The sequence below is a fragment of the Vicugna pacos genome, chromosome 2, assembly GCF_048564905.1.
Source record: "Vicugna pacos chromosome 2, VicPac4, whole genome shotgun sequence".
NCBI classification, from domain to species: domain Eukaryota; kingdom Metazoa; phylum Chordata; class Mammalia; order Artiodactyla; family Camelidae; genus Vicugna; species Vicugna pacos.
The window spans coordinates 33159659-33220606 of NC_132988.1; the positions used below are offsets into that span (position 1 = coordinate 33159659).

At 36.8% G+C, this 60948-nt stretch overlaps 1 protein-coding gene across 2 annotated transcripts; it reads left to right on the forward strand.

Annotated features, from left to right (window-relative positions):
• The first annotated feature begins 21696 nt into the window (after window positions 1-21696).
• ANKRD50 (ankyrin repeat domain containing 50) lies at window positions 21697-60485 on the forward strand. 2 transcript variants are annotated; one of them, XM_072937833.1, is made up of 5 exons: window positions 21697-22024; window positions 23511-24458; window positions 46665-46894; window positions 52356-55906; window positions 57454-60485. In XM_072937833.1, exons 2-4 carry the CDS (start codon window positions 23947-23949, stop codon window positions 55901-55903), a joined length of 4290 nt encoding a protein of 1429 aa, XP_072793934.1. In that variant the 5' UTR covers window positions 21697-22024; window positions 23511-23946; the 3' UTR covers window positions 55904-55906; window positions 57454-60485. The 2 variants fall into 2 exon arrangements, with proteins under 2 accessions (XP_072793934.1, XP_072793942.1); XM_072937841.1 differs by lacking the exon at window positions 23511-24458 and having other exon boundaries at window positions 21698-22024.
• The last annotated feature ends 463 nt before the right edge of the window (window positions 60486-60948 follow it).

The window sequence follows — 60948 nt, forward strand, 5'->3', positions numbered from 1 at the left end:
TGTAACAGTGGTAATAGGACTTACTTCAGAGAATTGTGATAATTAACTAAAATAATGTGCTTTTAGGATGCAGCACAGTTCTTTGCAATAAAAGCTCAAGAATTAGAATTTTATATCAATAGGTGATTAAGTTTGATTTATAAAGCTATAAAACAAACATGTGAATCATCTTGGTATCATAGTCTTTCATGATCATTTTAAGACAAAGTGAATATTTTACAGTGTACTATATTGGAACTTTTCTTTTCAGACATTAAAACCAAGGTACTTCCGTTCATTAAAAAATCCTACTGTTCATTTCTCTTTATTCTAGTGTCCTTGACATAAACTGTTGATATTGGGATATATACTTCGATGCCAAAGATCCTGTCTTAACTCTGGATAGTTAATACATTGAAATATCCTTAAAAGTTAATTGTATTAATTATGTTTAAAATTCTGACTTATGTCTCCAAAGTAGAATGTGAAATGAATATAAATTTAGCTGTAATGGAGAAATAGAGATTATAACTTGATGAAAGTAATATTTATGGACCTTATTAATTCTCTAAAATACTTGAGTGTTTCTGGTCTAAAGTGGGAGCCAATTCAACTGTTGTGATATAAAATACATTCACTTTTTATTGAAGAATAATACTTCTTAATACTATAATAAAGTTTTTACTAATGGCTTAGTTTTGCTAAGGGATAGACATTATTTTGGCCTTTATCTTTAACCTGCATAGATTTTAAGGGCATTGGCATGACAAAAATGATGACAATCATTATTGAAAAAAGCCAACTCAATTATTCTCATCATTGAAAAGGGACATATAGGTATTTCAGGGTGTCACATTTTGAAAGTACAAAATGTTCTATATGCGTTTTTTTTATTTCATGACAATGTAAATTTAAGCATAATCTAGTATTTTATATTTAGTGATGTTTACTCATTTTACTTTTTATTACTTAAGGAATAAACATTTGGGTTATATTATTGTTGATTCATGTTATGATTTTTATTCACGGCAATTCCTTTGCAAAGAACACAGATAATGCTTAATGCTCCTCTTATATCCCAAAGGATGATTTGACAATTACTGACAATGGAATATATAAATTAAAATTTAAGCAATATGGAGGTTCTCTTTCTTATAATTTATATTAATTTGTTCATCAATTCTTTCACAAGAATTTATAATGTTCCTATCGAATATCTGCATGAAATATATTCCACCAGATTCTAAAGGTATATGCCTTTAAAAAAAATCAATCTGTGTCCCTGAGAGTCTAATGGCAACGTAGACAAACACAACATGACTGCTTTAAAGCACTAGGCCTGACATCCAGTCTAAACACAGAGGAAAGAAGACCTAAGACTGCTGAAGGAGTTCAGCAAAGGTTTCACAAAGAAACTTAAAGCTGAAGGTTATGTAGGAGTTTTTATGGTGAACTGAAGATGTAGGAAGGCAGTATTCCACATAAAATGCTTCCAAAGGTCTGGAAGCATACAAATCTCAAGTAATTTAGTATGTACAAAGTGTATATTAGGGGATAAAGCTAAGAGATAATTAGGAATGCTAGTTAGGGGCCATATCATGAAGAATTATTCAGAAGAGCTCAGTTTTACATAGTTTAAAGGCAGCCAATGGGGGAGAAAACATTTTAACAAAGGAATATAGTGATCAGATTTTTTTTTCAAAAGATTACATTTTCAATAGTTTAGAAGATGGATTGCAGAAGTTTGAGACTGAAAGTAGGAAGACCAGAAGAGAGAGAGAGAAGCTGAACCATTTAGTAACAGTGAGGAGAAGTAAGAACAGATAGAAAAGATAAGTTGGGGGTAGGGGGGATGGAGTTTAATATGAAGAGTAAAGTAAAGGAAGATGGGTAGAGTGATTCCTACATTTTTGACTTGGACAACCAAATGGATTATGTAGCCAAACAGTAAGTGGGAATCCAGGAGGAGAAACAGATTTGTGTGGGATAGGAAGATATGTTCATTTGAATTAAAATGAAAATATCATGTTGTGGGTATATTAAATGAGGTTGCTTTTTATAAAAGCAGCTCAGTGGCTCTCTGTGTTAGTCATAGTACATTTATTTATTCAACATTCTTGCAGAGGAATAACAATGCCAAGGCAGGGTAATGGGTGGGGGCAGACAGTGCAATAATGAATATGCATGCTCCCCACCCTTCAGAAGCTTACAATTGAGCAGGAGAGTGGTAATATACTACACAAATAATCAGTTTGTATCTTAAGAGATGTTCAGAATGATTAGGAGAATTCAGGTAAGAAAGAGATTATATTTAGTGACAAGTTTCAGTAAATATAATTGAAAATAAAAGGTGGGATTTTGATAGAAAGTTTGGGGAAGGCATCTAAGTAGAGAGAAGAGAATGGGTAGGAGGGCAAACCTTGTAGAAACATCTCATGGTTACCCAGTTTGACTGATGTGAAAATTGTATTTAAAGTAGTGATAAGCAGTAATTTTGGAAAACTACAATTTGACTTTTAAAGAGGCCAGGGAATCGGGACTTGACTTAGTAACAACAGGAACCTACTGAGGGTATCTGAGAAAGGGAATGAATGACCCACAGGATCTGTTCTTATTGAGATTAATTTTGAAGCTGGTTTAGCAGGGAAGCCATTTAAACGGTTATCAGGGCTTACTTAGGAAAAAGATCAGCTGTTACCGAAAAAGAAGGCAAGGGGAAGACCAATCCATGGGCTCTGTCTGCCTTTTGGAGTTGGCAAAACTGAAATAAATGATGACACTAGGGTACAACCTAACATCATTGGCTGCATCATAGCGACATTAACTAATAATAGGAAGACAAAAAGATTCTTGTTTTAGTAGAAAATAGTGAAAGGCCAAGGAAGAATGCTATGAGGCGTTCAAATGATGTTGTCTAGCAGCCTTTTGCAAACAAAAAACTAAAGTCAAGAAAGTTTATGTCTGGATTTATAGATTTGCAGGGTGGGAAAATTAGTAACATATGATCTCCGTTGTAAAAATAAAGATTCTGTGTTTCTGAAACATTTTGAGTCATTTATGTTTGTCCTACTTCAGATGACTGAACTCTGTAGCTGCAGAGATATCTTTGCATCTCAAGCATTATTGAATGTTTGGTCAGACTTTTGGCTGCCCAAAACAAGTCATTTAAACATGCTCCAGTAAGGGAGGTTTAATATAAGGCTCAGTAAGAAAGATGAGGCTTACACTGAAATACATGAGAAAGATCCAGAGCAGAAATCAGGACATAAGGGGACTGGAACTAGATTCAAGGCAACAGTAGGGACTTGAGAAGCAAGAACTTAATGGCTCTTCCCCTTTGAGACAGGCAGTGAATATGAGCCTGCTACCTCCTTTCCCATTCTTCTTCTTTGAGTCATTTTTATTTCTACTACAAACTGATTTTATTGTTCTATTTTTTTCTACTTTATAGTTTATACCTGATAATTTCTGGTTCTTAAACATCTTAACATGACCCATCACGGTCCTTATTCGAATCTCCAGGCTCTCAGCACCCATTCATTTCCAGCTCCTGCTGTTACCTACCTGATTTTCTCAGTAGATGTTAAAAAATGCTCCATAATATATAGTGTTATTGGCCCAATCTTGCTGGGTTTCGCAGAGCTTTTCAGGCTTGTTCACCTTAAAGGCTTCCTGGCTAATCTATAAATTTCCTGACTTGGGCAAGCTGTTCATTCTAGATCCAGTGAACTAAAATCATATGGTCTCATGATCGAAAATGTGGCCACCTCGTGCTATCTTCTCATTACCAGTGTTACTGAGGTGTCTAGTATAGACACATTTTTTCCCACTAGATGTCAATTGTTAATAGTACATATATTTAATTCAAAAAGACTCGACTTACTATATAGCTATTTCTATAAAAGCAATGTAGAAACATAGAACACAACTATATTAAATACTACTGGGAAAACGAATTTATTAAAGTAAAAATATTCCTCACTGTATACACTTGAAACATTTATAAAATATAATCAATGGTTTATTGTTAACAAACTGCTATGATCATGTTGAACTTATAAAGTTAAATTGGATGCAACTAGTGGTAAGGCATTTTGTTTGATTTCAACTTGTAAATAATAGTCTTAAATGTGGTGGTGACTTTATTTCATGTTATATTCTAGAGATAGTCTTTTGTTATTTTATTAGTATGTATTTTCTTTTTCCAATTACCAGATAAACTACTTCAAGTCAAACGGTGCTGTAAATTAACATTTTATTCTCCCACAAAATCTAACAGGATTGCGAGTAGACAATTAAAGGAATGTTGTTGGATGGCTGATTGATTTCAGGTTTTATGAATTCATATTTCTTAATTTAAAGTTTAAGAAATTTGGTATTTATGTGCACATATATATAGGCATGCACTTGAGTACACACACACACACACACACACACACTCTCACACATACGCACATTATTAAATGCCTATACATTATAACCAATTAAGATCTCTTGCTCCCAAGCCCATGTAAGTGATAAAGAAATTACTGTAGGGAAGTTTCATAAGCAAGTGCATGCATGTGATCACTTGTCCCTATCTTGTACTATTAAGCATTTGACTTTTTTGTATATTTATTAAAAATGTGAAGTATATAAATAATAAAAGCAAGAGCAAGATCTTTCATACTTTTCTGCCAACTCACTCGTTAGCATGCAGGGATCTAACTGTATTTGTCATTATCTTTTTTTCTTTTTCACTTATATGGAGTTAATTTATGTCTCTATTAATTAACTCTCAAAGGCTAATAGCACACTCATAAAAAGAGCCAGATTCACTGCCCATTTCCAATGTGTATATATGGATACTGAAGATTAGGATTCAATTTTTGTATTATTAAAACATAATTGTTTTCTTCCTATTCTTTCATTTTCATTTTCTTCATGTTAGTGGTACAATCAAAAAAGAGAGAGAAATAATATAAAGGAGAGAAACATTATATTTTTAAACCATTGTGACAACTCTGAAATAGCTCCTTTTATTCATGAAAGAATCAAAAAATCTTATATTAATTGCACACACATTTAAGAACCAATGTGGGTAAGTATTGTGCAGGCACTGATAATAAATCAATAAAACTGATTTCCTGCCTTTCAAATGTTTATATTATAGGCGGGGAAGACAGACTTGTAAAATAATAAAGTGTTATAAAACCCATATTTGAAGTTCAGCAAGTAAAAATACCCATCTCATGTGTGGTGTGAGTTGCAAGTTGAACTGGGCACTCTTTTTCTTGGAACACTGTTTTTAATTGAAAGAACAACACATAGACAAACAAGGGTTATTCAGACTTGGATACCTGGGAGATATTTTTTTGAAAAATGAATAAGGTGAGCCTCTTGCTTTAAGGAAACTAGGAGACAGTATTTATTGCCAATGACAACATTTAAGCTTTCAGCAGGGAGGGTATAGCTCATGCTTCGCATATACAAGGTCCTGGGTTCAATCCCCAGTATATCCTCTAAAAAATTAATAAGTAAACCTAATCACCTACCCCTAAATTTTTTTTTTAATTTTTTAAAAATAAATAAATAAATAAATAAATAGATTTTTAAAAATTTAAAAAAATTAAGCTTTCAAACTAAAATTAGAATTTTGGAATACTAACTTCCACCTCTGTGAACTTGACCAATGTTTCTGATGTGACTTGTGTTGATGTTAACAAATGAGATTTCTTTTGGATGTTGTACAATGAAATGTGTTTGGATAACTCAGTGAGTTCATATTTTTCCAAATGATCAATGCATGATGTTATAAAACCATGCACGAATAAAAGATCAATTCGAAGTTCAAGATCAATCAAGTGCTATAGACTGAATGTTTGTGTCCCCCAAAATTGGTATGTTGAAACCTAATCCCCAATATGCTCGTATTTGGAAGTGGAGACTTTCGGAGATGATTAGGGCATCTCTGTGGATTTGTGCTCTTATAAAAGAGACCTCAGAGAGCACCTTTGCCCCTTATGACATACAAGGGCACAGAGCAAGATTGCTGCCCACGAATCAGAAAGTAGACTCTCACCAAACACCAGATCTGCAAGCGCTTTGATCCTGCCCCCACCCCAAACTCCAGAACTATGACAAGTAAATTTCTGTTGTTTCTAAGCCCTTCAGTCCACGGTGTTCTATGCTATGCTTATAGCATCCCATACAGACTAAGACACCAATTAAAATTATTATAACAGAGAACGAAAAGTTCATTGATGAGGATTCAGACTCCATACTCAAAATAAAGCTTTAAGTCGTTACCATTTGCTGAGTTTTGGTATACTATAAAAGAGAATATTAAACATCCGAAAAAGCTCTTAAAATACTTTCTCTTTTCCCATTACATATTTGTGGGAGGCTAGATTATTTTTACATACTACAACCAACACCAGCATATCATAAGAGTACATGCATAGGCACATAGGACAGTCCAGCTGCTTTTATAAAACTAAACATTAAAGACATTTGCAAAATACAAAACATTGACCTCTATCACAAATTTTTTTTGGAAAATATACTTATTTTTTATAAAATTGTGTTATTTATATTTAAATGTAATGGGTTTATGGTTGTTATTTAAACATAATGTATTTATATACCCTGTTTTAATTTCCAATATAGTAAGTATCTGCAGATACAATCTATATAAACACAGTTCTTTAGCTGCTTTAGGAATTATTAAAAGTGTGAAGGTTTTCTGAGACAAAGAAACTTAAGACCGGACAGAAATGATCTGGAGGAAAAAAGCATACGTAAGTGACTGATAGAAACAAGTTACCTTACTGTTTACTTGAAAACACCTAAGGGTGTCTCTCTAACCTGTCTCCATAATATAGGGTTTCATAATTTTAGTTCTGCCCCTGATAAACAGAATATAAAATCTAGAGATCACTTACACTTAAAATCATCCAATCCACCCGCCTCTTCCTCAGAACTGCAGGCCGGAGGGCTTTGCTGCCTTTTGTTTAGCTTTCCTTATCTTCAGCAAAGTTGCACTGGAAAAATATTTACTCTAAGGTCTACATTATCTCCCTTCGATTTTCTCAGTGCGTAATTTCCTCTATTTTAACATTGTTATTGGCATTCTATTTGGAACATATTGAATTCGAAATCCTGTGTGAAATCCAAGTGGAGAGCATGGTGCAGAGAAGACAGGCAGGACGGGGCATACCCACCTGGGGGGTCCTTCACACATAGACAGGAGCAGAAGTTGAAGGTGCGAACGAGAACATGTGAAAAGAGACGAGGACAATGGCTGGAACTCTGGGGTATGTCCACCTTTAAGGGAAACATGGATGAAAATGAACCAGCAAAAGAAGACTAGAAGAGATAGTCAAAGGTTTGTGAGATAAACCAAGTCGGAAATAAGGGACAGTTCAACCATGTCTTTCTGACATGGTAAGACTGATTAAATGAGGAGTGAGGAGTGGCTCATTAGCAGGTCATTAACGACATAACCAGAAATGGTTTTGGAAGGGTTGTGAAGGTAGAGGCTGGATGACTAGATGTTTCAGAGAAAATGGGAGGTAAGAAACTGGAGGTAAGAAACACTGAAACTGCCCTAATATTTCCAGAAATTTGGAGTTAAGGACACAAGCCAGTAATTGCACCTTCACAATAGCACACCTTAGGTGTGCTAATGAGTGGATATTGTTGCTGTTGTTTAGTTTTGGATTTACTATTGAAAAAGAAAACAAAAACTGATGAGCTATGCACAGGAAACTCCGCGGGCTGTGTCAGACTGCTGGGCTGCTACAACAGAACTCCACAGAACAGGCTTTCAACAACAGAAAAGTACATTCTCATGGTTGTGGAGGCTGGAAGTCCAGGATCAGGGTGCCGGCAACGTTGGTTCCCAGTGAGATCTCTCTCCTTGCCTTATGGACACAGCTGCCTTCTCACTGCGTCCTCGCATGGCCTTTCTTCTGTTCATAGACACCCCTGGTGTCTCTTCCTCTTCTTATGTGGACACCAGTCCTATTGGATTAAGGCCTCACCTTACAACCCCACTGAACCTTAATTGCTTCCCAAAAGGCCCTATTTTTAAGTAAGGTCACATGGGGATGAAAACGTCAACATATGAAATTAGGGAGAGGGAGGAGACACAATTAGTCTATAAAAAGTACAGAGACGAGTACCTAATATTAAGTGAAGTGTCAGAGGTTTAGTGATCTGGTATCTAAAGGGTGAAAAAATGATGAAATTGCAGGTTAGGGCAGAGGAAAAAATCCAGGGAACTGCAGGTGGTGTATGTTCAGTACGTAACAGGAGGGACAGGGGACACAAGTGGGGAAATCACAAAAGACATCTCTAAAAAATGTGGAAACTGCTGTTAACTCAGAGACGGCTACGGCAGCAGCAGTGTTAGGGAAAGAATAACTACTAATAATACGGTGCTTTGCCTTTATTTACTCATATTTTTTCTAAGGCTTTTATTATGAAAAAAATCCTATGATGAAAAATGAATCCAATAACTTACTTGATTTGCCCAAGATTAGAATTAGAAACCTGCTATCTGGGTTTCTAGTTTACTCTTCTGATAAGCCTTCACGCTCAGAGAATCCAACAGTTTTACCCAAATGGCCAATAAAATAGAATCCAACTTAATATATGGCATTTTATTTCATCAATGCTCTTCAGATAACATTCAATAAATGTAAACAGTGTGTCTGTGGGAACAGACCCATAACTCAAAGGGTGTTTCCAGCAGAGATGTTGGCCTGTGCTCCTGACTGCAACTAAAGGGGCATATTTCATGTGTATCATTGAGGTACTGAATGCTTTTGATTGCTTGCAATTAAAATGGGCTCATACACTCAAACACCGGGACAAAATTCGAAATCAAAGAGACGAAATCAGAGAGATTTAAAGCACAAGGAGGATTTGATGTGTCTTTGCTGGCTCTGAAGAAGGAGGGGGTCGTATACAAAGGAATGTGGGCGGTCTTTAGGAGATAAGACTGGGCCTCTGGTGGACAGCTAGCAAGGAAACGAGGGCCTGCAAAGGACTGAATTCAGCCAACAACCTAAAGGAGCTCAAAAGCAGATTCTTCCTCAGAGCCTCAACATAAGAGTCCAGTCTGGCTTACATCTTAATTTTGTCTTTGTGAGACTCTCAGAAGCAAAACCAGATGAGCGTACCGTACCCAACACCTGACCCAGAGAACTGGGAGACGACAAGTTTGTGTTGTTTTAAGTTACTACATTCGTGGTAATTTGTTACATGGCTATAGAAACTAACACAGTTATAAACACTCTGGCCCCAAAATGGGGAAAACGGAGTCAGTTTAAAATCTTGCTCGGACGACTGCACTAGGCTTCAAGACCTGGGAATACCCTCTGTGACTTTCCTGTCTGCCCTCGGGGATCTCAGTTCTGAGCCGGCCTTCTTTTCCATGACAGATAGATCCTATTTGTAGCTGAGTCGTCTTACCAGCCCCTGCTTCCTGCCAGGAGAACATGGGGGTGCTGAGAGTCTCCTTTTATTCCATATTCTTTCTGTCCCTTTCAGTCTCAGCTGGCAGTTCTCCTGCTGATCAAATAGTCCCGAGTACCTCGTGTCTTTATGTAGATTTCTGGGGGTTCACTCCATTAGACAAAAGGCTCCCACACAGATTTTTTTCTGAGGTAATTCCTTTTCTATTTTTGGCTTCAGCTAAGATGGCTAAAGAACACTGCCAATAAGCTTCTTAGAGGTTTTCTGGTTTGATGGAGATTATGAAACACACCTTTCATCTCTGGTGATTGAATACCCTGACTTTTTGATCTTTGCAGGGTTGCAGAAAAAGATTGTATGGCCACACCCACAGGTTTTACTCTGTGCCACCCTTTCAGGAGTAACCTCTTAATGTTAGCATCTTTTGCCATCTCTATAGGCTGAGGATTTCCTAAATCAGCATGTCCTGGTTCCTTTTTATTTGACAATCTCAATTCAGTATCCAAATTTATTATTTACAAGTTCTGCTTTCTAAATAATGGCAGGGAACAATTTTCCTAAACTTCGCGCTACTACATCTCAAGCATCTCCCTTCCTCCAGTTCCCACTATCACCTTCCGCACTTCCTTCTGAGCTCTCACCAGTAGCGTCTTTCGTGTTCGTATTTCTACCAACAGTCTTTTCAAAGCAGTCTAGGCTTTTGCTGTCATGTTCCTCACCGTTCTAACAGCCTCAGCTCATTGCCTGATTTCAAAATCCCTTCCACATTTTTGGGTATTTGTTACAGTAGCATTCTTGGTATCAAAATCTATATTAGTTTTCTATTGCTGCAAAGCGAAATGACCATAAACTTAGGTGCTTAAAACAGTGTCCACTTATTATCTCACAGATTCTGTACATCAGTAGTCCAGGCAGGCTCAAGCAGGTTCCAAGTATTCAGGTTAAAATCAAGATGTCAGCTGGCTATGTTTTCATCTGGAACTTATGGTCCTCTTCCAGGCTCATGCTTGTTGTTGGCAGAACTGATTTCCTTGCACTAAGATCCCTATTTCTTTGTTGGTAGTTGGCCAGGAGTCACTGTCAGCTCCTTGCAGCCCTTCTCCTATCCTTGCACATGGTCCTGTTCATCTCCAAAAGCAACAATAGTGCATTAAAACCTTCTCTACTTCAATCTCTTAGTATTAAAAAAAATTCTACCTAAAAACTATCACTTGAGTGTAGTTCTGTTGTGAGGCTTCAACTGTGATTTCTCATTTTTATTTTGTGTGTAATTTGTGGACTTTGGTTCTGATGTAACCTCCCCATGTGAATTTTTCAGTAATCATTTCTGCCTCGATCTGAGAGCATAACTTGATTAAAATATTTTCCTCTCCCCAGCCTCCAGTTCTTGTTATCAAATAACAGCACCTTGTTCCTCCTGAATTTCAGGAACTGTGTGAGCATTTCCTTTATGTAACCTGTGTACCTATCCGAAAGTCTTGTTTTTATCTTATCAATTACAGATTATAGACTGAAATGCCAGGTACTTACTTATGTAACATTTCTAAATTATTCTGGAAGCAAATAATGACTATATATAAACAAATACAAGTAGAAAAAGTACATATTCTTTATTCATTTTAATTGGAAATTAGCCAAATCAAACTACCAAGGATTATAATACTTGTTAACATTACAAAGGTTATATTAAATAAGAAATATATGTTAAATAAGAAATCAGCTATTGCTGATGACAGTAAGTGTGAAATTATTGTTGAAAAATGTTCATGTTGATGAACCTTTCAACACACACTAGTTAATTTTTTAATAATTAACTAAAACTAAGCAAAAACTAATACTAGGCAAAAATTCTACTTCACTTTGCTATTTTAGGGTTCAACAACCAACAACTAAAGAAGATAAAAATAAGTTGTTTTTAACTTCCTTAGATTGAAAAAATGTAATTAGCGATAGAATTACAAGTTGATTAAAATCAGAACATTGAACTAGATGTATAGAACTGGAAAACAGAATACTGTCTTTTGTTATGTAGTAATTTATATAAGTAATATTCCATTTAAAGTCAAACATTATCAGTTTCTGTTCAACTATGATATTTACATTTTCTGAGCCTTAATGCCTCAAAGTCCTGTTATTTTGAGTGAAAATGTAATTTTTTATAAATACAAAACCCCAAACTGAGAAAAATATCAGTGCAGATGGACTTTTTTTTATCTTTTGACTGTACTCTTGTGTTTTCATGTTAAATGGCCCACTGAATTTAGGGGAAGCTGTTTTAATCAGTTTTTTAGTTTCTTAATCTGGAGTCCTGTGACAGAGAAGGGCATTATTCCTTTAGAATTAACAGACTTTGTGTGTGTGTGCATTTTTCTTTCTTCTGGTGGAGAATTTACGTCACTTGCCAAATTCTCAAACACTTCCATTTGCAGTACTTAAAAACATGACCATAATATTTTGCACCTCACTTCATCTGAAGGTAGAGTCTTTCCCCTCTGCCTGAATCTGTCTTTGTGAATTTCTTTGACCTATAAAATGTAGCAGAAGTGACACTGGGTGAGTCCAAGAGCAAGGCCTCAAGAGGTTTTCCAGATTCTGCCTTCTCTCTCACAGAACTCCAAGGCCAACCTGCTGTTAAGAAGCATGGGGAGAAGGCCATCTCATTCTTTGCAGCCAATCTAGCTGGTAACCTAAACATGGGAGTGAAGCCAGCTGAATACAACTAAATGAGGGAGCCCAGGGGAGAACAGCAGAGGACCCACCCAGTCCATCCAGAGAATTGTGAGAAATAATAAATCTGTTTAAGTCACCAGTTACATTATGGTGTGTGATGTAGCAACAGATAACTGACACACTCAGAATCTAATACTCCACAAGAAACTGGTATAGAGGCAAAAAGCATGTTCACCTTCAAATGCTTTTCCCTTCACTACAGAGCCTTTTTTGACAAATGTCCTAAAAAAGGAGACTTTTTATCAACATTTGATATTTGTTTTTTACTCTCTAAATCAAAAGAAAGAATTGTTTCAGAGAAATAAAATATTTTAAAATTAATTTTAATTCAATAAAAATTATATATAGATTTGGTTTCCTTTGAAGAAGTTGAAGTTTCCAGGATTATTGTGTCCATTCAAGCGCACGCAGGCTTCAATCCATAATCAGTTTCTCACGGTTAAGCAGCCACTTCTGCAGGTAATATTTGCTTTACCCTATTACTGCTTGATTTCTCTGTTTTTGTGGCTTTTCCTCCTCGGCACAGGGAAGTAAAAAATCTTTTGGGGGTAAAGTTTATCTACGTCAGTGCAGGAAATGGAGCCCAAATCTGGGAAATCTTGTTTCCTCGGTCAAGAAGCAAGAGTTACCTGCCTTAGCAGACTGCAAACCAGAATATACCAACGGCGCACGGACTGGCAATTGCTTTCTTAGGTGCCTAGGAAGGTTACCTTACTATTGTCTTCATCCCAAATTCTTGTGACATTGTCAGTGAATTTCTTGACCTTCTTTACGCAAACATGTAGAATCTCCAATGTGAACTTTTAAAAGCTCTCTTGTTGGAGGGGTGGGGGGGATTCTCCATCTGAGAAATTGATCATTTTATGTTTACTGTGTCTTGACTCAGAAATAATTATATATATATAGATTATCTATTCTGTATCTTCTTTGCCCTTGTCTGAATAAATACATATAATATGAAATTAAATGTTGTCTAACTTAGAGGTGATCTCAATTCTGTAGTCACTGATAATTTACAGATAGATGGCGTTGCTTTTTAAGCCATGATTTATTCAATTGTCATGGGACATTAACATGCTTAGCTTAACTTTTCATGTGCATCTGCATTAAAATAAAATTAAAAAAAAATTTCAGTTATCAACTCACCACCTGTTTTTATATTATATTTTCATTGTTAATGCCTTTATTGATTTATTATCAGTGTAACAGAAATATTACAATTTTAGACAGATTTAAGTAAAAAGTTCCTTCTTAAAGTTCAGAATGTTAAAGTAAAACAGAACTACTTGGTAAATATTCATCTGAGGGGAAATAATCTGATACCAAGAAAATGAAAGAAGTTATTTTGACTTTCTCATATCATTTTTTTTCCTTAGGATTTAAAAAGAATCTTGATACAGTAGTCTAAATTTCTAGTCTTCTATCATTTTTCTTAGTAGGTGACATCCTTCCTAGCTTTATTGAACTTCTTCCCCAGTATGCACTATGGAATGAGCCATTTCAATAATGACATGCATATGCCAAAATAATGTGTTTCCTTAACCTTTTGATATTTTTCTTTGGTAATTCCCAGCCCTGGATTGCCCTCCTTGTCTGCTTGTTTCATTCCTGCTTCAGAGATGCTGAACATTCCTAGAGGTCACAAAATTATGCAGATACTGCTAATTGTCTTCCAAATGAACTTCCTTTACTTCTTACCAACAGCACCCTGTTTTTTTTCTTTTTTTTTCAGAGCAGCAACGTGTTCAGCCTACCTTCTGTGGTTCTGGTAAATTAGATGTGTAATGAGAATTACTGGGTAGGTTATACCTTCCTGATATAGGTGCCACCCATTTTTTTATTGTCTACTTCCTTCTTATCTTTTTCTTGTCCCCAGTGGATACGAGAATCTGGAGGAGGAATGTCATCTTGAGATCACTAGGGTGACCAACTGACTTGGTTTACCAGGAACTTAGGAGGTTTCTCAGATGTGTGACTTTCAGTTTTAAAACAAGGACAAGGTAATCCTACCATGAGGTGACAATGAAAATAAAAAATACATACTTAGGAAGACAGAGAAAAACTAGAAGGGGGATTCCTGAGTACTGTTGACCTCTAGATAAGCCATGCCATTAGCTTATATTACACAAGAGAGATAAGCCCTTAAGTATCAAACAGTTGGATGTGGATTCTGTTACGTGTGCTTAAACACAATCTCTAACTGCACTCACTCCCTTGATACAGTCTGATCCGTGTTGAGTGTGTCACAGTCCATTTGAACGGTGTCACCTGCAGTTGTGCAGTGAACAGCCTATGCAGCTATATGTAGTGGCTGGACCAAAACTCTGCTTCCCTAAAGCCTTGAACCTCCTAATGTTCCAACCATGATTTTACTTCATAGACTACGCTGTTTCTCAGATACCCTCCCTCTCAAAATGTCTCCAAACCATACTCCCTTTCTTTCTTCCATGTGAACTCTTAAAAAAAAGGATTACTTCTCCTTTTCAAAGTGTACCTCTCCCAGTATAAAGTTGATCACTTCTCTTCCCACCTCCTCTGGGCCCTTAGTCTACCTGATTTGCTTAAAAAATATTTAGTTTTATTATCCTTTTTTTATTATAACATTAAATTTGATGGGTTTCTCACATAAAGGTATGCTCCTTGGGTAAACTATTTTGCCTCTTTATAATATAGTCTAGTATTAAAAATAAAATTTTGAATGAATTATTAATGAGCTTATTCACCTGAATCATTCAACATTTAGATCTTTTATCTGAATAAGTTTCTGTATAATGTGTTCTTTGCAAATATAGAACCCTGTATACAAAAAGAAACCGTCATGAAACAAAAGCTTTTATTATTTAAGATTAATGCTAAACAAAAATGTTCTATTCTTTTGAAATTTTGAAGTAGTCGAACTCCAGAAATTCAGAAATTAAAATCAACATTACGGAGATAATGTGCTTCTGATTTAGCTTACCCCTGACACACCATCCTAGTTACATACAAGACAATGTTGGTAAATTGAGAAGGCAGCTTCTGATTCTCATTTATTATAAGGCAGTATGCTAGGGCCAGATGCTTTTTATGTGGGGAAGTATCATATAGCTGTCTGACAGGCTAGAATCAGAGATGTTCCTGTTGATTAAAGGTTTCTAATATGATAAGAAATATGCAGTGGAGAGAAAAGACACTTGGAAATTAATATAAATTCTCCTTCAGTCTATATGATTTTAAAAAGTTCACTTACCTTCTGTCTCACTTCTCTAATTGTTTCTCAAATGGACAGTGTATGTCCCAGAGAAAACTAGGATGGGATAAATAATATTTCAGTTCTTCAGAACTGTTTCCATTGTCTGAGAGACTAGATGAGGAGAGGGACAGAGGAATTACATGTAATACTTGCAAAACATTACGAGATTTCTTATTTCCATCAGGTAGTGTTTTAGTTATTACTATATAACAATGACTCCATAACTTAGAGGCTTAAAATAGTAATCATTTTGACATCTCTTATGGTTCTGTGGTTTGACTGGGCTCAGCTGGACAGTTCTTCCACTGAGCTCACCTGGGGTTCTTCACGAGCTTTCAGTGAATGGTGGCTGGGGCTGGAATCATCAGGGGGCCCAACGAGGATGCTGGGCTGGCTGGGCCCCTCTGCACCTCTGCATCTCCATATGACCTCAAGGCCTCTCCACGTGGTCTCCTTCAGCAGGGTAGCCAGACTTCTTCAAGAGTGATTCCCAAAGATGAGCATTCCCAGGCTTGAGAGAAACCGCTAGTCCTCTTCAGATCTAGCCCTGGAGTGACTATAACATCACTTCTGTCTCGTTCCATTGGTTGATGCAAGAACCACTGGTTAATGTGAAGCCCAGGCCAGGAATGGTGTGAGGCAACTGCTTAAGGGTGTAAACTTCAGTAGGTAGGGTTCCTTGGGGGCATCTCTGTTCCACCTAGCTTGGACAGGTAGCAATAAAAGTTGGAAGAAAGGCACAAAAACCTTGCTTCCTTTTTCAGGAGTGTGGGTACCTTTCAGAAAATAATTTTGGATGGTATTTTCAGGACGTTTCTAGCACAGCAATCATCTCTGATCAGGTGCTCACCATGTTTCATAATTAGAAGCCTTTGCATATGGGGCACCTCAACCAACTCACTTCCAGACTTGGGATTTTACATTTTCCTGTCAGAAGAATTTTTAACAGAGGGGGGCTTAATCAAAATTAAATAGAAATATAAAGAATGATCTAAAGGAAGGATCACATTTTAGGCTAACTGAAGATTGCTGATAAGAACCTAGCTAAAATTGAGGAGTAAGGAAATTATCAATTTCCTCAGGGAGGTCACTTGACATCTAGCCTGATGCAGAAAAACAAAACAAGCTTTCTGAGAAGCTGAACGCCCTGCCATAGGTCTCTTGGTGCTATGTGGCATGATTGTCTCTGCCTTCACTGCCCCCACAGAGCAACGTGAGCGAGTTCCCTGGTCACACGTGGGGCTGGGAAGTGTGGGAGTCCCAGGAAACCTCTGTGACCTTAGGAAAAGGTCCTCTAAGATGAGTTACTCCCAAAGACACTTTGTTCAGTTTATTTTTATGCTTTCTAGTATATAATATTTATCTACCAAATGAATACAACCTACCTCCCAGAGGGTGCTAATACCAAGGTAGGATGACCTAGCAGGTAACAGAAAAAATAAGGTAAAAGAAAAAATAAGGTAAGATTCCAGAAGAGCAGAGACACTGAAGACAATAAATAAAATACTCACTTACCTTGGAATCTATCAAGTTAATAACTATGTGCTGCAAATCAACAGACTGATTAAGAAATCTGGTCAAAGAATGCATAGTGGACATAATACAGCTGGGAAAGTCTGCTTTGATAAATGATGTTTAGCATTAGTTTCAAGTCACTATAATTATATGTAATTATTGCTATTTTTACATATGACCCTATAACATAAGAGTCAGAAATGTAACATTGCTAATTCAGCTTCAACTGTTCTCAGATATTTAAAATGAGGTTCAGAGAATACTTCACTAATGACCTTTATCAGGATGAGAGATTCAATGAAAGGATAATGATGACACTGTGGCTGGGCATGGGCTTACAGAAGAAAAGATAGGAAAATGGAATTATGAGAATCCACTGGAGGGACATATTTCAGAGACTCCCACTTGGCTTCTTTAAATTCCTTGCTGTATTTGAGAGGCAGACAAGGATGTGAATTTCAGATTCATACTATCCCGTGTACTGTCGATGTAATTTTGAGAGTTTTGGTTCTAAGAGCCTGTAGAATAAGGTGGAGCATTGTAACCAGCTACTCAATAACCACAGCTAGTGAGTCTGTATTCCCCTTGGCTGGGAATTCTGCAAAATAAATCTTATTTTGGAGTTTGTTTAATTCTTTGAAGGAAAGGCCTATACCTTACACATTTTATAAGCAAAACCTATTTTTAGGGCTTGTCTTCAAGAACAGGAACAAACACAGCTGGCCACAGTACTTTTAAAATGTAAGGCTTACATAAGCATTCTTTTAAAAAGGGTCTTTTAAGAGGGCAGCCACAGCTGGATGTTCCTATCATGATGCTTCCCATGTCAATCAAAGACTTTCTACAGTCGAGGACCACATCAAGCCCAGTGAACGTAACTAACATGACTTGTGCATGTTTGTTAAACAAAGCTCTGTTATTAATAGTAGTATTCAAATAATCTGGAACGGGTTTGGTAGACCTTCATATTTATTTCCAGCTTCTGCCATGGTCATGTTTCATAGTGTGTGAAATGCATTAGTAATGAACAGAGTTCTTTAAATTTGTGGGGAAATCTGAAAGATGGCCAGCATTAACCCTTTTCCGGACTCTTTCCAGATGCAAACTAACCCCTCCCTTTCAAGGACAGAGTGCAGGATAGTAGCTAAGAAAACAAAACTCAGCTTGCTATGAGAGGCTAGGTATAGCCAACTTCTGGTCTTGGTAGTAGTCAGTGGAACTTCAAGCTTGCTGATCCTCCCAGGTACTTGCTGTACCAGTCAGGTTGCGCCCTGGCCTGCTGCTGCTGCCTTTGACATGCATGAACTCACCAGGCTGCCACTTCTGAGAATCGGTGGTAAATGCTGAAAATCAAATGTAAGGTATATCTGAAATATGTGAAACAGAGGCTGAGTCACCCTGTTAACAGAGCATATATCAAATAGGCTGAATGCTTTTGTATAATAAACAGAGCTCTTTAATTTTGTGCCATAATCTGAAAAACTGCCAGTGATAACTACTTAAAGAATTACTTTGTTACAAACTACTATGTATAAAATAGATAAGTCACAGGGATGTATTGTACAGCACAGGGAAATATAGCCATTGTTCTATAATAACTTTAAAGGAAATATAATCTATAAAAATAGTGAATGCTGTATACCTAGAACTAATATAATATTATAAATCAACTCTACTTCAATTAAAAAAATCATTTTGTAAATAAACCTGAGTGACCTACATTAGTTAATCTAGATAATTAAAATGAAGCCTCTAAATTTTCAGAACATTTTATTTAAAATCACTGAAACTCTAAAATCATAGTATTCATCTTCTGCAGCTTTTTAAAGTATTGTAATTACTGAAAACAAAGGTTGCAAATAGGAAGATACTGAAATTCATCTCTACCAATCAAAGAAGGAACTAAATGTGTTACATGATGAGAGCACACATATTATAAAAGATCCAGTTTTCAAATTTATAATTTGGCTTTGGAATATCTCAATCTGTGGGGAGAGTCTTTTGATGGAGCTATTGCTTTTAATTGGATAAAATTATATTTTGTTTTCAAATAGATTAAAAAATCAGAAGACCTATAATCTTGCAGCACTAAATTTAATTGAAACCATCAACATAAAGGAAATTTATATGAGGAGCCTTGTCTTGTAAAAATGTTTGTTGAAAGATGTTACTCTGATTTTTAAAGGATACACCTGTAAAAATATTTGAGCTGAAAATTTTGTACATTTCAATATAAAGAAATTAGAATATATTTTAGAAAAATATATTTATTATATTCTTTATTAGAGTTTGCTTTGAATTTACTAGGTTCCATAGGACTTACAGAAAAAAATTTTCAATTAAAAATATTATGGTCTACAGATAAGCATTAGTTGAAGGTGCCAATCTTTTCAAGTTTATGCAACCATGATGAAGATTTCAGGCAATTTTATGAACAAATTAAAAATAAGGAAAATCATATTTAAGCACATGCATTCTTTAGAAAAATATCAGTATTGGTGGTGGAGAAAATATGCTAAGAAATTGATTAAAGTACGTGAAAATGTACCAAGAGTAAGTACTTTGCTTATGCCATTTTTACCATTCAGTTAATTGATAAAAAGATGTTCTGCAAAATTCAGTAAGTAAAGATATATTTATGTTTTAATATGTGTTATTGTTTTTTTTAAAATAATGTTTAAATAGAACTATTTAATATCTCTACCAAATATAATCGAACCAAGTTTTCAGTCAATAAATAAGCACATCTAAGAATTATACAAATTTAATTGTTTTTATTGTCTCAGTTCTCAACTATGTCCTGGTTTGGTAAAAAAATAAGCCCACTAAGCCATATGTAATATATATTTTTTAACAGTGGAGATTTCAGACTTTTTGGTGAGAGACACAGCAATTCGGTCAAGAAGAGCTGGAAAGAGCTTAAAAACCACCATTGCTTCATATAAAAAATTGGTGAGATAAATGGATACTTGAAAGAATGGCTAGAGCAGTCCCAGGTTTCCCTTGCCCTGCAACAGCCTCTCCAATTTGAAGAAATTGTGCCCATTCGTCTTTATAACCTGCCACTATGCTCAACATAATACCGTATGTATAGGAAGTTTCTAAGTAAGTGATTGTGACATGAAAGAACAGACATGTTTTACAGGCAGGGAATCTTACTACACACCTACGAGGGTGTGTAGGGCACGGTCCCTGCTTTTCAACAGTTTTTCTTTTAGGGAAAGCTAAAAGCCATAAAAATGAAATGTGGAATGAACTTTAAAGTAAAAAAAAAAAGCCTAAATTTCTGAAGATTAATTACAGGTTACTTATTCCTGAAGTTATTTAAAACAGCATTCCATGGTGGTTAGTCATAAAAAAAATAGGCTCAATAAACCAAAAGTTTCTGTAGCTCCTCTCCCTATTGGGCAGAAATTACTTAAATTATTGTATTAGCAAATAGTTTAATGGAAATGATAACACGATGTACCTATTTCTTACTTAAAATTTTCTCTAGACATGTAATTTTACAACCATGATACCGAAGGAGTCAACTTTTACAATGACTATAATGTATGGCAAACAAGCTAAGTGGTAATGAAAATTGCTTAAGCCAACGTGTATCAAAAGTGTAGCTTTTTAAAACTCAATTTTCATCACTCCATTTGTGGGGAATTTATACTTTTCTTGTTTTGCTTGTGTTTTGGAAAAGAACCTTAGAACTCTCAGCAAACGCATTAAAGTTAAATATTAAGATCAACAAACCTCAAATGCCACGGATAGGCTTGGAGCAAACAGAACGGAAGAGTAAGCACAAGCACAATATATTTTTCTAGCTAAGGGTGATACCTACACTTTGAAATCCCTAAAAACAGACAGAACACTGGCTTAACATTTAAGAAATAAACACATTTAAATTAACAGAGAATGGAGAGGAGCTCATGGTCTTAGCATAAATAATAAAATAATAAAGACACATTTCTACTCCAACAGTTGACAGTACTTTCCCAGCAGAGTTTTGGAATCTAAATAACCCAAGTCCACGTGAATGCAAACAACTCGCTCGTCTAGTTCAAAAGAAACTGCCCCGCCGTCAGGCCCTCTAGGGCAGTTCATCTCATTCTGCATCCTGACCTCCACCCCAATAGTGACCTCTGCGGGTCATCAAACGGTCCAAAAGGGCAGGGGTCTGAGATCCAACCTTAACAGCTTTCAACCTCTATCTGGCGGAAGCCAAATCCTTTTCATGAGGCAGGTGGGAATATCACCCCAGACCCCTACTATTTTTAGTTTTACAACATTCTTCCCGGTCCTTACTTGCTTCTTAGTCCCAGGCTGAGAAAGTAAAAGCATCACCGGAATTTCACAGACTGAAAGGGGACCCGGATGACTGAGGAGTGGCCTTCTGGAGCAAGAGGGTTAAGGGAGTGGCAAGGGGCAACTCTCCCAGCTCAACTGTCCTTCCTAGCAGCGGATAAGACCCCAAAAGCCAGCGAGTCCCTCCGGCCTGGAAGACAAAGAAAAAGGCTCGGGGCCGAGTGGTGACGGGGTGGGTGGGGGCAGCGACTCGCGTGAGCTCGGGGACGTGAGAACGCAGCCCCCGCCCCCTTCTCCGCCCCTAGAAAGGTCTCCCCGCAGCGCAAGCAGCGGGTCCCAGGCGGCCGCACACGCCCAGGCACGGGCGGCGACGGGACGGCGCGGTGGGGGAGGGGAGGAGGGGCGGAGGCGGCGGCCGAAGAAAGGCCGAGCAGCCGGGCGGGGGCGGGGCCTGGGCCGGGAGGGCGGGGCCGCGGAGCGGGGCGGGGCGGAGCCGGCCGGGTCCAGGGCTGCCTGAGACAGTCACTGCCCTGACGGCGGCGGCGGCGGCGGTTGGCCAGTGGGGGTTGGGAGGAGCACTGCCGAGGCTGCTGGGGCAGCTGGACCTGGCAGTTGCCGGGGGCCAAGAGGAGGATCTGGAGCTGGGAGCGTGCTCTGGGCCGGGCGGAGGAGGCGGCTGCAGTTGGAGTTCGGGAGCGCTGGCGGCGGCGGCGGCGGCGGCGGCAGCGGCGGCTTCTCAGAGAAGCAAGTGTCTGAGACTGAGAGCCCGCAGCGGCAGCGGCGGCGGCGGCGGCGGCGGCCGGGGCCGAGGTAACCGAGGGGCGGCGGCGGTGGAAGCGAGGCCCCACCCTCAGGTCGGAATCTCGGGGGCTGTGGCTGGGGCTCCGAGCTGACCCACCCACCCTTCCAGCCTCGGGCCCCCAGACCCGACTTCTCCGGTCGTTCCGCCGTGGTCCAGGTGGGGGCGGGAGCGGCGCTCGGGGTGGGGGCGCGGAGCTGGACACACACCCGAGGCGACCCCTCATCAAGGATTGGCAAGGACGTCGGGCACCCCCTCCCCCTTCAAAAGACACACCCCAGTCTCGGGCGGGGCGGGCTGTCGAGGCGTTCCCAGCCTTCTGGAAGGGAAGATCTCAGTGTGGAGGCTGCACCTCGGTCCGTGGCCTCTCCGAGGTGGCCCCCCTGTGGCTCCTTGGGGCTGCTGAAACCGAAGGTGGTTCCCGTCGCTGGGAATCCCGGAGTTCCTTTTGTCTATCAGCTGAAACTGGAGGCCGGAACTGTAGGCAAACACCCACCAGCCCTGCAGCCCTCTGCTCCTCATCCCTTTCCTGCCTGGAAGGAATTCTCCCCGGCAGCCTTTTCTCTGGCCATAGTAGTAAATTTCATTCCTCACCCCCGTCCGAAACCTTCATCTTTGGCGCGTAGGAAGGAAAGATTAACGTTGTACTTGTGTTTGAATGTATCATTCATGTAAGCTCATCCCCCTCGTCCCCTTTTTTCTTTTTAACCCATTCCCATCCAGCCACAACCCTGATAATCATCCCCTAGATTTTGCAAACTATCAACAAAGAAGCGTGGCCAGTTGAGTAAACAGCCCTGGCTGGTCTGTGCAGATTAATAGAGCCTCCCTAACGGGTGCTGTTCCACCAAGCTAGTCGGAAAGACCTTTTTGGCTAGGGTTAAGGATGTTACTGCGTGTGCATAAAGTGTTTTTTTCTCGTTTCTGCAGTGTGGTTTTAAAAACCTTGGGTAACTTGATTAAAATGTAGCTGTTTGGGATGCCTAACTACAGCGGAAGAGAAATACAGAAAGGAAAATGTAACTAAGATTTTCGGGTAGTTGTTCAACTTTTTGAAAGTGCCAGAGATGAAATATATGGATTTTTGAGATAGCTTTAACTGGTAAATTGTGTTCTTTGATAAGAAGGCTTTTAACGTGATATTTTGCACTAAGCTATTTTTGTTTATTTTAGTTGCTTGGGGAAATAGTTGATTACCTGGACATCTTAGAGAAACCTGTGAACAGATTCATTAAGAATCTATTTTGAAAAATGCATTTTATGAATGCTTTGAAATAAGAAGGTTTTAACAGTGGTTGGCCATTTTTGCCACATAAGAGACCATAATCTGAAATAGTTCCCTCCTTGCCAGTTGCTCATATGCCTAAAGCTGGTGGGTGTAGTACTCTGAGTGACTATCCTTCAACAGGAAGTACAGCACTAACAATCTACTGTATAAATGTCATCTCTTTGATAGCATTTACTATAATGGACACGTTTTCTGCATCTAATTTTCAGATACAGAGCTAACACATGGAATCTGGAGAAGCATTTTGTACGAGTTGAAAGATTGGGCTTTCTCTCTAGTTTTCCAGATGTATTGTCTCATCTGCATACTTGAAACATCCACAGTCACATAAACTCCAGATGTAACCATGGAGTTATGCGACCCATCAAGATATAGGAAAAGTGTTGCCAAGGTTCGGAACCAGGCAGTTTTCCACCAGTTCAACAGCTAATATAACTAATATATTCTGTGCTGATTATCAAGAATAAAGAGCCAAATAAAGTCATGCATATTCTGTTGGCAGATGGACTCTGTGGTTGAATTTTACTGTAACTGGTTATTCTGTCATTCAAAGTAAACTTAATATGCAAGTTATGTCCTAATGGATGTAAAGACCTGTGTTGATGTATCCAGATTCTAGCACATGTTGAAGATAAGAAACCTATTATGACTAATCCTTGGGAAGAGAAAGTCTGCAAAATGGCTCAAACGAGTTTACTGCAGGGGAAGCAGTTTTACTGTAGGGAGTGGGTTTTCCACAAGCTTCAGCATTGCCTCCAGGAGAAAACTAACTGCTGCAACAGTGCTGTCAACACACCACCCCTTGTCATGAATTCTGGGAATAATGCTAGTGTTGTCTCTGGAAAAGGAGCTGCCTGGGGTGTGTTATTGGTAGGAGGGCCTGGCAGTGGCAAGACAGCCCTATGCACTGAGCTCTTGTGGCCAAGTTCACCTACAAGCTTGCAGAGAGGTCTACATCGCCAGGCTTTGGCCTTTCATTTCTGCAAGGCCCAGGACTCTGATACTTTGTGTGTCGGAGGGTTTGTTAGAGGTCTGGTTGCCCAGATCTGCCGCAGTGGACTACTCCAAGGATATGAGGACAAGCTAAGGGATCCAGCAGTTCAAAGCCTCCTACAGCCCGGGGAATGTGAGAGAAACCCAGCTGAAGCATTTAAAAGGTAACAGTAAGAATGTCAGTGTTTCAGTTTCTATGCAAAAATTAAAGTTTTTTTTTTTTTAGTACTGCTGTATATTTGGGTAAAATCTGTGGTTGCGAATACACCTGTTTACTTTGAATGTTGAAGGAAATAAAATTTAAGCCTTATATTACAGGGATATGGATTGAAAATATGTCTTTTACTTGTTTAGTAACAGAATGTGAAGCACTGAAGAAACTTAATATGAGAGGTGTTATATTCTTGCAGACTTTTTAATGTGTAAGTGCCGTCCAATAAAAATCAAGGCAAATCTGTTATCTTCTGATGTTAGCCTTCAAAATTAGAGTTAAAACTGTTATATCACTCTTAAATTAATGAGGAAATCTGTTAGGTGATGCCTCTGTCACAAATATGAGATGCCAGGTTTGATGGACAGTGTTCAATATGGAATCACTGTATATGAAATCAATAGTGTAGTCTTTAATAGGAAACTTTCCTTTTAAGAGACTCAGGTCTCTGTATATAACTCTTTTCCTCTTGACTTACTACTTTTTCTGGGGATACTATCACTAGGTGGAGAGTTGAATTTTCATTTCTTATAAGTAGTTTCATAAACTATGAATTTATTGACACCTTAGAAAATGTTTCAGAGAGTTTAGTCTAAGCTGAACTTAGTCTAACTAAATTATGTAATTATGCAATTAATTTGATTGGAATTAGTGTGTACATTTCTAATACCTTTCAATATTTACAATCAAGTCTGCTAACCTTATTTTTGATATATTCTGATTTTGAGCAAATCTTACTCTATAGTATCAGAGATTTTCTTGAAAAAGATTCTTCTACTCAGATGGTTTTTACATGTTTCTTTTTCCTGTGTGAATTTTAGTTACTAATTGAAGGGAAATAAGAAGCAAATAGAGCTGTGTGTAAAATCACACCAGTACTGATTTTCTGATTGACAGAAGGAGCTAATCATTTTGTATTCCCAGTCTGTACTTGGGTAGGGAAAACCTAGTCTTTCTACTTGACCATTTTGGTGCCCTTAACTTAATCTTCTACTGGATCTTTCAAAAACCTGGGTCACTTTCTTTTTTCCTGGAGAATGAATCATTAAGTAAATGAGGTAACTTCGGTACTGGAACAACTGTTTCTGATAATTCACAGAGATACATTTCCTTTAAGACACTCAAATGCAGACATGAGAACACGAAAGTTAAAAAGAAATATTTTTACATAGTCTATGGCATTAGATGATCAAGGCCTCTGCTTTTGAACAAATAGTTAGGATTTTATTGAAGGTTCTATTAGTGATTGGTTGACTTGTTAGAGAAGGACTTTAGAGAATTTTTATAGGATTATATTTTATTTAGGTTGGGATGGGTGTAATTGAACAAGTAGACAATGGAGCAAAAAAATTATTTTCAAGGCGTTAACAACATTTTGAGGGAGACAGAAATGAAAGTAGTTAATTATAACATGATGGGAGATGAAATATAAACAAAGAGAAGCTTTTTTTTTTTCATTTTTGGCAAAAAAAATCCTCCCAAACCAGTTTGTGTATCTTTACTTTCTTAACATCTAACACTTGATAATATTGATGGCTTCATATATTCATGTGTGAAACAATTGGACAGAAATAGAAAATTGATAAAGAAAAATCTTAGTTGTTCAAAGATCTACAAAGTTGGAGAAATTTCAAAGTGATTCAGTAGTTAATGCTTTTTATCTATTTTTTTCAGTTATACTTCCGAATTTTTATCCCTATTTTTTTTACCCTTAATGATACTATATACAATATGTAGTACCATAAGCTAACTTCTTACATGAAGTCATATAGCTAAGTGGTAACTTAATTACCAGTTTTTTGAAATCACATTTTCTTCATGGTAATTAAAAAAAGACTGAAAGGAACTTCATGTTAATCTAGTTAAATATTGTACTTTCTTTCCCTTCTGATGTGGTAGAGTATACTCTGTTGATTCTGAGATTTAGTTGTCAAGAAATGTTTTCTGACATTCATTCATTCATTCATTCCTACAGCAAATGTTTATTGAGAGCCTTTTGTGTTTAAGCATAGTTCAGCTGGAGATATTTATTGAGAACTGACTGTGTGTTAGGTTAGAATTCAGCTGTAGATAAATCAGTGACTAGAACAGACAAAATACCCTGTCTTCATGGAGCTTTAAGTTATCACACTAATATTTATCTCATTTCTGTAAAGAGAAGTAACACTTTGGATGAATAATTGTTATAGTGTTCAAGCAACATATGAACATTTTACTGCTGATGCAATTAATTATATCACCTGCTATAGGGAATTATGAATGAAGTCACGTTAATTTCTAATTTTTGTTCTTTTCCCTTTTTCTTTCTTAACTGGTTAAAGTACAAAGCTATTGTTACTACATTTAGAATATATACATATATTCTATATATATAAAAATATATATTACATATAATATATAAAAATGTATATTACATATATACATGTATATATACACACATATATGTATATGAATATATATTTTTTCCATTTCTGTTGGTGGAAATAAGTTGATGACAATTATATTTTTACTTATTTTGAGAACCAAAGGCTGATTTCTTTCTTTCTGCCTCCCACTTCAGGCTTTTATTGCAAAATTTTGTGTTTTGTGTTGAATTGTCTTTTCTAGAGTTAGAGTTTGCTAATAGCCTTATAATTGTAAAACAAATTCCAATTATTTTTGACAGAAGGATCAAGGCATCTATGTTAGGGAATGAGGGAGGGGCTAGTGGTTTTAGATCCTGTGACTGGTTTAGAAGCACAGCTGAAGATGGTTGTTTTATTCAACCAGCAACTTCTTTCTGAACCGGACTGTCATGGTCCTTGAACCCCCAAGGGTCTTTTTGAAGATTTAGGTGGATGTGGAGTGGGAATACAAATCTATGTTCCTGATGGATATCATTCTCTTTTGTTTTTGGTTGACAGTCTGCAAGGCCAGATGTGAGTTTTCTATGTGTGATATCAGTTTTTTCAGGTAGAGTAAAAAGATTTTGTTTTGTGTATGTTGACAGGACTTAATTGAACATTCTTCAGGGGTACCACAAATTAAGTGTAAATGGAGTAAAATTGTGATGAATTAAGTATGAATGACTCTAAACTTTGAGAATGTAACAGAAAAGTTGTGTTAGTGGTGAGAGGGAACAATGGCTTTTTAGAAAAGTATTGGGAGCTGGAAGACTGAATTCTGACTTTTTTTCTAATGTCGAACAGGGATCCTTAAATGGTGGAATTTTCTTTCTAATCTTTTTAGCTCCTTCTCCTTGAACATTTCATAGTTTTTTATTTGTAGCTCTTTAGATTTTTAACTTCTTTTGTAATTATTTATGCAGACACGTTCTGTTGTTTCCTCTATTAGGCATATGCTTCTTCATGACATTATTTATGACTGATTAATACTTTATGTTTACTATAGTGCTTTGAACAGCACTTTGCATATAGTAAGTGCAAAATGATTATCATTTGAATGAGTGAATGGTGCTACTTACCTATCTAGGATATCTTTGAATCCGACTGAAGAACAGCTGAAATTCTTGCATAAGAAAGGAAATTGAAATGTTATATTGTTTAGGTCAGTTTTAAACGCAGGTCAGACTTGTATAGTGATTATTAATTTATTAGCCTGTTGTCTGCTTTTAGCATGCATAAATATGGCATTGGTCCAGATAGTTTTAAGTGGCCAATGTCTACTTCTGTCTCAACTGGCTTCAAATATTTTTGGCAGACTCAACAAAAGGGCAAAGAACAGAATGGGACTGAAACTTGTGCCTCCTACTTACCCTCAGTTGTGGCGTATTTTCAAGGCAAAATATTCCCATTATTTGTCTTGTATCGTTAAGACTATTTAAGATAACTGTCATTATCTATTCTTAAATATTGTCAGATTAAAAGGTCTTGCAAACATGTCTTTATGTTCACATTTTGAATAAAATAAATGAATCAGTGTAATTTTTATAATCAAAATTATACATTTCTTTTAGTGTAAGAGTGTCACTTTTCACTGAATTGTTTTCCAACTCTTAACTATGTTATTTTGACTTTGATATGAACTTCCATTCATTCAAACCATCCCACTTTCCCTTCCTAAAATCTTTCCTTTCTACCCTAGATAGGCTCTCTCTCTTTTGTACTTCATGTCTAAGTGTTGCTTCCTTTGGTTCCTGGTACTTTTATCATTTGCTGAGCCAATCCTCAGCATTTAATCACTTCTACTCTAGTGGCATAACATTTTGTTCCGTACTTACACTGTTTAAGATCGGCCACATTCTTAATTCTGCTTGGCCATTCTTTTATTTACTTCTTGATAACTCAGATTTTTTTTTGGGACCAGAGAGAGTAAAGTGGTACTCTACAGGTTGAATATATTTTTTATCCAGTTCAGGAAATTTCACACACCTATCCATATTTGGGGGTTTTCTTGGAAAATATGGAAAAATTTGACAATATTACGTCCTCATTCCTTTGAAGCAGTAATCTGGTGGTGCCGAGTCAGCTGCTGTCTTTATATGGGGCCTTCTTAGTCTAATTTGACTCAGTTTCCTCTGGTCTCTGTCATTCTATACAAGGACCACTTTATCTGTTGACATATGCCAGCCTGGCTCCTGTGGGCATTTTCAAACTTGAACATGTTTTCTATCTCTCTGAGTTAAGAAACACTATAATTTTATGTGCCCCCCAAATTACTGTCATATTACCTTGAATTTGTATACACAGGTGCTGCCACTTCTTCCCTGTCACTCCATCTTCCTCTTCACTTCCTGAAGTCTGACTTCTGCGTCTGTGTACTCACAGAAAGCTGTTTATGCATAATAGCTTCTGAATCCATTGCTCAGTCTATCTTTAGCCTTAGGTGATGGATTTTAGAACTTTTTTCACTATGTGTACTCTTCCTTTCAGAAGCCCCTGTCTGACTGTATTCTTTGGTCGCCACTCCTCTCGGTTCTTTCTGGGTGTTCGTCCAGCAAAGCTTTCTTAGATCTTCTCCCTCTGTATGTACTCCTTCAGTGATTTTATTTACTTCCGTGACTACCAATGCTCATGTCTAATATGATAGCAATGAAAGCTGCATCAGTAGCCTTTCTCTTCATTCTGATCAACATATATCTTTTCACCGGTGTGTCCCTCACTTACCTTCCTCTGTTCAGTCCAGCATACAGAAATTAGCATGTCTATTCATTGACTTACTCATTTCTTAAATATTCAGCTCCTGCTTTGTGCCGGATGTGTGCTGATGTCCAGATATTAGGACTAAAGTGGTGAGCCAAACAGGACCTTGAGTTAAGTGGGGGGAAATACATTGAACAAATAATCACAAAAATTAGTGTGAAAATGCAGCTTGGGTAAGTGGTAGGAAGGAGGGACACAGGATGATAAGAAAGCATATAATATGAGGCTTGATTGTTATCTGGGGTTCTGGGAAAACTGACTCTTTTTATCTAAGTTGTTCCATAATTACTCTTACTTCCTAAACTCTTTCTACTTAAAAGTATGATTTTAAGATCAACAATATTGACATCATCTGGGAGGTTATTTGAAATGCAGAATCTCAAATCTACTGAACTGAATCTGTCTTTTAATAAGATCCCTAAGTGAATTCTGTGCACACTGAAGTTTAAGCAGCACTGCCCAGGCTAGATTCTGGAGTTTTCTTTACTATTTTCTATTATACTTCTCTATCCTATGATATTTTATAATTTTCTTGGAATGTTTCTTGAATTCTTTTACCCTAATCTAGAATTTTTGTGCATCACCTCCTAGGTACTCTGCTTAATTCTAGCCTCTCTGTGTTGTAACTCATTTTGCTTACAGTTGGCCAATTAACCATAGGAAAACAGTGCTTTCTTTAGTATTCCTCTGATCCTGTGATAATCTATACAACAAATTTAAATTTCTCTGCTTGACTGAAAAAGCTTTTCATAATTTGGTTCTCTTCCATCTAAAGCATGTATCATTTTCCCAGACTTCATCAGAATGCATTAAGCTCATTTATTGTTTCAAGAAATATTTTTAAGCCTATGAGACAGTGTTAAAGTTGATAAGAGAGGTAAATAAGTAAGAATATTCTTATTTTTCTTAGTGTTTCATAAGAACTTCATATACATAGTAAGGCTATTGACCATATACATTGCTGACTTTTTAAAGTTTGTTGTTTTAGTTCTTCACTTTGTTTTCAGCAATTTTGCTTTTAGAAATTTAAGAAATAAAAGTTTATATACAGTGAAATGATTTGATTTGATTAAGTAAAATAAGTAAATACTTATTTTTATCCCCTTAAAAAATCTTTGAAGCATATTCCATTTGGCTGCCCATCTTTACCCTCTAGTTTTTTTTTTAAGTCTTTGACCATACTATATATAATTGTCTTAAATTTCAAACTGACTTTTCTCTTTCATGTTATCTTAATCTCAGAAATATTCTTAATGTCATTTTTCACTCCAATACATGTGAAATAGCTAAATATATAGTCTTTGGCAATAAAACAGAATTTGAAAATTTTCATGTAATTACTTAATAAAAATAAGTCTTAATTAAGAGAACCAATTATATCTTATTTGTGGTTATCTTGGAAAAACGATTTGGAACTTCCCTAAAGCTGGTGACCTTTTACAATTATGACTCATGGTTTGAATACATAGAAAGTAACGTGGATTGAATTACTTGCTTTTGTTCTCCTTTTCTCCGTGGTTGGTCTTTGGGATATGGTATTGCAGGTCCTTCTACTAGGGGAGAAGTCTCTATCTTTGCCCTTGGATTTTGGCTCAGCCATGTGATCTGCTTTGGCCAGTGGGATGGCTGTTAGCAGAAAGGACCCAAATAGAGGCTTAATAAGTGCATGCGTGATGGGGCTCGTCCTCTTGTGCCTCATCACCATAAGAAGGACATATTCTGGCTAGCCTGCTGGTCTAAAAAAGATGAGGGAGATATGGAGCAAACCAGACTCAACCTGAAGCTGGACAATAGGCCTAGAGTACAACAAACACACAGCATAGGAGAAAATGTAAATGATTGCTATTTTAAGCCACTGGGCTGTGGGGTGGGTTGTGGTATGCCACTGTTGAGGAAATAGCTAACAATACAAAAACTAACGAAATAATATTTCAACTAGAAAATCATTAATTTTCATCAAAAATCTGGGAGTCTTCACTGATTCCTCAATTTCACTCATCCTCTACACTCAATCCATCAGCTACTTTTGTTCTATCTCCAAGGTAAAGAAAATACCTCCACTCTTCTTCGTCTCCGTTGCTGCTACTCCCATTATCCCTTGCCTGGACTTCCGCAGTGACGTCCTAACTGATCTGGTTGCTGTCATTGTCTGTCTTATCTTCACAAAGCAGTTTAGAGTGTCAGATCTTATTACTTCTCTGCTTAAAACCTGCAGATAGCTTCTCACTACCTTCAGAGTAAAATCTACGCTTTACCTGGTCTAGCCCTTGCCTAGCCTTTGACTTCAGCTTGTACCATTTTCACCCTTGTTCATTGCTCATGTGGTCCTTACGCTTTTTCTGAAATAAGTCATATCGCGGCCAACAGATTTTTATTTGGCTGCTTGCTCTGGTATCACTTAGGTGTACCAGCTTTAATGTTACCTCTGCAGAGACCGTCCCTTGTCCACTGAGTCTTTAGAAGTCTCCACATCCAGTCATTTTTCTTAAATCACATCATCCCACTTTGTTTTCTTTATTTCTTAATTTTCCATGCCTGTCATGATTAGGAATTATTTTGTGCATTTGTTTCTGGAGTGAGCAGAGTACTTGTCTGTCTTGTGCCTTTGTATCTCTGAGGCTTAGAATGTAGTAGAGACTCAATAAGTATTTCCTGAATTAATGTATAACTATATTTTAATTTAAACATTTGTAATTTTGTCATATTGATAATGTGTTGCTCTAACCATATTGTTTTGAATAGTCTATATTTTTCTGTGGAGTAATTTATACATACAGATGATATAGTTAAACATGGAAAGGATCCATTTTAAACCAGTATTTTTGATTAGTTTATCAGTATCATATTCGTGTTGAAATTAATTTTTATCAAGTGGAAAATCTTTTTGATAGCATCATATTTATGGGATGTGATGTGAGTCATATGAGGTCATCTTTTGCCTTTCTTCTATAAAACCATAGTTTCATCTGTAGAATTCCTATCAGTCTTTCAGAATTGGCATTTAAAATTCATATTCACTTAGAAAGGAGAAAGAAACTTTTGTAGCTTAAATCTCAGTTAATATGTTTGTTAAATTGCTACTTTAACAAGATGCTGCTTGCAAACTGTGGACTTCACAGGAATTGAAAGGGGAAAAAAATCGCACTAAAGGGGAAGAAATTGTAGAAAATAAATTTGTGAAGGAAATGATAGATTGCTCCTAGCCCCAATGTGTTTCAGTTATACAGGAAAGTTAACAGACATGCATGAACTTACCCATTTTGCCATATTTGTTCTAAATCTGTGTTTCCTGTTTTTGTTTTAAAGAAAAAAATAATTGACATTTGAAGCCCCCCCCCAAGTATCTCTTTCTAATTCTTACCTACTCACACGGCATAGTTGACCCCCTTCTGTGAGTTACTTTTTATGTCTATGTAGTTTGACTAGTTTCTCTGCAGTTGACTACAGCGGGATGTTTATGTATGCACACATACTTGTTACATGCTCTAGTTTTGTACATTTTTTATTCCATTTCAGCAGTTCTCAAACTTTTTAATTCTAGGTCCCCCTTATATGCCTAAAAATTATTGAAGACCCCCCAAAATTTTTGTTTATGTGGATTTTATCTATCAGTATTTGCTTATCTGAAATTTAAACTAATGTTTAAATATATAATATATTTAATAATAGTAAGGCTATTACATATTAGCATAAATAACATTTTAATTAAAGAATATATTGTTCAAGACCAAAAAAGAAAAGAACCACTTCAAGAGTGGCATTGTTTTACATTGTTTTGCAAATCTTTTTAATATTAGGCTTAATAAAAGACAGTTGGATTATCATTTTTCTCTTTCTGCATGCGGCCTCTGGAAAACTCCACTTTATCCTTGAGAGAGAACAAGAATGAAAAAGGCAAATAACATCTTAGTTTTATTATGACCCTGAATAGGAGACTCCTAGGGATCCCCAGACCACATTTTGAAAACTGTTATTCAGTGTAAATGGTGTTGTGTTGCTCCCACTATTCAGCAACATTTTCTGTGCAACTTTTTTTTTAATGTTTATCCATGTTATTACATATTGGATGTACACAGTATAAAATTTCATTCTTTATACTACAATTCATTTATTGTTGTGTGGATACTCACTTAAGATGCACTCCATTTTTTCACCTTATAAGACAGTGCTGTTTAGAACATTCTTGGGTATCCTGGTGGGATGTTATTAGGAGTAAGTAGTAAAGGGTTATTCCAGGTTGCATACTTAGCTGTCATATGATGTATGGACTTGGAGGCTGTTGTGAGGACATTCATTTTTACTTTGAGAAGATTGGAAGCCATTAAGTCTTTTAAACAAAGTTGTAACCTCTTATGACTTCATATTTTAAAGGATCATACTAGCCTACTGTGTTGAGAACTGGGGTGGTAAAGGTGGAAGCCAGGAAACAGTAAGAGATCAATGAGGCAATGGAGGTGTGAGAGACAGTGTGCTTGGACGTAGGTGAAGTGGTGGAAGTTGTATTCTGATTATTTTTAAGATTGATCTGATAGCACATTGGGCAGTGGAGTATGAGAAAACTAGAGGGGTACAGATGATTCCAAGATACTTGGTCTCAGAAATTATAAGAATGGATTTGTCCTTTAGTGAAACGGAGAAGACTAACGGAGGAGAAAGATGGAGATTAGAGGTCAGAAGTTTAGTTTTGAGTATGTTCAATATGAGACATCTGAAGTTAGGTAAGCAGTTAGATTTACAAGGCTAGATTCAAAGATGAGGTGCTGTCTGTGTGTATAGATTTGGTTTCAATGGAATGTAGATGGCATTTGAGCATTAATGAGCTTATGTAAGGAATGAATGTAAATAGAGAAGAGAGAAGATCCCAGATCTGAACCTTAATGTACTTCAAAATTCGAAAGTTGGGAAGATATGAAGAAAAAGTAGCTAGTGTAAAAGGAGGAGGGAGCCAAATGACAAAGTAAAGACAGCGTCACTAGAGGAGGAAGTGATAAACTGTGTCAGGTATTTGTTGAGTTGAGGATTGAGCACTGCATTTTAGTAACATGGAGGTCTTGGGGTATAGGTGGAGTGGAAAATAAAGCTTGATTATAATAGGATCATGAGTGAATGGGAGGAGTAGATAGCAGTAAATATGGGCAGAATTTTTGAGGCATTTTGTTGTGAAGAAGGGGAGTAGCAAAGTTGAATAACAGCTAGAGAAGGATATGGATCTGAGGGTGATAAAGAAGAGATGAGATTGGTGATTGAAGGGAGAATGGGTAAACTGCTGGAAATTATGTCACTGAGACGATAGGACAGGATAGGATCTGTTATTTGAATGGATGGGATAGGAGCACAGATGGTTTATCCATAGTTTGACGAGGGAAGGCAGAGTATGTAGATATAAATGCAGGTGAGTTGGTGGAGTGTTCCAGTGAGTGTGTGGAAGTTCTCTTCTAATTATATATGCTTAGAGGTGTGTGTGTGTGCGCGGGCATGTGAGGGCATGCAAACATTTATCTATTGAATGTTATTTATACTTATTTATTTAAATACATTTTTATTGTCTAGGAAGCAAGGTCAATCACTGGGTGTGAGGGTGGGGGAAAAGGAAGTATTGGAGGTTTGAGAAGAAAGAAATATACAGTGGACATCTAGGCATGTGGGGCATGGATGATTTAGTATTTCTCCAAGTGTGGTCGAAATTATTTTCAAAATAATACACAGTATTTGTTTTTCCATTCTCATTCTCTTCTGAGGGTATGGTTAGAGGCTGTATAAGAGACTGAGTGCACAAATACTCTGGCTGAGATTTTGATTAGGATTGCATTAATCCTTTAGATTAATTTGTGGGAGTTGACCTCTTTGCAGTATTAAATCCCCTAATCCATTAATATAGTATATCCCTCTATTTATTTAGGTTTTTTTTTTTCAATTTTCCTCAGAAATGCTTTATAGTTTCCAGTGCACAGGTCCAGTACATCTTTGATTAGATTTATTTTCAAGTGTTTGACTTTTTGGTGCTATTATAAATAATAGTTTGTAAATACTATTTTATGTATCTCTTAATGTTAGTGTGTAGGGATTCAAATGATTTTTGTCTATTGACCTTGTCACAAAGCAGCCTTCCTCAGTTCACTCCTTAATTGTTATTCTCTGATCACTTTCACTTTCAAAGGATATTTCCATTTGGTATCGGGTTAGAGGTTTAGAGGATTGTGTGAATGTATGTATGTTTCCTTCAGCATTTTAAAGATATCTTTAGTGTGTCTTATATATCTTGACTTCTGTTGAAAAATTTTCTGATGTCTTGTTGGTTCTTTGATGATAATGCCTTTTTTTCTTTGCTTCTTTTTAAGATTTCTTTTTTTTTTTTCTTTTCTCTCTCTCTCTCTATCTCTTTTTTACCCCCAGTTTGACTTTGTTGTGCTTAAGTGTGGTTTCTTGGTAGTTTTTCTGTTTGGGATTTACTGAGTTTCTTAAATCTATGGATTGATGTTTTCATAAGTTTTGGAAAAGTCTTATCCATTATCTCTTTGGCTATTGCTTCAAGCTGATTCTTTTTTGTGGGGACCACAATTGCATGTATGCTGTACCTTTTAAACGTGTCCCATGTGTATTTTCCATGCAATTCTGTTTGTTCTAGCCTTCTTTTCTCATGCTTCAGTTTTTCATGCTTCATATTTTCTAGTGGTCTGTTATTTTTAATTTGCTAATTCTATCTTCTGCTGTAATCAGGATGGTATTAAATATATCCAAAGAGTTCCTAACATCAGATACACATCTTTGTTTTTTTTGGTTCTAGAATGGAATTTTAATTCTTAGTTTTTATAGATTCTGGATTTTTTGTTGAAATTCTTCATCTTTTATCCATTTATATATAGGTGTATATATATTACCCATTTTTTCCAGTCTACTCTGTTTTCTTTAACATTTTAATCATAGTTATTTTAGCCTATGCTAACAATAATATCTGGATTATTTGAGTCTGTATTTATTGTCTCTCTTTCCTGTAGATTATTGATCACATATTTCTGCCCTTTTCCTGTCTGATAATTTTTGATTGTATGTCAGATAGTGTGTTAAATGACAGTAGAGTTCCAGGCACTATCTTTCATCAGGGCAGGTTTCCCTTTTTCACCATTGGGCAGATAGGGGGAGGGGCTAATGTATCCAGGGATCCAGCCAGACTGGGGCTTCTTTGTCATCTTAGTAAGACTGCTACTTTATTTCAGTTATTTTGGTGTGGACCTTCTAAGCTTTTGATTGAGAGCTCCATAAAGACTGTTGATAATTCACTTCTTTCCCAAGAAATAATTAGTCCTTTAACTTCCTGCCCTTTATATTTATACTTTCAAATTCTAATAAATGTCTTAAAGAAGATGGGTTTTGTATTTAAACCAAGTACCTTCTTTAGCAGAATTTTGTCTCCAACATACGGACTATAGGGGATTTCATGCTGGCTTTTAGACACACTCTTCCTAGTTCCCCAACTTTTTAAGTACAGCCCAGAATTTAGCAAATGTACCTTGAAGAAAAATTAGCTTCTTTGTTAGGGACATCTCAGATTTGCACTCTGCTCGCTGAAAGAGACATGACTAACCTCTAAAAGCTGTGTTGGTTTTATTCCTCTGGTAGAGTCTCTCAGGGTGGCCCAAGCCGGATTCTCAGTCCGAACCTAAAATTACTATATGCCTCCAAACAGAAAATGGCCCTGAGAAGAAATCAGCAGGTGTTTTGGGGGGCTTTTTCCTTTCCCCTTGTTTTTTTTTTAACATCTTTTTATTGAGTTATAGATATTTTACAATGTTGTGTCAAATTCCAGTGTAGAGCACAATTTTTCAGTTATACATGAATATACATATATTCACTGTCACATTTTTTTTCACTGTGAGCTACCACAAGATCTTGTGTATATTTCCCTGTGCCATACAGTATAATCATGTTTATCTATTCTACATTTTGAAATCCCAGTCTGTCCCTTCCCACCCGTCTCCGCCTTGGCAACCACAAGTTTGTATTCTATGTCTATGAGTCTGTTTCTGTTTTGTATTTATGTTTTGTTTTGTTTTAGATTCCACCTATAAGCGATCTCATACAATATTTTTCTTTCTCTTTCTGGCTTACTTCCTTAGAATGGCATTCTCCAGGAACATCCATGTTGCTGCAAGTGGCGTGGAATACTATTCAGCCTTAAAAACTGACAACATAATATAACGCCATGTTTTGCTCATTTTGGATGAATTTTCATCCTCTGGAGTTCTACTTCATTTTGTTCTCTTGCTTCAGCAGCTTTCTCATGTCTTTAAAAATATAAAATTTGTAATTTATCCACTTTTTCCCTAGCTTTTGCAGTGGAAGTTTTGGGCTGCTGCCACCTACTGCATTTTATCTGGCAGTAGAAGTCCTTGTGAGGAAGATTTCTCTGGTTCATTCCCATGTATTTGATTTGCACCTTTGCTTGTTTTTCTTTTTTTAAATGGATTTTATCTCCTCTTTTATTTATGTGAACATCACAAATAGATTTTCTTTCGATTCTTCGGTAGCTTTATAAGTTACTTTCATTTGCATATGAACACGTATTCTGATCATTGAGTTTTCTGCTTTCTTTCTGAGCACTGTGATTTTTGTAATTTTTTCCCTCTCCTTTTTGGATCCCCCTCCATCACCATTGCTCCCTCTGCTCTCCTGGTTCTAATTGTTGATTGCACCACTCCCCACCCTCAGTACAGTCTAGAACGAGGGCCAGTAATTGAGATATGAAGCTCCGATTCCAAGCTGATACTTGTGATTTTGCAGACTTAGTCACTGACCCATGGTCTTTTTAGGTTCAGTTCCTGTCTCCACTGAGGCTAGTTTTTTGCCCTCCCTGCTGCTTCCTAAAAGCCATAGCCCTAGGCGGTAGTCCATGCTTTTTGTGTCCTTCTTTCATTATTAATAGGGAGAGCCCCTGCTCCAGCCCCTAGTTTCAAACGGTGAGTCTGAGTCCTCTTAGCAGAGGCGGGAGAATCTGTCCCCACTTTTACTTTCACCCTCTGGTCCCCAAGCTGCCACTGCAGACTGGCTTGGCAAGTTAACATTTTAGGCTCGCTCCCAGCATTGTGCTTCTTTTCTGTTTCTCGTACTTTAAAATGTTTATTTTATTTTTGATTCTGGCTATATTTTTCTCTTTTCTTTTTGTTTTTATATTCCATAATTCCTTTTTGGTTTTTATATCCCATAATATATTTTAGCAAAGGGCAACAGTTCATAAAAGCATGAAGTTACTACACTATCTTGGTCAAAAGTTTAGAGAGAAATTTTATCCTACATTTTGGCCAAACTCCTGACCTGATTTTAATTATCAATTATACTTATTAGATTTTTTAAAAGAAAAAATAGTATTTGATCCCTGACTGGTTTGAGGTATCAGTTAGACCTGTTCCACATTTTCACATGCTTTTATTTATTGGAGGATAGTTTGGTTTGTATGAAAAGAAAATAGGAAAACAACCTGTGTCTATTAACCTAGATAAATGGATAAAGAAATTGTGATACACACATACACACACACACACACACACACACACCCACCCACCCACACCCTCAGCCATAGAAAAATGAGGAAATCCTGCCATTTGTGACAATATGAAAGGGTCTAGAGGACATTATGCTAAGTGAAGTAAGTCAGACAGAGAAAGACAAATACTGTATAATTTTACTTCTATGTGGAATCTAAAAACACCAGACTCACAGAAACAGATCAGATTTGTGGTTGCCAGAGGCAAGGGAGAGAAGAAGGGGCGTTAGTTTAAAGGTGGTCAAAAGGTACAAACTTAGAGTGGTAAGATCAGTAAGTTCTGGGGATGTAATGTGCAGCGTGGGGACTACAGTTAACACTGTATCGCATATTTGAAAGGTGCTGAGAGAGTAGGTCTTAAAAGTTCTCATCACAAGAAAAAAATTATAACTACGTGAGACGATGGTAGTAACTACTCTTATTGTGGTACCATTTTGCAGTATATACATATGTGTTATATACCTTAAGCTTATACATGTGGTATGTCAATTATATATCAGTAAAACTGGAGAAAAAAGAAAATAGAACCTGGGCTTGCTTTCCTAAGGTAAGATGTATTAAACAAGAATTATTATTGCTTTAGTTTTTCTAATTTCTTTTCATCTTTTTAAAGAACATTTATTTTAAAGCCTAGCCTTTTGAAGAAACTTAATCATTTCATTAATAAAATGACAGGCAGATACGTCAGCATTAAACTCCCAGGTGATTTTGGAAAGTGCTAGATATTTAGGATTAATCTTCTAGGTAACTTCAAATGTATAATATTTTGATGCTAAATTTCACCAGATAGTAGTGAGATTTTAGGCTCCAGAATTCAAAATGGGTAATTTGATACTATTATGTATGATTTAATTCTAAAAATTCCCTTTTTTGCATCAAAGTAGGTGATAATGAATTTAGAAAAAAATACAGATATTTATAATTGAACAGCATTAAATCTGAGGGTGTTTTTTGTTCAGCCTTCATTCATAATTGCTGTGTCTAGCATGGGATAATGGGGTAACTGAATAAAATGAAACATGTGAGAACAGTCTTCATATATTGAGTTTACTGATAAGTCACAGAAAATCAATGACAGACCCCAAGTTAGGGAACTCAGGAGCCATAAATAAAGTGTTGACATTAATCATGTAATAATTTCAGCAGAATTATTAGGAACATCTGCCATCTACTAATTTTCTGGAATTTTAGTATTGAGACAAGTGACTTTTAGCAGCAAACACAAAAATGTTTAATTCTTTCAGGAAAGAAAAATTTTAAAAGTTGCATATTCATTTAGAAGACCTTAGGATAATGTAGATTTTTTTCCTTCCATAAAAATGTTTCCAGATAATTTAATTGCTGAAAAAATAGCTTAAGTTGCCAGGTGTAGTCAGGTTGTTCTAAGAGTGTTCTTGTTTGAATTGGGCCTCAAGCTCTTATCTTAAATACCTTTTTGACATTTTCAGGAGTTCAGCATAATAATCGAGAAGAGCAACTCTGAAACAAATCAAACTCATTCCTACTGTGCCACTTACTGCTTGCTTCTCTTTGCAGCCTCCTTACCTCTATACCTTTGTTTCTTCATCTGTGAAGTGGAAATGGTAATAGTATTTCCTTTTTCAGGATTACTGTGAGGGATAAGTAAGTTGATAGCGATAACTGGCCGTAGTGCTTCATGCATACTAAGCGCTCGGTAATATTTCCCATTCTCTTTGTTTTCCCAAAGAGAACATAAATTAACACACACTGTACATTATACATGTGTGATTTAGAAGACAAATGTATTACATCTTGCAAACTAATTCTCTGTCATCAGAAAGCCAAACCTGCTTTCCAGACCTGTATTTCAGTGACTATGTAGGATTTTTGAGTGTGGTGTTTGAGAATTTGGTTTGTTACCATCAAGAGCAGCGTGAATTGATATACTGCTTTCAAGTAGATGGGAATCAGTGATTTTGATTGCTGTTGCATTCAAGATTTATGAATCAAACTGTTATAAATGTTCATGTACAGATTTTTGCTTGGCTGTTAGTTTTCAGTTGACTTAGGCAAGTACCTGGAAGTATGACCGGATTGCTGGGTCATATATTAGGTGTATGTTTAACTTTTTAAGAAGCTGTCAAACTTTTCCAGAGTGGCTGCACCATCTGAAAGTGGCTGTGGCATTGCTCTGCATCCTTGCCAGCATTGGTGTTTTCAGGGTTTTCATTTATTTCAGCAATTCTAACAGGTGTCTAGTCGTATTTTACTGTGGTTTTAATTTACATTTCCCTGATGACTAATGATTTTGAGTACATTTTCATATGCTTTTTTGACTCCCTTATATCTGCTTTTCTTAAGTGTCTGTTTTGGCTTTCTCCATTTTTTTCTTAATTTTTCTCATTTGTTTTCTTATTGTTGAGTTTTGAGAGTTTTTAAAAAATATTTTCTGGACACAAGTCCTAAGTAAGAAATTTAATTTGCAAATGTTTTTGGCCTCTGCAGTTTGTTTTTACATTCTCTTAACAGTGCTTTTGTAGGCATTATAAAAGTTAATTTTGAGAAAGTCAAATTTATTAATTTTTTTAAGGATCCTACTTTTTGCATAATATCTCAAAACTCTTTACCTAACTCAAGATCAGAGAGATTTTCACCTGGAAATGTTTTACATCTAAGTTTATAATCCATTTTGACTCAATTTTTATGTAAAATATGAAAACTGTGTGGTGAGATTAACCTTTTTTACATTGAAATCCAATTGCTATCATTTTAAAGCATCATGTGTTGAAAAAACTTTCCTTTCTCAGTTAAATTACCTTTGCAACTTTGTGAAAAATCAGCTTCCTATATTCATGCTGATCTGTTACTAGGCTTTCGAAGTGTCTGTCTTTTGCAAATACCATACTATTTTTTGTTAATTTACAGATTTTATTTTTAGAGCACTTTTAGGTTTGCTGCTCTTAAGGGTAAAGTGCAGAGAGTTTCCAGATACCTCCATCCCTACACACACACAGCCTCTTCCGCCATCAATACCCTACGTCACAGTGGTGCATTTGTTAATGATTGATGAACCTGCTTTGACACATCGCTATCCTCCAAAGTTTAGAGTTGACATTGAGGGTCACTCTTGGTGTTTACGTCCTGTGGATTTTAACAAATGGGTGATGACATGTATCCACCATCTTTGTACCATACACAGTACTTTTACTGCCCTAAAAAGCCTCTGTGCTCTGCCTATACATTTCCTCCTTCCCCAACCTCTGGCAACTAGTGATCCTTGTACTGTTTCCATAGTTTTTCCTTTTCCAGAATGTTTGACACTTGGAATCATACAGTATATAGCCTTTTCATGTTGGCTTCTTTTACTTGGTAATGTACATTTAAGGTTCCTCCATATGTTTTCATGGCCTGATAGCTCATTTCCTTTTCGTGCTGAATGATACTCCATTGTCTGGATGTACCACAGTTTTTATTAAGATTCACTGACTGAAGGACATCTTGGTTGCTTCCACATTTTGGCAATTATGAATAAAGCTGTTGTGTACGTCTGTGTGCAGATGTTTGCATGGACGTAAGTTTTCAGTTCATTTGGGTAAAAATCAGGGGGCACGACTGCTGGATCATAAGAGTATGTTTAGTTTTGTAAGAAAATTGTCAAACTGTCTTCCAAATTGGTTGTAGCGTTTTGCATTCCCACCAGCAATGAATGAGAGTCCCTGTTGCTTCACATCCTTGCCAGTATTCAGTTTGTCAGTGTTTGGATTTTGGCCATTGTAACATGTATGTAGCAGCTTCTTGTTTTAATTTGCAATTCCCTAACAACATATGATGTTGAATATCTTCTCATATGCTTGCTTGCCATCTGTACAGCTTCTTTGGTGAGGTGTCTGTTCAGGTCTTTTGCCTGTTTTTCCTTCGGGTTGTTTTCCAGTGCCCAGGTGCACTGCCCCAGGTAAGCAAGTGCTTGTCTACCTACCTGCAGGTGTCTGTGCCACCTTAGATTTGGGGCTAGGTGACCACCCTGTGACCTAAGCTTTCTCATGGGTTCATGAAAAGTGTTGAACTTGCAGCTCATCTGGCTTATTTTGTTGTAAGGCTGGGAGGGAGGCTCTCAAGCAGTTCTCTGCACCCGAGGGAGTGAGTCAGAGAGTGAGCTGAACCCCAATGTTCAACAGTGAAAACTTCAAGGGAACTATTGTACATGTAGGAGCTGTCCATCTAATAGTATATTCCTTGTAATACTTGTGGCAGCTTTTAAAAGTTAATTAGCCTCCTGAGAAAAGGCAGTAAAAAACCAAAAAAAAGAATAGATGTCTTTCATTTCAGAATTGCCCTAATGGTCCATCAGCTGCCGTTCTGCCAGGAAATCAGAAGGCCAGCGACAGAAGGGTGCTGCTGCCCATACTTACATTCAAGATGGAGTTGAAAATAGAGAAAAGCTAGTTCAAGGACTTTAAATTGAATTCATAAAAATATTAAGAATGTAATATATTTTTGCCTGCATTTTAATAATGTAACAAAGACATGTGAGACATTTAATAGCGTACACACACACACACACACACACACACACACACACAGAGGTAAAACCCTGCAGCATACCGCTGCTTTTGAAGATGGTGATTATCTTTATATGAATGTGATAACCTAACACTATTACATTATCTCATGTGAATGATAATATATATATAGTCACAAACAGGAAAACCTGTTGTAGACTAAAGCACTCTTACTTAAGGGTGTGCATACGTTGATGGGCTTTTCATTTTATAAAATAATGTAACCTAATAGAAAATGTGGATCTATGTGTCACTTGGTGGTGTACGTATCCCTCTGTGGTGCTTTTGTTGGAATAATTGAAAGGGCACTGAATATGGGAGTCTAGTCAATTTTTTATCCTAGTGTTTTAAAGTAGCAGTTTTCCCATTAATTACTATTCAGTCATGAAACACATTTTATAGAGTGTTTGTGATGCGCTGATAATGGCTCTGAGAGCTGGGAAACTAGCAGTGCACAAGACAGGCACTGTCATGCGGGAGGCGGGGTGGAGGTGGGTGAGCTTCCCCCCAGCCTTATGATGCAAATAGTACACAAATAATTCAACAAGATTTTTTGAGAATATGTTAAATACTACAAAGAAAACAGGATGAGGTGTTAAAGTAACAGCAGTACATGATGATGAAGGCTGTTTCAGACATGGTGATCAGGGCAGGCCTCTTCAGGAGTAAATTTTGTGTTGAAATGTGAAGAATAAGAGATTCTGCCTGGGGGAGCTTTCTATGCAGAGGAAGCAGCAAGTCCACAGGCCCTGACTGGAGACATACTGGGTGTTAGAAGTGAAAGGGGCACAGTGTGCTGGAACGAAAGGAAGGACTAAGAATGAAGCCTGGGATTTTGACTTCAGGCCCTCGGGGAGGACGGGGTCCACTAAATGATGGGGAAGGCAGGTGGGGAGGAACTTATTTTGAAGGTAAAATGGAAAGAGAATGCTTCTTTAAACATTAAATTTGAGATAGCTGTAGCACCCCCACATGGAGATGGCAGATAGACAGTTTGGGGAAGTGTCAGTTTTGAGTTTAGTGGTGAGATCAAGGCTAGAAAAAATTGCTCAGTATTTTTAAAGCCATAGATTGGCTTCTGGTTTTAACATAACTGAGTAATGCCTGGGAAAAGTCTGATAGCAAGAAAGTGAAACTATGAGAGACCTATAAACCCAAACCTGAAGATAGATAATGTAGAAGTTAACATAAAATTGAATGCAGACCAAAACTGACAGGACATTTATGCTTTAAAATAAGTGCACACCCTGAAGGTCATCAAGAGCGTAAAGGCTCTGGTCGGGAACCATGGAGACAGGTTATAAACTTATGCTGGAAGTTTCCCTGGGCCCAGTTAAGCAAAAAGGAAGAACAGAGAAGTCAGGGAGAATGAGTCACACAGAAGAGCTGTATGCAAGAGACAGACATCAGGGGCTGGTGGGGGAGGGGGTTGTGGTGAGATACTCTGCCTTATGTACATCCCCTCAGTTTCTGATCTTAATTGGCTGCGGAGACGTAGAAGCACACCCATAACTCTGAGTCACATGGAGAAGGCTGGACACTGGATACACAAACCTGCAATTGCTGGTCCAGAAAGAAGTTATCTATTGAAGAAGAGCTGTTACAAGATATGTAAAATATATATCTCAGAAACAGAAGGGGGAAGGAGACTGAAAAACAGCACCAGAAACACCCACCAGAAAAATGCTGCCATGAAACAAAAAGAAATCTTTAGCTAAACATATTGTCTTGAATGAAAACAGTTAATGAGCAATTGCCTGACTTAAACAGTTTCACGAAGCAGAGATATAAGTGCTTGGAGAAGAGATTGGGAGACAACAGAATAAGATAAATCAGACTCAGAATACATATGGGGATTTATTCTGTGGGGAGAAAAAAAGAGGAATTTCAAATCAAATCACTAGGAGAGAGATAATTTAATAAATGGTTTGGGGATAACTGGAGCCATGAGGGGAAAAAAATTGGAACCCTAGGTCACACCTGTCAGAATTAATTTGAATAAAAAATAAAATGTGCAAAGCTTTTGCAGAAACCATGAGGAATTATTTTTAACATTAATATCAGACAGAGTAGGTTTTGGAGAAAAGAATACTACCAAATCCTCATATTGATAGAACTTACTGATAAATTGGGTCTTGTTGCTATTGGGATTGAAAGACTGAGAAGAGAGTTGTGGACAGGAATCTCTGTAAATTTCTGGTATCATAATTAGATGGATTCTGTCCTCTCACCATTGTATCTTTCAGTATCTCATTCAGTGCATGGAATGCTCAAGTAAGTATTTGTTGAAAATGAATGAGTATTGTTTTATTTAGGAAAAAGTTGCATTCAACTTCAGTATAAATTATCTGCATAGGAAATGTGTTCTTTAGTGGAATTAAACCTAATATATTCTTCAATATATTGAATTTTGAACATATATCAAATGGGACCTAGACTGTAGTTAATCTTTGAAAAGTTTTTTAAAATAAAATTTGTGTGTGACAAACTAGATAAAACGCACTCACTTTGTGAGCCATGATGATAAAATACTTGTAAATTCTGTAGAACTCTTTGATATTTTTCCTGTTATTGGGGTGGTCCCCAAGGTTTTCTTTTCCTTTGCAACACATTTTAGTTTTATTATAAACAGTTCAAGCTTGTATTCTTAATTCAAAAAATCAGGAAGGGAATATTGAAATCTTGTTTCCTCAGGTTCCTACTGCTCTTCTTAATATGCTGAATCACAAGTACACATACACTCACCCACTTAATTGTGGAAAATCTTGTTATTGGAATGTGAACTATTTAGGACCAGTATTTTCATTAAGCCAGAAATTGAAACTTGTGCAATATTTTTATTCTAAAACCTTGATTTATTTTTTAAAACAATATTTATAACCTGTAATTCTAGTGTTTGAATAAGAAATCTTAATATTGTGGCCAATAACATTCCGAGCGCTCACATGGCTGTTTTGCAGGTGTGTTCTGCTCCCTCTGTTGGGGATGAAGCCTCCACAGCAGAGCCTGTACCTGCTCGTGGATTCTGTTGACGAAGGGTGCAGTGTGACCGAAGGAGAACACACGTCTGCCAGTTTATCTGGGACTGTTGCAGAGCTTTTAGCTGCTCACCACGAGTTCTTCCCACCATGGTTATTGCTTCTCTGTTCTGCCCGAAAACAGAGCAAAGCTGTTACTAAAATGTTTACCGGTAAGTGCAATTACTGCCGTTCTCAAATGTTTTTCATTGATGTACTAATACACTTGTTTCTTTCTGAGAGGAGAGTGCTCAGTTGAAAAATCTGGTTGTTGCTTCTGCTGTTTTGTCAGCTGTTCTGTCTGTTCCATCAGCTGTTTTCAACTGTACCTTGTTCAAGTTGTATTAAAAACAAGCCATAGAATATTGTAAGATCATTTAACAGTACCTTTTCCCCCCAGATTCTTTATGTTGCTTCCTTAGTAAAGGTTAGGAGTATCTCCTGTCGTGTTAGCTCTTCTGTATCTGTAGGGCTGCATTTTTTATGCTGATGTGTCCTGATGACAGCTTATGCTATTTCTTCTAACTAGACTGGACATCTTGAGAGTAGTGAATATGCCTATTTAAAAATCAATGGCAGTTTCTCTAAGACGGGTTTAAGAGGAGAGACAGTTGACAGTCTTTTAGGATAACTGATGAAATAGATCCTTTTCTTAACCCTTTTCTGATGTGTGAGAAAGCGATTTACATAACGTATAGAAATTCATGATCAGTTGTTTTTTCTTCTTAAATTCTCCCTTGTTTCCTGACTTTACTTTTCTACTACCACGATAAAGTTGTGGTTACTCCTGTTAGATTATGCAAAACACTTTTTTTTGTGCTATGGGAAATAACAGGAGCATACAGCAGGAACACTCACAGGATTTATAGTGTGATTGGAAAGATAATAATCAAGTTATTGGTTAATTAGCCATACCACTTTTAAACTTCCTTTTTTGGAATGGTGAAACCTTATTAATTTGTGAAAACAGTTTCCTTTAACCAGATTTATATTCCCTCTCTTTCAGATTCCCTAGCTACTAATGACAGCACTTTGGGTTTGGCTTCCTTTATACTATTCTTTTTTGTTGTTACTGACAAAGATCTAGTCACTAGAACTTGGAGGGTTAACAGGGTAACAGCTAACGTTATGTAGCTCATAGTACGTCAGGTACAGATAAAGTTGAAGCCCCTTTCTTTCCCTCCTTGATTAGAAACGATCAGTGTTATTAGTTTATCTTATATCCTTTCAACTCATTAAGTTCTGTACGTTTTTATAGTTTGTAGGAATGAAACACTGCATATACCAGCTTAGCTCTTCCTAGTCACTGGCCACGTGACCTTACTTATGCAGCTTACTGGTACATCCTGTGCCTCAGTTTCCTCATCTAGAAAGTGAGGATTATACTTCCCTGCTACTTCCCCACAGGCTTTTTATGAGGTTAAATGACAAATTACATGACGGGAAGCACTTAAAACCATCCCTGGTACATACTAAGTGCTTCATAGGTGTACTGCTGCTGTCATTATCATTATCATCATCTCCTCTTTTTGTGCAAACATTATTTTTTGAGCCTTATTCCTTTTGCTACTTATTAACCCAGTTCTGTGGTTTTAATTGCTGTATACTATTTCTTCCCATGAATAAATCTCCAGTTTTCCCATTGTCCTATTCATGGACACTTAGATTATCTCAATTTTTCACTATAACAAAAATGCTTCATGAACATGCTTGAACACATCTTCTTGTGCGCCTGTGCTAAAGGTTTACATGATAAACCTGGACACATAATTACTAGACTATAGAGTGTGTACATTTTGAGCTTTTACTTAATTTTGCCAGACTGCTGTCTGATGTGCTGGAAATAACTTACGCTCCTACCAGCAGCACATGCGATTTCCCTTTTCTCTGTATTCTCATCAGTTGACATTTGTTATTTTCAGATCTGCTTTTTCTGCATTAGGGTCTTGGGCTTGATCTTCCCTCTGACTGGAGTGAATTTCTCCTGAACTTCTTACTGTCTTAACATTTCAGCCTCTGCTCAGATGTCAGTCTTAGGCAGACTTCTCTGTGTTTTTCTATTCTATTTCTATTTTTGCCTCCTCAGCTACTTAGCCACACACTCTTTATGTCTTGTTTCATTTTCTTCATATGTCTCATTATTGTTTAAAATTGTTTGTATTTTATATTTGTTTTCTTACTTGTGTGTCTCCTCCACTAGGATATAGTCTCCGTAAGAACAGGACATTTGCTTGTCTTGTCTGCTACTGTGTCTCCGCAGCAGCTAGAACACAGCTGGGAACAGGCAAAGAAATGAGTTTGTGTCTCTTTGAACCATGTCTTGGTGGAAAAAGCAGTGACCCAGGAAGGAATAAGGAGGAAGTGAATATGGCCCTGTTCTCTTTCCATACTCCTTCTAAAATGCTGTTAATTATTAAAAGTGCAGGGCTGTGATGAGCGTTGGACTATATCTCTATTGATGATAGATATGGAATTTGGGGGTCAACACTGAAGAATATTACTGAAGTTATGAATACGTATTGTCAAGTTGCTTTCCAGAAGGTATACATCATATTATATATCTACCTGAGAGTGTTCGTTTCTCAGAAATTCTACCAGTAGTGAATTACTTATTTTCATATTTACAAATTTAGTGTGTGAAATTTAGTTTTATTTGCACTTCTTATTTACTGTTGATTTCTCTCCTCTTTATGCTTATTTTATCAGTTTGTCTTTTTTTCCTGTGAATTCTTATTTTCTCACCTTTACTGTGTCTCCTTTAGGAAGTTAGTGATATTCTAATTGATTATTAAGAGAGCTTTTGTTTCATATTTTATTAATCTTTGCAACTATTTTCTTCAGCTTTTTAAAATTATCATAATTCTTTTGAAGTCTATTGTATGTAATGTAATGTATTGTCCTTTAATATCTAATATTCTTATTTTTATATTTAGTGATTTTCATCCATATAGTATATATTCTACTGAATGGTGTGAAATAGACTCTAACTTGGATACTTTATCAAACCACAGATTTTCTCAGCACTACTTATGGGCTCGCATTAGTTATACATGCTTCTTTTATCATATGTTAAGTTTCAGTTTAAGTGCATGTATATATATCATTTTGTATTACTGATATATTTCTAAGCCATCTGTCTGCTCTTCTAAACTATCTGTCAGCATTTTTAGGCACTGTCACATTGCTTTAATATTTAAAATTTTTTTGTACAATTACTTCCCAGTCCTCCTTGCCATCAATGTTATTATTTTAAAAGGTATATTTTACCTTTATTCCTCGAGATTGACTTTAGTAGCTTTTTAAAATTCTAACTACCAATGATACAAAAAATTATTAAATAGGGTTAAAATTTAGGAAATTTTTGATATTTAAAATATGCTTTCTTTCCATCCACAAACCTGGCATATTTTTTCACTTACTCAACTTTTTAAAAACCTTTTTTTCAGTGTTCCTTATATATATCCTACACATTTCTTTCTGCTTTTTACTGATGCTCTAAGTTGAAATGTATGGATTTTGCACTGAGAGGTATGCATTCCAAATTAGAACTGGCAGGTGCAAGTTATCTCACAGGCTTGACATAGAAAGACGTGTACATGATCAGCACTGAAGTTCTGCTTTGAAAATAACTGACTCTCTATAAGTGCTGTTCTCCTATATTTCTTTCTTAAGAACCAAACCTGTTACAATGGAGCTTTAGCCTAGTTTCTGTCTTAATTAACTCAAGTTTCAACCATGGTATCTTAGTTAAATAGGTTTAAATTATACATATTTATTCATAATAAGCATTATAATCTTTTATGTAAATCAGTATCTACAAGATCACTTTGGAAACTTTAAAACACCCTAAGATATTATTTCTTAAATCCTTCTTATTAGCAACATGCCAGGTGTTTTCCAGCCTAAATTATTTTAATGAATTTAGAAAGCCAAAAGTAAATGAACACACAAAAAGGCAAGTTAATCTCTTATCTACAAGTTAATCTCATACCTACTTACTACACTAGTAAGTGTAGATTGTTACAAATTTCTGGGCATTTTTAAACTCTCCTTAAATAAGGTGTGTCTTTTTCATAATTAAAATTTATCTTTTGAAATGAATTCTGCTGAGAATAATCAGTTATATGTTTAATTATAATCAATCAGTTGTATGTATGGACATATGTATGTAATTACAGATTCCATTTTATGTATATACATCTATATATAATTATAGATTCCATTTTTTACATAGATTTAGAGGTTTGCAGATTTGTTATTTCTTCATGTGTCATTCTTCGTAGGTTGTGTTTTTCACTAGATTTATCCAGTTCACCTAAATAATTCAAGATTAGAATCACAAAATTTATCAGCTCTCTCTCCAGACCTGTTATTTGTCTTCAGTGGTCTCTGTTTCCATCTGGCTGGCCATGTCAGAAATGAATGTCAACTTTGACTCCTCCTCTTTTTCGTTCTCCACACTCACTGAGCTCTATGCAGTCTAGCCCTTATTAATAATTTCCAAATCAGCTTTTATTTTTATCTGCTGCTGCTGCTGCTTTGGTTGTTCAGGCTTGTAGTGATTCTTACCTAGGCTTTATCAGAGCCTCTGTAAACGGTTTTGACTCTAGTGGTCAAAATTCCTCACTGACTTTTCATTACCAAATGTGTCTCATCTCCTCATATAGTACCTGGCATATAGTAGATGATATATATATTTGTTTTATTCCATCAAGTAAAAAGAGTATTTTACTCAGTATTAATTGACCATAACTAATCTTTACTGAATTTCTACATTTATACCTCTTAAGAGAGTTCATTCACTCAGCATTCATTCACTCAAATTTTTTCTTCTGTAAGATGAATTACACAATCATCTAATAAACTCATGTCTATAAAACAGGATATCGTCTTCCTTCAGAAAATGAAATTATGGTTCCCTTTAAAGAACTCAAAGTGAATTTTGAATAGCTGTAACTAGTAATCTTTAGGTTGGTTTGAATTTTAATAAGTTTCTTTATTTTCACAATGCTGAAGTTTTATTAACATAATTTAAGTTGCATCTTCAGATTCCAACTATTTATTGACAATCTGAAATTTAATCATTTTAATTTGATAGCATATAAAATAATGTAATTTAAAGGCAGTGACATGTGATATTCAAATTGGATGCAAATATTCAATCCCATAATTAAGACGTGTACATTCAGTTATGTGGATAAAATATGTAAATTTTCACATGAAAAAGATCAGCTTATAAAAACAAATGAACTTCATTTACGTATTCTGCAGCTTTTTTTTTCTTAGTCATTTGGGGGATCAGAAAATCTTAACAAGGTGCTTGGATATGTATATGAGATGTCTAATGCTCAGTTTAGTATCTCATCATTGAAGTTGAGAGGAGCACTGAGCCACTAAACGAATAAGAAGTACTTCCATTTGTAGACAGGAAAATGAAATAGTTCATCTGCCATCCATATGTTTTTCCAGCAGGAAAAGAAAACTGATTTATATACCTCTAGGTATTGATTAATTTGTTTGCTAGTATTAATTGATTTATTATTGATTTGTTTGCTTATTTATCACACACTGAAGACATTCTCTTTGATAATCATCTTGAATTGATGACGTCCACTTTTTTTGTCTTTCCTCTAGGTTTTCGAAAAATAAGTTTAGATGACCTTCGGAAGGCATATATCGTTAAGGATGTTCAACAGTACATTCTTCATCGTTTAGATCAAGAAGAAGCTTTGCGACAGCACCTCACAAAAGAGACTGCAGAGATGTTAAACCAGCTGCATATTAAAAGTAGTGGGTGCTTTCTTTATCTAGAAAGAGTTCTCGATGGAGTTGTAGAAAATTTTATTATGTTAAGAGAGATTCGTGACATCCCAGGAACTCTAAATGGTCTGTATCTCTGGCTGTGTCAAAGACTTTTTGTAAGAAAACAGTTTGCAAAGGTTCAGCCTATTTTGAATGTGATTCTTGCAGCCTGCCGACCTTTGACCATAACGGAATTATACCATGCGGTATGGACCAAAAATATGTCATTAACCTTGGAAGACTTTCAACGCAAGTTAGATGTCCTCTCCAAACTTCTTGTTGATGGACTAGGAAATACGAAAATACTGTTTCACTATAGTTTTGCAGAGTGGCTTCTGGATGTGAAACACTGCACTCAGAAGTATTTATGTAATGCAGCAGAAGGACACCGAATGTTGGCTATGAGTTATACCTGTCAAGCCAAGAATTTAACACCATTGGAAGCACAAGAATTTGCATTGCACTTAATTAATTCAAACTTACAGTTAGAGACAGCTGAGTTAGCTCTGTGGATGATATGGAATGGTACACCTGTCAGAGACTCCCTGTCTACTTTAATACCCAAGGAACAAGAAGTGCTACAGCTGTTGGTTAAAGCTGGTGCTCATGTCAACAGTGAAGATGATCGCACATCATGCATAGTCCGACAGGCCTTAGAAAGAGAGGATTCCATTCGGACATTATTAGATAATGGAGCTTCTGTGAATCAGTGTGATTCGAATGGGAGGACATTATTGGCTAATGCTGCTTACAGCGGCAACCTTGATGTAGTGAATTTACTTGTATCCAGGGGAGCAGATTTAGAGATAGAAGATGCTCATGGACACACACCACTTACCCTAGCTGCCAGACAGGGACATACCAAGGTGGTTAATTGCTTGATTAGCTGTGGAGCAAATATTAATCATACTGATCAAGATGGCTGGACAGCATTAAGATCTGCTGCTTGGGGTGGTCACACTGAGGTGGTTTCTGCACTGCTTTATGCTGGTGTAAAAGTGGATTGTGCGGACGCTGATAGCAGAACTGCTCTGAGAGCAGCAGCCTGGGGAGGACATGAGGATATTGTCCTGAATTTGCTCCAACATGGTGCTGAAGTCAACAAAGCTGATAATGAAGGCAGAACTGCTTTGATAGCAGCAGCCTACATGGGACACAGAGAGATTGTGGAACACCTGCTGGACCACGGAGCAGAAGTGAATCACGAGGATGTGGATGGAAGGACTGCACTCTCTGTAGCTGCGCTTTGTGTTCCCGCAAGTAAAGGGCATGCATCAGTTGTTAGCCTCTTAATCGATCGAGGTGCTGAAGTAGATCATTGTGATAAAGATGGCATGACTCCGCTGCTGGTAGCTGCCTATGAAGGACACGTCGATGTGGTTGACTTGCTTCTAGAGGGGGGAGCAGATGTAGACCACACAGATAACAATGGTCGTACACCCCTCTTAGCAGCAGCTTCTATGGGTCATGCTTCGGTTGTAAACACACTTTTGTTTTGGGGTGCAGCTGTGGACAGCATTGACAGTGAAGGGAGGACAGTCCTCAGCATAGCTTCAGCCCAAGGAAATGTTGAAGTAGTACGTACTCTCCTGGATAGAGGGTTAGATGAAAACCACAGAGACGATGCTGGATGGACACCTTTGCACATGGCAGCTTTTGAAGGTCACAGGTTAATATGTGAGGCACTTATTGAACAAGGTGCTAGAACAAATGAGATTGACAATGATGGGCGGATACCCTTCATACTAGCTTCACAAGAGGGTCATTATGATTGTGTTCAAATATTACTGGAAAATAAATCGAACATTGATCAGAGAGGTTACGATGGAAGAAATGCACTGCGGGTTGCTGCGTTAGAAGGACACAGGGACATTGTTGAATTACTTTTCAGCCATGGAGCCGATGTTAACTACAAAGATGCCGATGGGAGGCCCACACTTTATATTTTGGCCTTAGAAAACCAACTTACGATGGCTGAGTACTTTTTAGAAAATGGGGCAAATGTAGAAGCAAGTGATGCTGAAGGAAGGACAGCACTTCATGTTTCCTGCTGGCAGGGCCACTTGGAAATGGTGCAGCTTCTGATCACCTACCACGCTGACGTCAACGCTGCAGACAATGAAAAGCGCTCTGCTCTGCAGTCTGCAGCCTGGCAGGGCCACGTGAAAGTGGTGCAGCTTCTGATCGAGCACAGTGCCGTGGTCGACCACACGTGCAATCAGGGTGCCACTGCGCTCTGTATTGCGGCCCAGGAAGGGCACATTGATGTTGTGCAGGTTCTGTTGGAGCATGGTGCTGATCCAAACCACGCTGACCAGTTTGGACGCACTGCTATGCGTGTTGCCGCCAAAAACGGACATTCTCAAATAATTAAATTATTAGAAAAATATGGTGCATCCAGTTTGAATGGCTGTTCTCCATCTCCTGTACACACCATGGAGCAGAAACCTCTACAATCGGTGACTTCAAAAACGCAATCACTAACAATTAAGTCGAATAGCTCTGGCAGCACGGGTGGAGGGGATGTGCAGCCATCGCTGCGCGGGTTACCGAACGGGCCAGCTCACGCCTTCAGTTCTCCTTCAGAATCGCCTGATTCAACAGTTGATCGGCAGAAGTCATCATTGTCAAATAATTCCTTGAAAAGCTCAAAAAATTCGTCTTTGAGAACCACTTCATCTACAGCAACGGCTCAGACAGTGCCAATTGACAGCTTTCACAGCCTGTCATTTACAGAGCAAATTCAGCAGCATTCACTGCCGCGCAGTAGAAGTCGGCAGTCGATCGTTTCCCCGTCTTCCACAACGCAGTCCTTGGGGCAGAGCCACAACTCACCCAGTAGCGAGTTTGAGTGGAGCCAAGTAAAGCCCAGTTTGAAGTCAACTAAGACAAATAAAGGGGGGAAATCAGAAAATTCCGGCAAATCTGGGTCAGCTGGGAAAAAAGCGAAACAAAATAATTCTTCACAGCCAAAGGTTTTGGAATATGAAATGACTCAGTTTGATAAAAGAGGACCTGCAGCCAAATCTGGGACCAGTGCACCATCTAAACAAATGCCCACAGAATCGCAGTGCAAAATCACGATACCTTCAGCTCAGCAGGAAATTGGTCGATCGCAACAGCAGTTTCTTATTCACCAACAAAGTGGGGAACAGAAGAAGAGAAATGGAATAATGACAAATCCAAATTATCATCTTCAGAGCAACCAGGTTTTTCTTGGTAGGGTCTCAGTCCCACGAACAATACAAGACAGAGGGCATCAGGAAGTGTTAGAAGGATATCCTTCCTCGGAGACGGAGTTAAGCCTCAAACAAGCCCTGAAGCTTCAGATTGAGGGCTCTGACCCTAGCTTCAACTACAAGAAGGAAACACCGTTGTAAGAGGTAAGGTTTCATCAACATAAAGAATAAATATCAAAAGCACAGTTCCCTCTCCTTAGAACACTCCCTTCCCTAATTCCCAGGGCCAGTTCCCTCACCTCGTCACTATTTGTGTCATTTGTGTCGTCTTCTCAGCAAGAGCCTCCCTCGTCCCTCTTTCCAGTTTGAATTCTCCCGCCTCCGGCACTCCCTTTCCCCCTTTCCTGCTGACAGCGGCGCAGTACTTACTATTTCACACACTTCATACATTTTATTTATTACTGTGTTCATTGTTAGTCTCCTCCCAACTAAAATGTAGTCTTTGTGAGGGTCGGGATTCTTCTCTTTTGAATTCCATGTCCTGGGACTGACAGTAGTTTCTCAGTAAAAATGTGTTGAGTAAGTGAACAAATGAGTGAGTGAATGAATATACTATTTGTGGGTCTCAGATTAAGAATTCCTTCCTATATAGTCATTTCCCCTCTTAAAGGTTCTTTGATGGTAACAAGCAGGGGCCATGTCTGTAATACTCCCTTTTGGGTTTGAATAAAGTTGTGTACGTAGTGTCTAGGTAGGTGGGTAGTGAAGGTTCCTGTCCTTTCTTTATTCACCCTGGGAGAAATAAAAAATTAATCAGCAAAATGTAATTTTTATTGTGAAAGATGTCTTAAGAATCTTCTGGGTAAAATTTACACATACCAAGAATAGGTGTAGAAAGTTGATAAATGGATATCTTGGAAAGAGGGTATTTATTTAGAGCCCAGTGTATTTAGACATAAGAATTAAATGTTTAAACCTCAAAATAAAGTTACATTTATTAAATAAAAAGATTTTTTCTCCTTTCCACCACAATGGACGCATCACTAATTATAATAAAGAGGAAGTTAATGGGAAAATAGACACATAATTTTATGTTATGGATACATTTTCAGAAGTACACGTCTCATATTAGAGATAAATTTCAAAGACTTCATTAGGAATTTGTACTGGCTTCTCCAGGTGTATTTATCCCACTTTGCTCTGTCATTTTTCATCCTCTAACAAAATTGTGTTCTTTCCTTTAGCAAACTGAAATCTCTTTCTTTTGCTTTTTTTTTTTTTTTCATTTTCGGAGTTATATTTTAAGGATGTTTTATTTAAGTGAAACATTATTATAAGTAAATTTCCTATACTTTCTAATAATAAACACCTTTCCATGTGAATTTATGAACTGCTCAACTATCATTCAAAATTAATTTGTATAAAAGTTAATTCATTCTCCAATATCGTTTATTTTAAAAATATTTAGTTCATCTCTCAACTCTCCAACTCATTGTTCAACTCTCCAACTCTCTTGAAAGCTTTCATGAAGGTTAAGTGTAGATCAATATTAATAATTAACACAGATGAATTAAGGTAAACACTTTGTGGAATCTTTAAAAGTGATTTATACATTAAATAATGAATCGCTAATGGGTCTTCTTTTGTGCTTTACATAGTAAATATATATATTATGTAGGGTTTTAAAAGTATGTGTAGTTATATAATAAGTGTAGTGTAGAAATTAATTTTTTTTTTAACTTTTGCACTAGTTTCCTGTTCTGTGAAACAGAAGACATTGTGATTGGAGTGATTCTTCAGCTACTGGATGAAAACATCAAATGCCTGTTGATTTGCTGGAAAAAAAAATGAAGAATGTGATATCTGCAGTAAAGTTACCTTAATTACTGTAATGTGCCTAAATAGTAAGGCTGCCTTCTCAATGTAACCCTCTGTGCTTAACAAATTTCATTTTGTGTGCTTTATATTCACTACCCAAGAATAAGCACTTTTTTTTCAATGCAGATATATACTGCAGTTCCTCTAAAAGCTGAAAAATTTTGAGTAAAGCATTTTAAGTTAAGATTTGATAAATGTGCATGTGCCATGATCAAATATATATGAAAAGGCAGTGTTCCTTGTATTTATTTTTTTCTTTCTGTGGCAAACGAAACTTAAGCATAGTGTTTCAGTCACATTTGCCTTGTTGTAGTGTATGTTTCCTGTATCCTTAAAAATGTCATTCAATAAAATAAATCATACAACTATTTTATGTTCACTACACCTTCAGCATTGGTTATAAACTGTGTTTCTATTTAATGCCACACTGAGATGAAAAAAAAATGGTTTTGTGAAAGACTTTTTTAAAGTGTAGTATTTTAGGGAGCTGCTCTAAGTAGTTTAAATTTGGATTTCACAGTAGCATCCTCCTAATCTTCAGCTAAAGTTTCAAAAGAAAGAAAGAAAAGAAAAAAAATTCACACAGACTGTAGGCAGAACAAAGTTCTGTTTCATTCACTAGGATGCAATTTCACCTTCCACTCACTTGTCATTCCACCTCCAAGAAGACAGATGATCATTCCTGAGGCATGAAAATTCTCAGGGACAAAGCCAGGCCTCAGTGGCACATGTGTGTAGCGGGAGATGCACCTGTCGATCTGAGGGTAGATTTCTGATCCCTGAACAATTCATTGACTACTCTTATCTCTTCCATTCAGTTAAATAAAATATAATTTGTCACTCTAAATTTTAATGCTGGCTTCTCTGTGTTTTGTAAATCACTGCATGACCAAAATAGCCCCCACCCAAAATCAGTTAGATTAATTTTAGTGATTCGTTGGATGAATATTCTTGGTGAATATGTGTTCTCTTCATGGGTGACAGCACTAACCTTTCAGTCAGAGCACAGGTGTATTTTTTTATTGCTATTTGATAAATATTAGTAATAGATTTGCACTTTTCTGTCCACATACTCTTTCCTGTTTTCCTCTTTGGACAGTTGCTTCCAGAATAATGGATGTAACCAAGAAAAACAAACTTGATTGCTCAAATGAGCATGTGACCACAGCCTTAGCCTCCAGGATGGACTCTAAACCAGTTGAGCTAGTTTAGATGGGTTATGTGCATGTCTGGAAAGGTTAGAATGTATTGTTCAGAAACCAAGGTTTGTAGGTTTGATCTATGAAAACGCCTGGGATCTTACAAAACCCACGTTTTATTCTTTCCATGTGCTGTTGATAAGGAGGAATAAGGAAAGAGAATTTGGAGATTCAGCACAAAACCATTGCTACTACTGGAAAAAATCTTTAGAAGATGTCTTAGTAACAGAGGTCAGTAATGTCATCTTCATGTATGAAGGACACATGTGGTGCGTTGTTCACGGAAATAGAAATGTGTAATTGATTGCGATAAATGTTTCACTTGATCTTTGTGTAAGGCTTTTATTTTGCTTCTGTTTTTTTAAGTCAGCAAAGCACATGTGTTTATGTCATCAGTAAGTTATAATCAGGAATAGGAGATAAGTTGGTAAGATCAATCAATATTAAGGTGACATGGCAATATTGATAACTCGAATGTGAATGTTTCAAGTATTGAATTTTTGTCCCCATGGGACATTTATTAAATACACTTAATAGGACTCTTGCAAAGTAGCCTTAAAAGTGTTAATGATTCTGTTAATAAATATGGACACATACTATTATTAGAACCAACTTTGGTCATATCTCAAACACAGTGCATTTACGTAATTCTAGAAGATGAAGCTCTAATTTCTTAGTAGGTGTATTTTTCTTTAGAAAGAGAATCCTGAAAGCTGCCGGTTTTTCTATTAAACTTTGAATTATTGGAATTGTATTTATTTAATTTTATTGTTTTTACAAAAGTGCACCTTGTGGCCAAAGGGCAAAGATATGACTCATTACATGAGGGACTTATGTTTTTGGAAGAGCTAAATGTTTTCATATCCATTCTATATACACTTGAAACAGCTGTAGGAAGAGAAACTGTTGGGAAAATATGACTTTCAAAAGTAAGTATTCCTTTGGATGTTTTTATATTAATTAAGCTTTGGAGTAGAATAGCAGTGGCTTTCAGTTCGGGTAAGGATGATAAGGGGGAGCTGAAGATGCCCTGCTTTTCTTACTGGTTTTGGTGGGGATTTATTTAATACTATGACTGAAAATGGCTTCTGCTCCATTAAGAAGAGTAAAAATAGTCCCGCAACTATAAAGCTCCTCAATAGCTATTTTTAAAATAAAAATGTTTAAATTTTGTAAATCACCTGATGCCACTACACGACTATGATGCCATCTGCTTATAACATTTTTATACCATTCCATCTGCACTCATTCCCTAGAAGTCATGAGTTGATAATAAGGGAAGTGATAAAAAAATACAGTAATGAAAGATAAAAATGTCAATGTTTGTAGGTTTTGGAAGGAAGACTGACCAGGACGCAGTGTGTGCTGCAAAGTACAGCCAGTTATGCCCCTCACCCTCACCCTCACGCTGACCGGAATCCTCACCAAAAGTAGTTCACTGCTTGAAAAACAGGAGCAAATACTTTTCTCAATATTGTTTGGCTATGCAAATGTTTGTTTTGCTTAGTGTCCTCCATTTACACTTCTCTGCAGATGTAGTTACAAATGCTTTTTTTAAAATTTTTCCCTTGGTTTGAGGTATGTAAATAGCCTAAAATGTACATTGAATTTCACATTGTAAAAGTTTTATTTTATTCCTTGTATTATATTAAGCAAAAATCCCTATGTATATGAAAGTGCATAATAAATATATTTGCTTTACAGAGGATATCTTGTTTTAATTTCATCTTTGAGCGAATAGAACATGCATGACATGCTTACACTAAAAACAACTGTTAGTTGTTTTAAATTATTAACTTAAGTAAATATTGAGCAAATGATTTTGAAAATATTTTACACAGAAAAAAAATGAGATATAAAAAGTTTCAAAGGAAGGTAGAAAAACAACAAAAAAAATCTAGCCTTTGTATCGTCCTAAAGCTTCTGTAAAGACATATTCTCCCCCCCACCAATAACATAACATGTCAAGTTTCATGTGTTCTGAAATTGCAGTAACCCAATAAATTGTGTGCATGTGTGCTCCTTGAGCATCAGAATACTATGGCGCATTTGATATTTTGGGATTTTATTGCAAACATGGCATTCATGTTCTAAATAAATTTCTATGTATTCTTCACTCAGTAAACAAGTCACTTCTTCATGTCTTTCTGCTTCCCCTACCAGAACACA

Coding starts and splice junctions, on each gene's coding strand:
- ANKRD50 (XM_072937833.1), top strand. CDS start 23,947: ATGACTAATCCTTGGGAAGAGAAAGTCTGCAAAATGGCTCAAACGAGT. Junction 24,459..46,664: donor CCAGCTGAAGCATTTAAAAG/GTAACAGTAAGA, acceptor GCTGTTTTGCAG/GTGTGTTCTGCTCCCTCTGT. Junction 46,895..52,355: donor TGTTACTAAAATGTTTACCG/GTAAGTGCAATT, acceptor TCTTTCCTCTAG/GTTTTCGAAAAATAAGTTTA.